The sequence below is a fragment of the Mesocricetus auratus genome, unplaced genomic scaffold (assembly GCF_017639785.1).
Source record: "Mesocricetus auratus isolate SY011 unplaced genomic scaffold, BCM_Maur_2.0 Super-Scaffold_100011, whole genome shotgun sequence".
In the NCBI taxonomy this organism is placed as follows: domain Eukaryota; kingdom Metazoa; phylum Chordata; class Mammalia; order Rodentia; family Cricetidae; genus Mesocricetus; species Mesocricetus auratus.
In genome coordinates this window covers 6,105,647-6,177,735 of record NW_024429195.1, presented here as the reverse complement: position 1 = coordinate 6,177,735, position 72,089 = coordinate 6,105,647, and the positions used below count along the sequence as shown (strand labels likewise).

Below are 72,089 nucleotides of genomic sequence, written 5' to 3'. Positions count from 1 at the left end.
CTAAGATAAGGCAGCTGCAATAGATCAAAGATAAGATTCCTCTTAAGTCTACCTTGCTGATCTGAAGAATTTAATCCTGCTTACTTACCGAAGTATAGGCAAGCGGTGGGAAACTACACCCACGTACGCCATTGACACTATTCAAACACAGAGAAAATGAGAATTGCACAGGGGGCACTCAATTGGCAGGGGTGTAAATGGATTAGAGAAGCCACTTACATATGCTGTGTTTAGAAATCCCAATCTGTTTCCCTAACATTTCTTTCTTATACTTTCTGGCTCTGGTTTGTGGTTTAAATAGACACGGGTCTTGTAGACTATCTGTTGATTCTAATCTCCAGCTGATGCCGGTTCTAATTGTCCCCGTATTATAAATCCCACAGGAGTAGATAATGGGACTAAGGAGGTCCACAGCCATGAGGTCCTGCTAATGGTGATGGGAATATCTTATCTTTCCTCTTGGGTGGGCACTGTTGTCAGAACTGCCTTGATAGCAGAGCATGACTAAGCTGACCAAAAATAAAAGACCTGCTTCAAGCTACAGGACACAGGGTAAGCAATTGAGCAATCAGCTGAGTCACAATTGGAGCATGATGATGAGGTGACCCAGGCTGACTTCTATCAATAGGTAGACAATACCTAGGACTTCAGGCCCATAACTCAGACATCACATCCTTTACAAGAATGTGGTGATAAAGACTGAAGACATGGAACCATCCACAGCCTTACCTGTGGCTAGTGTAGGTATCTTAGCAAGGTGTCAGATAAACTATCCCAGACCTCACTCTGTCCCACACCACAGACCTTCTCTCATCACGCCAAACAATCCTACTCAAGCCACAGTTCTATACTAAAGAGTGAGATTTGGATTACCAACAGAATCTGTTGCTGACGTCACAGGAGGTGCCTATCTGGGACTTGTCTACTTTAATCAATTAATAGAAAATATGATAAAGTCAGAAACAAAGACCACCCTTGGTAAGCTGGTGTATTGAAGCAAAAAGCTGATAATATATTGGTGAACTACTCAAGCAACATTGATAACAACACAGACAGGTCAGCATCATAGCAAATTAACAAACAATAGTGCGTGAGCAGAACCAATGCCATTTAACGGATTTGAGTTGCAGCCGTCTGTAAGTGCTTATGCTTGCTTACTGGACCAAGGTGACCTGATATGGACAGAAAGAAATGAAACCATTTTTGGGTTGGAGGGGCCACAGAAAGACTGAGGCTGGGGCAGTTTTTATTAAGAGCAATCAGAGTTTTTGTAACCTTATCAGAAACAGAATACAATGGCAATTCCCAGGACCAATACAGTTGTAGTTGCCAGGATACAATGACGTTTGCAAGCTATGAGCCATACTGGGTCTGAAAGATGAATGTCTTAGACCAACTGTCCCGTCAAGCTCCCAGGCTGCCTTGACTTCTAAGGGAACAAACATACGGAGAAGCAGTAAGCAACATGAATGCTTCACTGCCTGAGGAACTGTCACAGCTTCTCAGGAACTGAAAGGTACACGGTGTCCAGAAGCCACAGATCTAACCTGGAAAGCCCATGACGTGCGACTATCAAGGAAACTAGACCAGGCCAACTCTGTGGCTCCTTGCAGCTGTTAATACCCCCCCACTGGTGAGCTTGTCACTGAAAAACAGATCGAGGTAAAATACACCGTGGCCACCAGAAGCTACACACCTTCTCCTGTGTCCAGAAACAATCAGACACAAGGCTGGCAAGGAGGTGCTGGAAGCTGGGCATGGTTAGATCTTTGTTTTGCCGTCTCTGTGGATGAGGTGAGTAGTCAGGGGTGTGAGCCTGAAACTGTTTACTAGGCTTGCTAGGCCCCTCCAGTGCTTTAAAGTTCACTTGCCTTCAGATCTCTGACACCGTACAGACAAATCGGTACTCATGAATAGCACTGAGGAACACCCACTTGATCATGGCGGATGCTGCTTTTGCCACTTCATAGGCATTCTTCGTTGCTCACAGGGATGTGGTTTTCAACAAAAGAGTCATTTGGTTTTTCTCCACATCGTTTTAGTCAAGCGTATGGGTGTGTTGTTGCCAAACCACCTGATAAACCTAGTTAAGTATTTACAAAACTCGGGTAGAAGTTACCTGGAGGCAGGCCCATCAGCTGCACAGTGGGACTATTGGAAGGAGCTTCTGTGACCTTTGTGGCAATGACTTATATGGATTTCTGGGATCCTAGGTTAGGTCACTGCCATAGGCAAGCCTAATAATCATTCTTGCAACAGGAGATGCTTCAAGTTACTGAAATGTACGTTGGCTATACCCCAATACTGTTTCATTGCCACTGTGTCGGTTCAGGAGATCCATCAAACTAACGAGACAATATCTCATACATGACGCCGGGAAGAATTGGACACATTAAAAGAAAAAGGATGAACCGAACAACAGCTGTTCATTTTACCTTGGTCTAACCCTATTCCCCACATCATGTATATGCTCGTTCATTTATTTATTATGTTATTGGAACCACCTCCTGGAAACCAAGCAAGCTACCACTGAGCAATACCCACAGCTGTCCTCATTGTGCTTGCCTGAAATTCTCAAACATGACTTCAGAATGTGTTGGGACAGAATATTTTTAGCTCTGGGTAGCTTGTGGAAGCAGAACCAGCTTTTGGTGCTCCTCTTTATGAATGTGAAGTTCTTCATTCTGCAGTGCCTTAGCCCAGGATCTACTGTTTCCTAGGGAACAATACTATGGGATGCTGTTTTATGGAGTCCTTCACCTGACCTGTATGTGGAGTCTGAAGTTGACTCTTGCAGGCTCTCCTGACTTCAGGAGAGCCAACTTCAAATGAACTTAGAGTTTTCCTTTCCCTTGTTACCGGTCTGCAAATAGGAAAGCTGCTTCTTCATGTGTCTGGTGTTGTGGATGGGTTTCCTGTTTCTCCTATGTTGGCCAAGTCTTTGCTGGTGCACAGTGGGCTTATTTCAGATGATGCTAATGCCCCAATATACAAAATTTAAGCAGCCCCTCAAATTAAACAAATAACCTGATTTTGAAAAGGAGTGAATGTATTGCATGTACTTTCCTCGTAGACAAGGCCCACGTGACCCAGTGGCATAGGAAGAAAATTTTTGAACATCGTTAGTCACAGATGAAATGCAAGTAAAACATCATGTCCAGCTGTGTGAGAATTTAGACTACTGGAAATGCTAACATTAAAAAGTTTTGTTGAGGGGGGGGGCTCTTGGACCTAAGACTGATGGCTGAGAGGCCAGCAGGGGACTGATCCAGACCCCATGAACATGGGTGTCAGTGAGGAGGCCTCGGAAATCTCTGGGGTCTTGGGTAGTAGATCAGTGTTTACCATGGAGTACAAATGAGTTTTGGGAGTCCATTCCACATAGAGGATGTTCTCTCAGCCTAGACATATGGGGGACGGCCTATGGCCTGCTCCATATGAAATGACAGACTCTGGAGATCCCCATGGAGGGTGTGTGGTTTGGGTAGGGGATTGTGGGGAGCTTGTGGAGGGGTAAGAGAAAAGGGGTGGGAGAGGGAGCTGGCATCAACATGTGAAGCAGGCATGTTTCTAATTTAAATAAAAAATATATTGAGAAAAAAATTTTGTTGAGGTTGTGATGAAAATGGATACTACATTCTCTTTTGATGAGTTTAGTGAATGACTATCAGCAATTACAGAGTGTGAAAATAGACTAAAATATTAAGCAATGTAATTAGTATATAATATATAGATGCCATTTGTGGGTGCATTAGCAAAGGGAGGGACATCAGTGTGTTGAAGAGGCATTTGCAGCCACCCTCTTGTTGTGTTGCTGTTCACAGCCGATATGACAAGGAATCACACCGAGTGTCCGTATTTGGACAAATGGATAAAGGAAAGGTGGTACATAATTGCAAATGATAAAAGTTATTTAAACATGACAGCATTATAAAATCCTATCATTTTCTAAGATATGGATGACCATGGGGGACACGGTCTTAACTGAAAGACCAGATGGAGAAAAACAAGACGACATTGTCGTCTATAAAAGTTTATCTCATAAAGTTTAGAGACACAGCTTAGTGCAGAACACTGGTTTAGCATGAGCAAGGGCCTAAGTCTACTGCCCCAGAACTACAAAAAGAAAGCAGCAGACAAAGAAATCTGGTTTCATGGATGATAGTAGCATAGTGGCTACCCAGGGCAGTTGTGGCTAGGAGTGTTAATTCAATGTTGGTCAATGGATGTAGCATTTCCACAATAATAGAGGAATAATCTCACAGTCAGTATCATTGGTATTCAAGTGTTGTGACTTTAATATTGCTGAGAGTTTACTTTAAATTTCAATCAACTTGAAATGAACATTAAATTTAATGTGCACATATTAAAACACAGTCCTGTAAATCACAATAATGTTGAGTTATTGGTAAATAATGATAATAATAATAACAATAAAACCATCATTAAACAAAATTTAATGGAAACCCAGTGCAATGAGGTGACAGATAACATCAAGTCTGATTCTGACATTCATTCTTTCTCAATCCAGAGATGGTGTGACACTTGACCTGAAGTTATAAGTCATAGCACCTCAGAAACCAAAGCCACTGTTTATAAATAGTGTTCTTATCAACTGTGTTTTAGGACCAGGCAAGGATCACCCTCACTCATTGTTTTCAAACTGTTGTGCAACAGTGCAACAATGTAGCAATAGCTGTGTGGTAGAAAAACTTCAGAATCAAGACAGCATCAATAACGTAAAACATTATGAGTCAATTCAAAACATCTAAATTCAGTATAAATCAATATGAAATTTTAAAAGTAATAAATATATATATATGTATATATGAAATAAATGTCATATTGACTTGCAAACAGTACTATAACAACTAAGGCTTGGGAAATCCTGTACCTTTAAACTACTACAGAATTTTCTGAAAAGTAAAAATGTATGGTTCCCATTGAGATGTAAAAATAACTCTAGTTTAAGATTGGATTTTATCAGGACAAGTTATAACTTTTTCAAAATGTCATGTATAATTAAGTTTCATGGAACAGCTCAAGGATAATAGCTAGAGTTTTTTTCTATTTTCCTTTATGTAGACAAAGTAGAGATATAAAATATTTAGAAGATATTAAGCTCTGTAACTCAAAATGCAGAGAGGTAATGTCTCCCTCCCCCCACACACAATTATTTTAATTTATCATGAAGGTATAAGGTATTTTATCAAACAGAAGACAGCTCTTCTGTGAATGGTCCATTTGGTAATGACCAAGCCAGTCACAACGGATTTAGTGATAAGGAACACCAGGAGAGATAAGAGCAAAGAACTTTGAGCTGATAAAGAGTGATGGATCAGTGAAGAATTGCAACAGTTTTTAAAGAGGAGGTGTAGCGCTTTACTGTTCTCTTTCCTCATTCTCCTCTCACCCCCCACATCCCTGACCACAGTCGCCCCTCCTCCCACTCCGACCAGATCCCCCTCCCACCACCACCTGATACTCTAGATCCACCGGTGTCCCAACAAGATGCAATACGACTTGACACAGGTCCTCATATCAAGGCTGGATGAGGCAACCCAGTAGGAGGAAAGGGGTCCCAAGAGCAGGTATAAGAGTCAGAGATAGCCCCACTTCCACTGTTAGGGGTCCCACGAGAACCCCCAGGCTGAACAACCATGCGTAGGACCTAGCACAGACCCATTCAGACTCTGTAAATGCTGCTCCGGGGAGCCCCTATGAACCCTGTTTAGTTGTTTCTGTGGGTCATGTTCTCCTCGTGTCTCTCACTCCTCTCATTCCCGCAATCCTTCTTCCTCTCTTGAGTGAATTCCATCAAGCTTGCCCTAACGTTTGGCTGAAGGTCTCTGAATCTGCTCAAATCAGAAGCAGGAAAAAAAATCTCTGAAGACGACTAGGGCCAGACACCAATCTATGAGTATAGCATAATAAGAATCATTTCATTGACTTATTTGGGGGGGGACAGTTGTGTTTGGTTCTGCCATTTCCATGGGCCATCCAGTTACTGGTTCCTGGCTTTCCAGACAATCTCAGAAATGGGCTCCCTCTTGTGGATTGGGCATCACGGTAGATCAGTCATTTTCTGGACACTCCCACAAGTTCTGAGCCACGATTGCCCAAGCACATCTCACACAGGTAGGACAGGTTTTAGATTGAAGGTTTTATACCTAGGTTGATGTTCCTGTCCCACCACTGAAAGACTTGCCTGGTTACAGAAGACGGCTCCTTCAAGCTCGATATCCTCCATTACTAGAAGTGGTCACTCGGGTCATCCTAATAGATTCCAGGAAGTATCTCCTGAAGGAGGTTTCCACACAGATCCCCAGCATACTCCAATTCCAGTCTTCTCACCAACATCATCCCTCCTGTTCCCAACCACACACACTCCATAGTCTGCCCATAAAATCTAATTGCCACCATCCCAACCCCCATCATTTGGGGCGGGACCCAGGCCCTTCCCCGTGTGTCTCAGCTGAGAGAATATCCCTCCATGGGGAATGGGCTCCCAAACTGCATTCACGCACTAGATATGAATACTGGTTTCACTGCCAGAGGACCCACAAATTTCTCTGGCCTCACAACTGACACCAATGGTGATCTGGGTCTGTTTTGGGCCTAGGCTGGATCACCAGCTGTCAGATTGTAGTCCATGAGCTCCCACTTGTTCAGGTCAGCTGTTTCTGTGGGTTTCCCCAGCAAAGTACTGACCCCTTTGCTAATCACTCATCCCTCTCTACAACTGGATTCCAGGAGTTCAGCTCATTGCTTAGCTATGGATCTCTGCTTCTGATTCCAGCAGCTACTGGGTGAAGTCTCTGAGATGGCATTTAAGGTAGTCACCAATCTCATTATAGAGGAAGGGCATTAAAGGTAGCCTCTCCACTATTGCTTAGATTCTTAGTTGGGGTCATCCCTGTGGATCCCTGGACATTTCCCTAGTGCCAGATTTCTCTTTAAACCTATAGTGGCTTGCTCTGTTCACGTATCTCTTTTCTTGCTCTCTTTCTCTATCATTCCCTTGACTTGATCTTTCTGATCCCTTATGTTGTCCTTCATCCCTCCCCTTCCTCCTACCTCTCTCCCCCTCCATCCACCCTGCCACCCCTGCCCTGCCCCCATGCTCCCAATTTGCTTGGGAGATCTTGTCCCTTTCCCCTTTACCAGATATTGATGTCTGTTTCTCTTAGGGTCCTCCTTGCTTCCTAGCTTCTCTGGGGTTGCGAATTGTAGGCTGGTTAATCTTTGCTTTATGTCTAATAGCCACTTTATGAGTGAGTACATATCATGTTTCTCTTTATGGACCTGCGTTACCTCACTCAGGATGGTTTCTTCTAGTTCCATCCATTTGCCTGCGAATTTCAAGATTTCATTGTTTTTCTTTTTCCTGCAAAGTAGTACTCCATTGTGTAAATGTACCACATTTTCCTTATCCATCCTTCAGTTGAGGGACATCTGGGTTGCTTCCAAGTTCTGGCTATTAGTTTTGTTAGTGAAGCTTTCTTCTATAGTTCCTGTTCACTTACCTAGATCTTATGTTTCCAGAATTTCCTTAGTTTATGTTTTCTTTATTGCTTTTATTTCCAGTTAAAGGTCTTGAAAAGCTTTATTCATTTCCTTCCATTGTTTTTTGTCTATTTGTTTTTTTCTGGGATTTCTTTAGGGGATTTACTCATTTCCTTCAATTGCTTTTTGTCTGTCTTTCTGTTTGTTTGTTTTTTCTGGAATTTCTTTAAGGGATTTTCTCATTTCCTTCAATTGTTTTTTATCTGTCTGTTTTTTCTGGGATTTCTTTAAGAGACTTCCTCATTTCCTTCCATTTTTTGTTTGTCTTTTCCTCGATTTCTTGAAGGGATTTATTCACTTCTCCTTTAAGGACCGCTATCATCTTCATAAAGTTGGTTTTAAGGTCTTTTCCTTGTGCTTCATCTGACGTGGAATTTTTAGGGCTTGCTTGCTGTAGTAGGATTGCTTGCCTCTGGTGGTGACACATTGCCCTGACTGTTGCTGACTGAGTTCTTACAATGGTGTCTGGGCATCTGGGTTTGGGGTGATTATTGGTCTAGGTATCAATTTCTGAGTTTGTCTTTGTTGGATGGATATTTCGTTCCCTGGTTTCTGTTTCCTCTCTGGCCTTCTGGCTGGTGTGGCTTGTGATTGAGCAGAGGTCTCCGCCCAAGTTGGGGACGGAACTTCTCATAGCTAGTTTGGTCTCTTGTTGAGCCGGAGTGGGCATCTGCCTGAATTGCATCCTGGGACACATCAACAAAAAGGGAAGGGTTAAGTTTTCAATAGTTTTGGGGAGTGGCACTGAGAGGCAGAGGAGGTCCAGAGGCATCAGCCTAAGTGGTCATCTGAGAGTCCTGGCCTGCCAGAAGGTCAATGTCTGGTGCTGCTGGCCTACCTGGGGTTTTGGTGGCCAGGTTGAGCCTCTGGTCCAGCAGTAAGTCGCTGCCCACGTTGGGAGTTGGGACAAGTTGATAAGGAGAGGAGGGAAGATTGCTAATAGTGTTGGGTGGGGACATAGAGAGTGGAAGGGGTCCACAGACTGGTAGCCTAACTGATCTTCTGGTAGGCAAGGCCTGTGCTTGGGTAGGGGGTGTCTGCCTGAGCACAGTGAAGAGGACTAGAGGGGCAAATGAGTACCGGGTCTGTTGGAAGGTAGAGAGTAGGTAGATGTTCTCTGGGAACACATAGCTGTTTCTTTTTTCTTTTCTTTCCTTTTTTTTTTTTTTTTTTTTTTTTTTTTGGTTTTTCGAGACAGGGTTTCTCTGTATTGTTTTGGAGGCTGTCCTGGAACTCACTCTGTAGACCAGGCTGGTGGCCTCGAACTCACAGAGATCCGCCTGCCTCTGCCTCCCGAGTGCTGGGATTAAAGGCGTGCGCCACCAACGCCTGGCTCACATAGCTGTTTCTTGAAGTCATTTTTCACCTTTAGTCAAAAGAAACAGACAAAATTCACGGCTTCTCAGCCCTAAGGACAATTTACCTGATGGGTCCTAAATGTGAGCATACAGTGAACTTTGCACACGTGAAGGTCAGTGCACCAACACAAGGTTGCAATTAGAGGTGTGGGTCACTTCAGGGAGAGGACATCAAGTTTCTGCACCTTACTTTTCTTCTACTCAATATGTATGAGAGACATGTGGGGTAATGATTATGATTACTTGTTGAGAACACGCTAGTTTGTTTGATAAAAATACAAGCTCAGGAAAAATTACTCACTAATGTGATGATGAAAGATCAGATTAGCTTTTTATAGCTGGGTAGGTTTTGAGCAGAAGGGGGAATCAGAGGTAGTTTACGGAAGCATCCGCTGAAAATATCAGGCCAGGGAAGGCTAGCTGTGTGGAGACTCCAGGCATAGAGAGGCAGGGAGAAGACAGAGGGGAAGAATGGAATGAAGACGCTGATTAACTGAACCCACATCAGAAAATTGGCAGAGCTCAGGCTCTGGTGCTTCCTTATGCCTCGGGTAGCCTGTGACTACCTCAGAGAGCCACAGAGCTGACCTCACCTCAGTCTGCATTCATTAGTGACTTCTTTTCTGCCACTACCTGGATGCTACTTTTCTTTGTGCTGGGTTTTAGCCTCAAATGTTTCCTATCTTTGCTAAAATATTGAGGTAATATCCTATCATTTAAACACATATTGGGTTTATATGCTTCTGGGAATTTAGTTTGCCAACTCCAGGTTTGTTGATGTTTGTGTTGATGTTTTCTGGGTTTTCACAACACTCAATTCAGAGTTGATTCTTCTGTGGCTGCTTTGATGTCCTTCTAATATGTCTTCCCTGTCAGCCCAACCACACAATGAGGCAGCCGTGTGGCTTCACTGAAATAGTTTTATTAACTGGACCAACAGGAAATTTATGGTTCAAACTATGGTCATTCTGAGAGTGGAGTGGGGTTTTAATAGAGGGTGCCCTAACTACAAGAACAAATAGTGACCTCACATAGAGAGTACCAAGCTGAGCTGGGCGGTGGTGGCGCACGCCTTTAATCCCAGCACTCGGGAGGCAGAGGCAGGCGGATCTCTGTGAGTTCGAGGCCACCAGCCTGGTCTACAGAGTGAGTTCCAGGACAGCCTCCAAAACAATACAGAGAAACCCTGTCTCGAAAAACCAAAAAAAAAAAAAAAAAAAGAGTACCAAGCCACCCTATTTACAGTGTGTTGTGTTTCCTTGAATCCCCTGATATGTCCTTTGACTCACGTTGACTTATTCATCTAAGTGTCCAAGTTTTACTTCAGATTTGCCCCCTGGAGTGGGGTAATCTCTGCCCTCTTCTGTTTGTCTGAGTTTTCACATTTGCTGTGAAGGTCCTAAACCTCTTCCCCTCTGCCAACACCTCAGAACACTCAGCTTTCGTTTAATTTTATTTATGTTTCCCTTCCTTTCTCCCTCCCTCCTTCCCTCCCTCCTTCCATCTCTCCCTTCCTCCCCCTTCCTTCTCTCCCTCTTTCTTTTTATCCTTTTGCTTTGCAAACAGCCTGTTTGCTTTATCTGTTTTCTTTAGTATATTGGTTGAGACACTCTGACTTTGCTAGAATGAAACCAGTTTTGTCATGGTGTGTGATATTTTGCTGGCTTTTTAAATCTGGAATACAGACGTTTGTTGAGAGTCATGTCCATATTCTTCATGGAAACTGGTCTTTGCTTTCCTTTCATTTTTGTTGTTTCTTGAACTGATTTTTTCAATAAATTAAACACTACTCTGTACATTGGTTTTTGTAGTCTTGCTGGTTTCTAGTTTACTGAATAATTTAAGGAGCACTGTTATTGTTGCCTCTCAAAGTCTAGTGGAACTGAGTAGTGAACCCTACAGTTTCAGCTGCTTTCATTGGAAAAGTCTCCAATGCTGCCTTTACCTTGTTCAGCATATATCTTTATTGGTTGTTTATACATTCTTGATTTAGGTATAACAGTTAATATTTGTTTAGAAATTTATGTAATTTACATTTTTTGAAATACGTATTCAAAGTATTTTTTCAAGATCTTCTGGATTACATTAGTATCAGAATAAATGGCCTGTTTTATAAATTATATTTTATTAATTTTGTTTTCCTTTCTCTTTTGTGGCTAATTTAGGTGAGGAGTGTACTTTTTCTATATTTTCAAAGAGTCAAATATTTTATCCACTATTTATTTGCACTTTTCTTTAATTTTCCTTTTAATTGATTTCTACTATTATTTTTATTACACTTCACAACTTAGTTTCAGTTTGGTTTTTATTATTTTTCATCTAAACAAACAAACAAAAAATCACAGAGACTCTTCCCATTTAAACTGCGTCATAGACCAAATTCTTATAACTAATGAAATTGAAACCACAACATATCAGAGATGTTTTCCAGAACAAAAGCCGTCATAAGAGGAAAGTTTACAGTTATGTGTGCTAAGTGGTGAACATCAAGGTCCTAGAAAATAAGACATTTAATGGATCTCACCCTATGGTTCTGAGTAGTTAGGTCCAAGATTATTCTGTTTTATTTATTCTATCAATATCAGAACATAGCATTTCCTCAACCCTGTTATTCATTCCTGATATTCTTTATTCTGCTAAAACTTGTCTGGGGTGGTATATTTCACTTTTGTTGTATTTGTTAAATTTTAATTTTTAACATATCTATTTTGGGGAGGAACTGCTCTCACATTATCCAGGCTCTCCTTGAATTTGCTGAATAGCCTGGGTTGTCCTTGAACTCTGTATTCTCCTGCCCCAGTTGCCCCAGCGATGAGATTACAATAGAATGCCAATTTGTGTAATTACTGTTATTTCTGTTTTGCGTTTCTGCCTTTGTTCAGAAATTGAATTCCAAGCCAGGCGTTGGTGGCGCATGCCTTTAATCCCAGCACTGGGGAGGCAGAGTCAGGCGGATCTCTGTAAGTTTGAGGCCAGCCTGGACTACAGATCGAGTTCTAGGACAGGCTACAAAACAATACAGAGAAACCCTGTCTCGAAAAAATACAAAAGAGAAATTGAATTGCATTGCTGACTCTCTCATAATATTTCCCCCTTTCTTGTTTTGATCATCAATTGACTCCTTTGCTCCTCTACTTGTTTGTCTGCTCTTTGAAATCTTTCGTCAGTTTTACAAGTACACTTCAGGGTTCCTTGTCCACCCTTCCAAACGCCTTAGTGTCTTTCAGTTTACTAATTATGGAAAATGATCTTCTGTGGGAGTCATATCCTCTTGATTTTCATGTTTCTTGTATTTCTGTGATTTTATTTAAAATTCTGCTGAGTTTAATGTATCTTTCATTTACAGATCTTTTAAGTGCGCAAACCCTTGAAGGGTTAATTCTCAGTGCCACTCAGAGAGGAAAAATTAAATGGCTGTAGTATGCAAAATATCCAACCAAGTCAACCCTTCCCTGGTATGTCTTCCTCAAAATTGCATGTCTTCCTCTTCTTCCTCCTTCATTTCCTCCTTCTTTCCTTTTTTAAATAACTCTCTGGATCCAATCAGCACTTGCTATATGCACAAGCCATTTATTGGGATGTGAGAAACCTATGGGTGGCCACACCCTCAAGGGAAAAAATCACTCTCAGTCTCCTCTCAGACCTCAGCTGTCAACAGCTCCTTAGCTAGGCATGAGCATCCATAAGTCCTTCCCTAGCGTGGGCTGCAGTTTTGCCTGGATGGATATCCGCTGTGTGCATTCACACACACTGTAGCAGGCCTGTCCAGAAGGCAGCATTTTCACGGCTCTCATCCCCGGTTCTTCAGCTCATGCGTTCTTGCTGACTCCCTCCCAAGACTTTCCTTGAGCACTTATAAGACTATGTGTTAGCTCACGTCCACCTACCAGGTATCTAATTTTCTTAAAGACTGTCTTTTCATGAAATTTCCTTTGTTGAATATAAGACTTTCAGTGTGATGCAACTGGATAGCTTTTTTAGGAACTTTTAAAATAAAAATAATCGTAAAATGCATCACACATATGCATAAGTCATAAATTGTCATTCTATAAATAGCCTTGGAAACTACAATACTGGTTGAGCAATGAAACATAGATAGCCACTCACGTGCCTTTCCTAGGCTATGATTAAATCACAGCTGTCTCCTTTCCAAATGCAGCTGTTCCACTGGATTTTACAGCAAAATCTTTACACATTCCTACATAATATTATCATCCATTATGCATACCTGAGAATTCTAGCCTATTCTTGCATAGTTGAAAAGATGTTATATGTCTTAAACACATTTTCTAATTTAATCTGATGCACAAACTTTGTAATTAACCTGTGTAGTTTCTAAAAGTGTATACAGTTTGCAACTGTACACAGTTTTGGCAGTTTAATCAAGTTATTCTCTTTGTATTTTCATGAATTACCAAGGAGAACCCAGAGGCTTGGCCAGACTTAGATCCATTGCTTAATCTAGAGTATATATGGTAGAGTTTTATTTTTGTAATGCTCTTATACTTTCGTCTATGTATTTGTTATATGTGTGTACATGCCTTTGTGTGCAAGTGTTTGTGTATATATTTATGTATATGCGTGTGGAGGTCAGAGAGCAACTCTCTAGTGGAGTTATTTCTCTGCTGCCTGCTTGTGGGATCCAGAGATGGGCCTCAGGTCACCAGGCTTCCAGGAAAACATCTTTACCCACAGAAGGAACATCTTAGCAGCCTTCATTTTTAGTTCATTAAAACTTTATTGTAAAGAACTTGTAACCAAGGAAACTTCACAGAGTGAAGTTAACCAGAACCAAACTCTATATAACTCAATGAACTCTGCACAATTAGAACAGTCATTCTGAAGCTGTGGCCCTTCATTCTGGATGTTATGCTTCACCATAAAATATATTTTATGTACTTATCTACTACTCACAACTGAAAAAAGTCTACGATGGAGCTAAAACCAGAAAAACAATAAGCTTTGCACCCTGTTTCTTTCACGACTCAAGTCAGTTACCTGAATTCAGACCTGTTTTTCGATGTTAACTAATATTGACCCTTACATGAAAAAATTGAAACAACATAGCTGTATTTTGGGATTGTCTTAGTTTACTTGGGTAAAATGCTATGGAAAACATCTATGAAACGAACAACAAACAACAAAGAATTTTTTTCTCACAGCTCTGGAGGGTGAAAAGTCAAAACCAAAGAGGGGGGATTCACTGTCTGGTGAGCCTCATGTTAAATCCTTTTCTTGTTTCTGAGACAGAACATCTAACAGAAATGATTTTAGGAATGAAGGGTTGAATTAAGCTCATGGTTCAAGAAGATACTTCTTGTAGTAGACAAGTTTCCAACTTGTAATAGATAAAACACACCCCCATACTTATCTGAGGTCTATATAAAATGACCAGACTGGCTGATGCTGTTATAGAAGCAAAGTTCTACAGTCTTCTGTTTACAAGATGGAGAACAAGAGATGCCACTGATGTCAGTTAGTACAAGCTTGAGTCCTGAGGACTCAAGAGACACGGGCTCTCGTGTAAGTCTCTAAATCTTACAGACCAACAACCAGAAACTTGGACATCAAGGATAGGAAATGTAGAGTTCTAGTGTGATTTTCTAAATGAAGGACAAGTAAACTAAGGTTATTTACTTGATGGTCCTAGGAAAAGATGGGCAATATACATAACAGGCAACAATAATGAAGTGTCCATCGGGTACATGGTCTTTCAATTAGCCAGTGGGTAGTAAGAGGCAGAGGGTTTGGCATGTGGACATATACTCTAGTTGAAGTTTAGGGGTGTATGTAGGCACATTTCCTGAGACTGGGTGACAACACTTGAGTCGGAAGGAGGAAATAATTACTCAAAAGGACTCAGGAATTACATTAGGAAGTTCACCAGGCTCAAAACTAACAGCACAAAGAGGTTGAGAACTTCAATGTGAGGGGAAATTAAAACAGGAACTGGGTGGAAACAGTCTCAAATGCCTGCCTTAAAGGACAAACTCAGGACAAGGACAGAAGGAAGAAACAGATCAGCATTATTATGATTAGAATTATAACAAGGCATGTTCGAGAAGAGAGGAAATGGGTAAAATAACACTTTCTTTACATCTTTCTCCTATCCAGACTTTATATGCATCAGATGATGTCCACCCACATCTGTGAGCCATGCCATGCTACCAGCTCAAATGTCAGTCTTCTGGAAACACCCTTACAGGCACACCCAGGAATAACATTTATGATCACTCTGTGCAGCTAATCCAAGTCATGTTGACTCATGAATTTGAATAATCATATTATGCAATTTCTAAAAACCAGAATGTTTGCTAAATTACTTGTCCTGAACTTTCTGGTAATTCTGGTCTAGGCTTAAGGTTCTAGCTTAGTGAGTGATGGAACTTGAACCAGTCTCCCCACCCTGAATCTTTTAGTCTAAAGCTTGGTTCACACCAGGCAGTGTTTTTTAGCATAGGCAATAGTCCTCAGTAATAATATTAACCTGCATTTTGACTGGCTGTCAAGTAATTTCCTATGAACCTCTTATAACACATGCAGCCACGAAAGATGACTTCAAGAATTATCCAGTCCTTGCATTTGGGCTCTGATTTCCTATAACTATTTTCTGCTGGTGTTATAACACAGAACGAAGAAACAATCCAGGAAATTTTAATTGCATGTTAATAATAGGTGCCTGGCCTGATGAATTTCAACATCTGCTTCAGAGTTTGTGTATTTGCAAGACAAGTTAGAACTGATACTGTGGGTTTGAACTGAGAATCAGCCTCACATTGTGAGAACGGTTGTATCACCTGTGAGGGTTCTCAGTCTGTACTCATCCTGTGCCTTTTTATTCAGCATTTATGGAAGTATTATAATTCCTGCATTGTGAAGAGGCTGGGATACTATGGGATTCAAAGCTCTCTGTTTGGGTCTGTTTTGTGTTAGTTTTTTATCTTATATTTATACACCCATACCTGACAACATTGAAGAAACTTGGAAAGTAATGGCCTTGGATGCAGCTGCTAAAACTTGTACACTTCTGGTAAGAATATTGTATTTTTTTCAATGACTTCGAATGAACACTTGTGAATACTTTGATAATAATATTGATGTAATTTTGAAAGAAATATTACTTTTTAAAAACTATTGCTAAATTGTAATTTCATTCTGTGTCTAAGAGGAAAATAGTCCCATGATTATCTCATAGTATAAAGACATGAATTATTGATAATAGTACTTGTTTGATATTAAGTCAGAACTTTTCTTATTTCCATAGCTTCTATTGTCTGTCTTCAGTTGTAAATTCCTGAACTTCTGGGGTTATCTTAGGATATGCAGAGTGGATATACTTGATGGCACTTTTGGCATTGTGATATATGCTTTAATTGCATATACAGATACCTCTACTCATTCTCTACTGTCTTCTAAATATATCCGTTTGTAGGACAGGACAAAGACATTCAGAAGAGTGCATACAGGGAGAAAGTGACACATTAGCTTGAGCTCGTTTCAAATCTGTGTTCTTTCATGGGCAAAATGGGTACCTTGCAAAAATGCCTTTTGATAGCTCTAATATCGAAGGCAGCAATATCAGCAGATGATCAGAAGAGACGGCAGTCCAGGGTGTAGGAGAAGGAGGCACAGTTCCAGGACACAGCCTTCTCTAGACGATGACCCCCGAGTCTTATGTCTTCCATCTAGCCTCACGGGACTCTCACTTTCCCCAACGTCGTCTCTTTTACAAATGCTCTGGTTCCTTGAGTGAAGTAAATAACAGATAAGCAAGCCTATACCAGCTCTACAGATAAACTCTGGGCTTTCTCCTTTAATTACCTCCTTTTAAGCCTGCAGGTGACCAATGCCCATGTTTTCATCAACATCACAGCATTATCAGAATACCCCCACTCAAAAAAGTTGCTGTTTCTTTGTCTGCTGCAAATGTTTCCAGTCACCACCTAACTGTAAAGAAAATACACACTTTATATTTCCTGCATTATGAATTTCTATCCTGTAATTCTAAAGGTATAATAGACATAATAAATGCACAATTAAAGTTTATCCTAGCAAGATTTAGAAATCCTTAGTGATTTTAGCACTGAATTCTGTGATTCAAGGTTGCAAAGTCAGTAACGGTTGTTGGTTTTTAACACATGAAGGTAAAAACTAAAGTTCTTCATGATATAGGCTTGAAAAATGTAAGTGTATTATTGTGCAGTCATAAGTTGTTTTGGAAGAGTTTTTTGAAATATCCACATATAACCTTGAGAAAGTTTCTAGAACATACATTATACCAATTAACCTAAAAGTGAGGAACTAATTGTAAATATTTGTCAGGATTGTTCTGTACTTTAAAAGACCAGGCATGAGCCAGGCGGTGGTGGCGCATGCCTTTAATCCCAGCACTCGGGAGGCAGAGGCAGGCAGATCTCTGTGAGTTCGAGGCTGGGCTGGACCGATAGCCTCCAAAACAATACAAACCCTGTCTCGAAAAAAAAAAAACCAGGCATGCTAGAAAAATGTGTGATAATATTTACATTGGAAGTTTTGTTATAGTGTTAAAATTGCTTGAGCATCAATTTACATACAGAAAATGTTGACATGGAAGAAATAAGATCACTGACAAAATTTTAATTTTAAAAAGCAAATTCACTGAATGAAAAAAATATGGGAATACACTGATTTCTCAAGCACTCATAGTAACAGGTTATCTATTTGATAATACTTGATTAGTAAGAAAATACTCAAAAATTATTTTAATTAGCCAATTAACCAATTAATTAGTGTGTGTGTGTGTGTTGGAGGGAATATGCATGCACATATCTAAGAGTCAGCAAGTGTACACGTCACAGGACATCATCTTAGAGTCAGCAAGTGTACATGTCACAGGACATCCACCATCTTAGAGTCAGCAAGTGTACACGCCACAGGACATCATCTTAGAGTCATGTGCATGTCACAGGACATCATCTAAGAATCAGCTCCCCTCTTTCCCCAGGTGGCTTTCTCAGGCGTTCATGATTGGAAGTAGGTACCTTTACCTACTAAGACATCTCACTGGCTTCTCCAGAATTATTAATGTAATGGATACTTAAATAATGTGGCAATATCTGTTGAATGTTAGCATGAACTGCTCTCTTCTATATAGACTAGCAATATTGATTCATCTAAACTCTAATATAGCTCAGTAAGAAATTTATTATTGGTATTATCATTGCCTGGATTAAAAAAAATAAAGTTCAGAGACTACATTGATCGATACTTTCCTTTTTTGTTTTTATTAAGATAATTTTTAAACTTAAACATATTTTGACAATATTCTTCCCCTCCACCAAGTCCTTCCACATCCTCTCCTCCTCAACACCCACACAACTTTAAGTTCTTTCTCAAGAAACAAACCCAATATCGTTGGAAGGCCAGTTCTTTTATGAAGGGAAACAGAGAAGTGGATTTGGGGGAGAGGAGACGTGAGGGTGACCTAGGAGGAGTGAAGGAAGGGGAATCTGTGGATGTGTTTTATGAGAGAAGAATAGATTAATAAATAAATACAAATAGAAATAAAATAAAACAAACCCCAAACCCAATACAATAAAACCTCCCAAAACTTCTGTTGAAAACAAAATACAGTAATACCCAAAGAGTAAAAAAACAAAAAACAAAAAGACAAAAGGAAAAGCCACCAAACAGTAACTGTATAAAAGCACACAAAGAGACTGTGGAGTCCATTATATGTTGGTCAACTTCTCCTGAATATGAGGCCCGTCCTGGAGTGAATAATATACTCACTGCATGTTATCCACTGGAGAAAACTGGTTTTCCTTCTCGCAGCAAGTATAAGTGATAGTTAAGTTGTTAACCTCTACTCTAAACAAGATAAACAAAAAACAAAAACAAAGACAAAAACTACCACAAAGAAGTGGCACAAGATAAATCAACAGAGGGGAAAAGAGCCCAAAGGAAGGCATGAGAGTCAGAGACACACCCGTTCACACACTCACGAATCGCATAAAAACACTAAGCTGGAAGCCATAAATGATCTAAACGCAGAGGACCTGGAGCAGACCCATGAGGTGGCCGTGTGCGCTTCTCCAGTCTCTGTGAGGTAGTAAGAGGTTTTCACGTGTTTGTGAGTGACTTGACATGTGTGGTTACAGTTTTCTGCATCCATCTCCCTCATCGGGATGTAGAGCATAGCTGTAACTGCCCTATGCTTTGTGCATGCAGTGTCAACCGATGGTTTAAAGGGTGTGGAGTTCCTAGGTAAGCTGGTTAACTAATCTCAGGAAAGTGCCTGCACTGAAATCAAGGAAAGGTTTTAGAGAAATAAACCAAGGGACCCTAAATGATTTAGAGTAAAAAAAAAAAAAACCAGCAGATTCAGATAATGGATAATGTGGCTATGTGATAATATTTAAAACTTGAATTAAATAAGATGACTTTAGATGGAAAATATGACAACATACGGAATTAGGAGGATTATAAGACTTAGAATTTTCAATAAGAATTCATAATTGAGAAAAATACAAAAAGTATTTAAAATATAAGTAAAGATATTTTTATGAGTGGTATTTAATAAGAACACCTGAGATTTTCAAAGGCAGAAGAGTCAGGCAATAAGAGGTTCACAATATCATTTGGGGACAATTTTATAAACTTTTTTTTATTTCTGTTTGGTTACTTTGTGTGTTTTTCAATTTCCTTTTTCTATACCTTCTCTTCATAAATATATGAAATTACAGATCTAATGTTGAATTATTTTACTTATTTTGTTTTGCTTTTATAGGCTCTGTGTCTTGAAAACATAGGTGTTATGAGATATGAAGAGTTTATTTCCATGATAATCAGTCTGGACTACACACAACCCCTTTCAGATAAATACGTCACAGTAACTGATACGGACTTTCTTGACATCCCTGTGCGTTTGTACTTACCAAGGAGGAAGTCGGAAGCCCCAAGACGCGCTGTGATCTATTTTCACGGCGGGGGTTTTTGTTTTGGAAGTTTCAGTAAGTTCGTCACAGAAGGATAAGAATAACTGCCTGCATGTTTGTAACGCACAAGTTTTGGTATATTTACATATACTTAGATGGGCATGCTTAATAGAGATTTACATATTAGATATCCAACGTAATGATGAGTATAGAAGTATGTGGCAAGTGACCTGATAGAGATTTTCACTGCCGGGTTTGCTCTGTACTGATCGACACTTACTTCCTTTTGTTTTTGAGATAGGAACTGATCTATTTCAGTCGGCTCCGGGACTCATCACTTAGCTGGAGAAAACGTTTTACTTCTTATCATCAACCTCTTGAGCACTTGGGATTGATTGTAGGCATGTTCCTCACACCTGGAGTTTGCAGTGCTGGGGTTCACACCGGGGGAGGGGAGCTCCTGAAACCTGGGATAGCATCCCGGCTAGTGAGCCCCAGACCAATCACCACAGACAGCGTTTTATTCTCGTTTTTCATGTGGGATAAACCACGTAAAAAGTGACACGGACAGGTCAATTGCTACGGAGCTTTCTCCTGGGGTTCAGGATACCTTCAGAGGCTGTAACCTTGACAGGACACGTATCAGAAATGCATGCTCTTGCTGTAAGAGGGAGTTTATAATTTGTTACAATAACATTAGAAATAGCATAACACAGAGGGAAGTTGTTCAACTTGGCACTAAGGGGAAAATACAAAACAGGCTTTAGAGTAACAAGTCCTATTCAGTGCTTTACTCCTTTAAACGGATACAAAGTAAAAATATCAAAAATAGCCTTTATAAGAACTTTGGAAAACTTTATAACTACTGTAACAATGTATGTGAAGCCATTCTAAGTACACTAGAAAAACAAGCAAAAGAATTGCAATTTCAAAGTAGTATGCAAACATTTTTATTAACCTCACATACTATCTGAATAACCAGGATTCCCCAATTAAAAAATAAAGATGATGAGTTTTTTTAATATGATAAAGAAAATTGAGTATACTCCCTTGCCCCTCAAGAATGGCAACAGAATTCAGTAGATTGAAAGCTGATGGTGTGTGTCAGTTCCTGCCTGGAAAATAATGCTCTGCACTCCAAATATTTTCTCCAGTTATTCGAGGTTTGTATACACATATATAAATATGTATGCATTCACATATACATATATGTATATAATATATGGTACGTAGAGACTCAAGATAAAATAAATGTGTCCTATTTGCGTATCTAAGCCTTATAACAACTTGCTAAAATATCTTTAAAAAACTCAGTTGCCATTCCTGAGAACAATGCTTCTCAGCCTCCCTAATGCTACAACCCTTTTTACACAGCTCCTCATGCTTTAGTGACGCCCTTAACCCTAAAATAATTTTGTTGCTAATTCATAACTATAATTTTGCTACTGTTGTGAATTATAAAGTAACTATCTGCTATGCAATCCTTGAGAAAGGGTCATTTAGCCACAAAGGGTTCATGACCCATAGGTTGAGAACCACTGCCTTAGACTTTGTATAAGTGTCCTAATTATTGAAACATCATATTGAAACATCTATTGAAAACAAAACAGAGGTTTTAAGGAATTGTATTGTCATCTTAGACAGCCAATTATCTCCCTACCTACCTACCTATCATCTACCTATCTTTCTACCTATCATCACTCATCTACCTACGTATCTACACACACACACACACACACACACACACACTCATGCACACTCATGCACACACGCACGAATGCATGCGCACATGCATATGCATTTAAAAATAGAGATCTACCCCATTCTTTCTTTGTGAATTCATGACCCAATTGAAAGACTGTGCTAAGAATTCACGTAGATGAAGGATACAATGGTCGTTTCTAATGGAGACATTGAGAGTTAATGTTTCGCTCTTGAGAGTAGAGTCTTGATTTATAGACCTAGGTGTAATGACCATAGGAAGACCAATTAATGCCTACTGTCTATAGCTTCCAGACTGAAGGAGAAGAGCATAGTGCAGGGCACCAGTCCACCGAGGGATATGAGAAGGGTCATTTTGTGACTGATAGAAGAGAGTAAGGGGAAACTAGAAGGCGCCAAGCCTAATTTCTTCTTTAAAATACCAATTTACAAGGCACCCCTTCATCCCTGGGGAGAGATTCGAGACTACTGCACTGGTTTGGAGCCCTATGCATGGAAACAGCATAAGAAACAAAGATTCCTGTCCAACAATCTGAAATCGCATTTCTCATAGAGATATGTCTCATTATTTGGTGCTACTTTTTAAATTATAAGGAGTGCTTTGACCTTTCTCTCTTCATTTTAGAACAGAGAGCCTTCGATTTCCTGAATAGATGCACTGCAAGTGAACTTGATGCCGTTGTTGTGGGAATGGAGTAAGAGTTAAATTTCTTTAACTAGTATGATTTTTTGCCATAACTGCCTCTAGATTCAATTTCTGCATAACACATTTATGCCTTGAAATAAATTTTTAAAGTTTACTATATATTATCTGTCACTATTGCTGAACAGACTACTCCTTAATGGAGTCCAGAATTGCAACTATTCTCCTTTAATTGTGGAAAACTTTGAATTATACCCTAAGATGAGCATTTTGTGAAGTCCCGTTGTTTAGATACTATATGGACAAGTTGTATCCCATATTACATAGATAGGAGGGAGCAAATTAAATAATTGCACACTTGAGATATTTGGTCATATTTAGGCTTGGAATAAAATGTTTAGTTTCAAAAACAGCTATTATTTAGAGAGTTACAGGCAATGAAGTTTGAGACCAGGTGAAATTTGGTGACTTTGTACTCTGTATTTGTTGCATGCATGCTGGAGTATCTTAGGGAGAGGCCATAATTTTCTTACTCATGTTAATATACTCTAGATTTCCGAATCTGCATTTGACTCTGAAATTCATCATTTTAAGTGGATTTTCTGCCATTTTCTCCTTAGTTCACAATAGCAAAACATAATCAGAATCCAATATTTTTAATGTTATATGATGATATTTCAAAGGAAGTAGTTGCTAACAGGTTTATTATTCTGATAGTACCCAGAAGAACTTCATATACCGATGACTAGATTATGATACTGGGACAGTATCCTTTTCATTAATTGAAATTTTGAAGCAATTGGAGCATTTTAAATTCATTTTCATGTAATGATAAGGGTTAATACCTGCCACACATTTCATCTAATCCTTATGATTTGCATTGTTCTAAATTTACTGTGTTTGACATAATAGATATAAACATCTGTTGGGTCTATAGATGTATCTACATTATCCTTTAGAGATTTCTAAGACAGTTTATAGTATATTCTTGGAACTGAAACATCAACCCTTAATATTAATATAGGTATTTATAAATTTTGACATTCTGAAGAACAAAAAGACAAGATGATGTCTTCATAGCCAGTTACATTAAGAACACAAGCCTGCAAGGGACTGACCTAGGCCTCTGCACATATGTTACAGTTGTGCAGCTTTGTCTTCTGTGGAACTCCTGACAGGGAGAGCAGGGGCTGCCTCTGACTCTTTAGCCAGTTTGTGGAGATCCTATTCATCATACCATGTTGCTTTGTCTAGCCTTCATAAGAGTGGAGGAGCTTAGCCGTACTACAACTTGATATGCCATGTTTTGTTGGTATCCATGGGAGGCCTGCCCATTCTGAATAGAATAGAAACAGAGGAGGAGTGGATGGGGGAGAGGTGCTGGGGGACATGGGACAGGGGGAAGGGAGGAAGGAGAAAGACAGAAAGGAAGAAAGAAAGAAAGGAAGGAAGGAAGGAAGGTAGGAAAAAAGAAAAAAGGAAGGAAGGAAGGAAAAAGAAAGGAAGGAAGGAAGGAAGGAAGGAAGGAAGGAAGGAAGGAAGGAAGGAAGGAAGGAAGGAAGGAAGGAAAGAAGGGCCGGGCACTGGTGGCGCACGCCTTTAATCCCAGCACTCGGGAGGCAGAGGCAAGCGGATCTCTGTGAGTTTGAAACCAGCCTGGTCTACAAGAGCTAGTTTCAGGACCCTGTCTTGAAAAACCAAAATAAAAAAAGAAAGAAAGAAAGAAAGAACATAAAGAAAGATACAGAATATCTCCAATATGAAATGCACTTGAAATAATTTTTTTTTTTACTTACAAACGCAAGAGGGTTTGTAACACATTTGCTGGTTTCAGGCATAATGCCATCCATTGACTTAGTTATGTGTTTTCAAATACCTTTATATTTGTTTCCACTTTAACTAAACATTAGAGGAAAACTCTGGGTCAGTTTGGGAAACCTGAACAGTAGGACTGGTTGTCGAATTGAATGTGTCAGATGTGTGAGACCCTGCTGCACATGCGTGCTCCCCAAGCTGTCCCGTTCTGCTTTAAAGCTACAGGCTAGCTCCTCAGCACCACTTTCCTGCACAGTTTGAAGATGGCGTCACAGCAGTCAAGTTTTTCCTTCAGGACAAAATTCTTACGAAATACGGAGTAGATCCTACCCGAATTGCTATCTCAGGAGACAGTTCCGGAGGCACGCTGGCAGCAGCGGTGACTCAGCAGGTGAGGCACTTTTGGCTCTGTGGTGGGGAGGAGAGGAGCAGATGCAGCTACTTGTTCTGCTGCTGGATCTGTCCATCTGGTATTGTTCCTTGAAATGGAGCACTCACTCCCATGGATTACATCGTGATTTATAATTTGAGTTGAGCGAAACACCAGCTAAACATAACAGAACCAATTTGGGTTACATTGATCTGCATGTCTATCTTCATGTGGTTATTACTTTTACTTCAGTCTTCCTTTTCTTTTGCAAAAGTTGGTTCTAGTACTGCATTTCTCAGGCATGGAAACATTATAGAGAATCTTTGTTTATCCTTGACAAAGAAAGGCATAACAGCGTTTTAATTGGGCTCCGGGCTGGTTACTGCCATGCTGATGTTGAAACTTCCTGCTAAAACACACTAGACAACTAAGTTTATGTCCTCTTTAAGAAACAAAACACTCATTGAGTCTAATTTGTCCTGCTCACATAGCCGTGGATGTGGGATTATCTCCTGGATCATGTTCAATTTACCAGTAGCTACACTCTTAGGGGAGCTGACACCCCTTCCCCCAGAAGCTATCAAATGTCAACAACTACTCCCCTGAGGGTGACACTTCACGCCCACTTCTTCCCGTGCAGTGATGTAGTCCGTTAGGGGCTGGTGCATGCTGCCACAAGCACCATGAGTCCACATGTACAACTGTCCTGCTGTGCCCAGACAGTTTCTGTATAGCCCTCTACTGTCTCTGGCCCTCACAACCCTCCTGCTTCTGAGCCTCAGGAGGAGCTAAGTGGTACAGACGTCCCACTTGAGGCTGAGCACCACACTTTCTTATCCTCTGCACCTCGGCCAGTTGTCAGAATAATTTCTACACATATAAGTACTTAAATTCCTCCACCACCTTCAAGGCTGTGTTATTTCTGTTAATAACATTTGATGAAACATGGCTTGTCTGTCTCTCTTCCCCTTGCCTTCTGTCATTGTATTCCCTTATTTTTCCTCTCAGCCCTTCTCGTGTGCCCAAGAAATACTTCAAAAAAATGACGCTTCAGTGGTTTGACAGTTGGTATTGATTAAGGGTATTGTAGGCGTTTTTTGACATAACCATACTTTACAACAGCATTCTGTGTAGGTTTTTCCCTCTCCTGTGTCATGGGTACATTTTGTCTTTTGGGATATTGGAAGCCTTTGCCTCACTGGACATCGTATTTTTCAGGTGCAGACTGACCCTGAAGTAAAGCATAAACTCAAGCTGCAAGCCCTACTGTACCCTGGTTTGCAGGTGATTGACACCTCTTTGCCGTCTCATCGAGATAACGAACATGGCATAGTCCTAACGAGGGACATAGCCATAAAGCTCGTGAGTCTGTTTTTCACCAAGGATGAGGCGCTTCCACAGGCGATGAGGAAAAACCAGCACATGCCTCTAGAGTCCAGACATCTGTTCAGGTTTGTTAACTGGAGTGCGCTTCTTCCTGACAAATTCAGAAAGGACCATGTGTACACCGAGCCTGTGCTGGGGAGATCGGCTTACTCACTGCCCGCGCTGATGGATCACCGAGCATTGCCCCTGTTAGCCGACGATGCCCGGTTACAGCATTTGCCGCGTACATACATTCTTACCTGCCAATATGATGTTCTGAGAGATGATGGAATTATGTATGTTACAAGACTTCAAAACGTCGGAGTTCAAGTTTTTCACGACCATGTTGAGGACGGAATCCATGGAGCCTTGTCATATATGACATCGCCATTTTTCTTACAACAAGGACTGAGGATAAAAGATATGTATATCAGTTGGCTGGACAAGAATTTATAACTACGGTTTCCCTCAATGAAGTTTAATTGTGAAGATATTTTAGTTGTGAAAAGAAACAATATAATCTGTGTTGTCTAAACTAGATTTGAATCAATTAAAAGTTACTATGTGTGCTTCAATGAATTATTAAGTTCCCTGTCTTCTGAAGTCTGTATTTATAAAATGTAAGGTAGTGTATTCCCCTTGGTTATAGGTTTAAAGAGAAATCTGGCACTAGGGAGATGTCCAGAGATCTACAAGGTTGACCCCAACTAACAATCTAAGCAATAGTCTGAGAGACTACCTTAAAAATTCGTCCCCTATAAAGTAATCGAGGACAACCTTACATGCTATCATAGAGCCTTTATCCAGTAGGCAATGAAAGCAGAAGAAAGCACCCACAGCTAAACACTGAGCTAAACTCCTGGATTCCAATTGCATAGAGGGAGAAGTGATGAGCAAAGGGGTCAAGACCAAGCTGGAGAAACCCACAGAAACAGCTGACCTGAACAAGGGGGAGCTCATGGACCCCAGACTGATGGCTGTGAACCCAGTATAGGACTGTTCCAGACCCCCTGAACATGGATGTCACTTAGGAGAACTGGGCAATCTATGGGTCCTCTGGTAGTGAGTCAGTATTTATCCCTAGCACACAAATGGAATTTTGGAGCCCACTCCACATAGAGGGATGCTCTCTCAGTCTATATACACAGGGGAGGGTCTAGGCCCTGCCCCAAATGGTGTGACAAACTTTGAAGATTCCCCATGGAAGGACTCACTCTCCCTGGGGACCAGAAAGGGGATGAAATAGAAATCGGTGGGGGGCAGAGGAGGAGGGGCGGGAGAGGGACCTGGGATTGACATGTAGAATAGGCTTGTTTCTAATTTAAATAAAAAAGGAAAATTAATTTACTATTATGATGCTGGTCCCCAAAGGAGCCATTTCTTCATTTGAGAACTATGCATTACTATCATTATATGTAAGTTCTTATATCAGATAGCTGTTATTTTTTATCAATTCACACATGCAGTTTGTCTTGGTAGTTTTACTATGTTAGTGTTGACTAGATATTAAACCATTAACATACGTGAAATTTTTTTCACTGAAAAAATGCTACATGGCATTTGAAGATAATCCAATTTTTCTTGTCCTTGCAAAATTTGATAGTGTTACAGATTTTTTGAGTCTGATAATTTCACAGAGATATGCTATTGTATTATATTTTGTTTGCTATTTCTTTCCCCAAGTACATGGTTTATATTTTTTTCAATATTCAAAATCCTGCTTTATTTTTTTCTTGAGGTATACCATTATGAGTGGTTTCTTTGTTACTGAAAATATATTTCTTCATACCATATTTTATGATTATGGTTTCTACTTTCCAGCTTCCTCCAAATTCTCCCCATCTCCCCACATTGCCCAATTCACACCCTTTCTTTCTCTGTCTCATTAGGGGATGAACAGTTTCATTTGGGAGGGGAGGTTGTTGGTTTGCTTGTTTTATTTTGATTTTAGTTTTAGTAACTATATTATTTCCCTTCTTTGGGTATTATCCTATGGAGAATTTAAATACAACTATTTTTGATAATTTTTGCATGGATTCATTTTCTTCTGTTTTGTTAAAAAAAAAACTGCTTCCTTCATTCCTGAGATTGAAGACCAACACACACCACTATATAATCAGGAAAGAAGTTTAGGCAAAGAGATCATTTACGAATCTTTTCCAAAAGGTCACTTGCTGTTCAAACATGTTGACTCATGCCTACAATCATAACTTGCGGGAGGCAGAGGCAGTAGGTTTACCATGTGGTCTAGGATATTCTGGTCTACAGAATAAGTCTCTGACTTAAAAATCAAAACAGCATAGATTATTTCTGCCATCTACCAAAATTACGACCCCGCTGTCTGAGACGGGCACCAACTCCATTTGGAGTCTTGAGTAACTCATAAGGATATTGTGTAACTTTCACTCTTCGGGAATTCTGCACTAGGCCTCTGTCATGTGAAAATACCTGGGTGCTTCACCATAGACAGTGGGGGAACTCCAACGACCCTCCGTATCTGCAACTCAGCTCTATACTTACCCTCAACCCAGTTCAGTCAGTCTGCCACCACTGAATATGAACTACTCATGATATAACCTGTGTCTAACATCCCATAATGCAGATGAGACAAGGCTAGAAAGCTTGAATGAGGTTTTAACTAAGGCTCATGAATAACCGAAGGGGTCCTCTGTACATGATCCTACGTCCTGGCTCATCTCTCTCTCTCTCTTGAAGTCTACTTTAAGGCTACTTTCTTCATGAACTCCCAGCCTTCCACATGCAGAATTCTGTCTTTTCATGGTGAAGAGAGGACAAAGGAGAGTGTTTAAAGTTTTCCCTTTACCTGGGAAACCAAAACTAATTTTATGCTGGGTTTACAACGTGTGGAATTGCATTAAGGGGTTGCAGCATTAGGAAGATTGAGAACCACTTCTCTAGTAGAAGGTCACACATTAATAAATATTGGAGCAGCCAAAAATATCCTGAGGAGGGAAATGAGACAAATTTGAATATGCAGGGAAGAGATAGTTCTGGGAAGAACTTGGGAGGGAGAGTGAATATGAATAAAACATGCTGCATAAAATTCTCATAGAACTACTAATAAAATTAGTTAAAATTTGCCAAGCCAGTCTTTACACTGAACTTCATTTGGTGACAAGAGATGGCCAGTTGGGACTCTGTCTTCCTCATTAGGAGACTTCATTAGGATTACCTTTATATATTTTAGAAAGTTTCCCATGTACTAGGTTCCCATATTATACATAAAATGTCCCTCAATTCCACAAGTCCCTTCCAGCATCCTCTCCTTCTCCACACCTGGTTCTCCTGTTTCCACTTCTCCAAGCCTCAGCAAATCCATAAAGTCTGTTCTGTTTCTCCTTCCCAGGGAGATCCACCCCCACCACCACATCCCCCGCTACCCCAGTCCTCTCTCTATGCCTAACCTCTTGGGTTCTATGAACCATGCCACAATTATCACAACAGCTAATATTCACAAATTAGTGAGTACATGTCATCTTTATCTTTCTAGGTCTGGACCACACCTTACTCAGGATGATGTTTTCTCTTCCCTCCATTAGTCTGCAAATTTAATGATGTCATCATTTAAAAAAAAAACTGAGTAAGACTCCATTGTGTAAATGCATCACATTTTGTTTATCTGTTCCTCTGTTGATAGACATCTAGTTTCTAGGTATTATGAATAGAGCAGCAGTAAATGTGATTGAGAAAGTGTCTTTGTGGTAGGATGAAATGTGCTTTTGGTGTATATACCCAAGAGTGAGCAAAACTGCATCTTGAGGTTGACTGATTCCCAGCTTTCTTAGTAACCATCATACTGATTTCCACAGTGGATGGGCAAGTTTTGACTCCTCTAGAGGGAGAGAAGTATTCCCCTTATTCTGCAACCTCCTTGCCAGCATGAAGTGTTATTTGTGTTACTGGTCTTAGACAATCAGACACGGGTAAGATGGAATCACAAAGTAGTCTTGATTTCAGTTTCTTCGATGGTTAAGGATGCTGGCTATATCTTTAAGTGTTCCTCAGACTTCTGAGTTTCCTTTACTGAGAATTACCTGTTTAAATATGTACCCATTTTTAATTGGATACTTTTTTGTTGGTTTTGTATTGGTGTCTGGTTATTTGAGTTCTTTATGTGTTTTGAATATTAGTTCTCTACCAGATGTGGAGTTGCTAAAAAATATTTTCCCATTATGTAGACTGATGCTTTGTCCAAATGATGGTGCCCTTTGCCTTATAGTAGCTTTTGGGATTCCTAAATGTGTGAATGAGTAGATCTCCCATCCTTGTGATTACTCTTGGTGTTTCTTTTTCTTCTCTTGGTTTGCCTTGTCTAACATCAATGTAAGTGTTTTTGTATTGTCATATATTTTATTTTGCTATGTTTTGCTGTTATCTCTTAGAAGCCTGCTCCTTTCTGATGAGAGACAGAAAGGGAGCAGATCTGGATGGGAGGGGAGGTAGAGAGGAACTGGGAGGAACAGAGGGAGGAGGAGAAATTATGATCAGGACATACTAAAAAATAATTAAAGAGAAAGATAGTTAAATGTTATTTCCCATTTCTTTTTTCAGTCATCTATGTATTTCTATAAAGTACACTATACTTGTTATGAATTCTTATGTATTTCGATAAATGCACACCTCAGGTAAGTGTCTGTACACCCCAGTTGCAAGATAGCTCCAGCAACTCAAGTACGTCCTTCCCTTTCCCTCTGGAAACCTCTTTGTCCCAATCTTAACAGCTGCAGGACAATTTCTCCACACATTTACCTTGTCTAGACTGTTGTATGTAGACTCACACAGCATAGCCGTTAGCTTTAAATTTTTCTACGTTCTCATGCTATGCATCTCTCGTAATATTATCTGTATCCCTTTTCTTTATGTTATAACTTCTCTACTCTCCAAGCCCTGCAAGCACTCTGATCTACCCTTTGAAATGTACTAGTCTTTTGCATTTGTTTGGGGGAATTTTTTTCCATTCTTATATTTTGTAGCAGAATGTTTCTGTGTTGCTGAGACTTTTCTTGAGCTATCTACCCGAATTGTTTTCACCTCTCAGCTTCCTCAGTGGTTGGGATTAAAGGCATGCATCGTAATATCTGCCTTAATTTGTGTAATTGTTTACATTGTATTATTTACTGATTTTTATATTTAAAAAAGTCTGAGACGTGTTCTTTGCATTTGGAGGTCATTGCTTTTTAGTGATTTGGGTCTGTGGTTTCCCTCTGCTCTGTGTGCTCTTATTGTCTACAAAGAGGTGTTGCTGCTTGTTCTTAGTTTTACTTGGAGTGAGGCACTCCACTTCTGTTATTTTCTTAGCTTTTGGAAGCAGGCAATGATTTGGGACATGTCCTCACTGTGGATCTGGAACTCCTCTTTAATTATTCTTATGCAACGTTCTTTCTTTCCTTGCATAGGTCACTGTCTGTTCTACTCTCTGAAGTTTCTTCTCAGCTTGGAACACTTCCCTGGACAATGATTCTATTGGTGAAGGAGGCTGTTCAGATGTAATCTCAGATAGCTTGTGCTCAGTACTGTTAGAAGGCAGAACGCTTGCCAGGTATAAGAGCTGTCGAAACTGTAGTTTCAAAGAATGCTTGTTCTTGAGTTTTACTCTGTCCAGTGTTTTTGTTGCTCCTGCCCCCTGCCTGCATAGAGAACTGTACACACAGATTTCATAGTTGTTGGAAGATTTACTTATGTTAGGTTTTTCATTCCTGTGACAAAATGCCTGAGATGAACAACTTAATGTTGGAAAGATTTGTTTTGACTAAGAGTTTCAGTTCAGTTATTTGACATCATAAAGTGGTAAACATTGAGAAAGAATATGCAATTGACAATGTCAAAGTGGACTTAATATCATAGGTGTAATGGAGATATACAACAATTTTACTGAAACTTTGGTAGGCTAACAGAAACGAGCTTTTTCGTAGTAGTTGTATAATACCACAGTCAGAATAATATTCTCTGGAAAGAGATTTTGATAAAAATGAAATTGATGGGGAACGTCCTTCTGTATATATGTTTGTCTTTTTGGTTGATGAATAAAGCACTGTTGGCCAACAGGGAAGCAAAATAGGTGGGACTAGGAGTCGAGAAGGATTCTGGGAAATGTAGTTTAGAGTAGAGAGCTGTCATGTGATCCTCAGAAGAGAGGATGCATGAGGCTGCATCCTTGGTAAGATAAAGCCTTATAAAAATATATATGAGCAATTATGGGTTAATAATTAAGACAGAACTAGCTAATGAGAAGCCGCGGACATTGGCCGACAGCATTGTAACTACTAGAGTCTCTGTGTTATTTGGAGTTGATGCAGCTCTGGGATCAGGCTGGCGGGAAGAATGCAGGGTACATGAAATGACTCCTTTCATTTTCCAGAATCCAAGTATTGCCAACCCCATCTCCAATACTTTGTTCAAAACATCTCTGGATAAATACTCAGTTGCATCATTTTGCAATTTTTTTACCTTTTCAAAACACTAACAAGACAAGCACCAATTAACATAGTTATTTGTCTCTATAAAAAAGGACCAGCTCTTTGTCGTTACCTAATATCCTATACTTCTTCCCTTCAGGAATGCATTTACATCCCTTATTGTGTTCGTGAGTGTGTAAGGGCTATCCAGGAAGACTGAAGCTTCCTCTGTTTCCTCCCTCCTTTATCACTCAGTTCTCATCAGAATTACCTCTAAGATTCTAGCCACAGCACGGCTATGTTCCTTGTGGCACCAATTTCAATGCCTATCAAGCCTTCAGTTACATTATTTTGTTTCAAATGTATTCCCACAATTTCATGTATCAACCTCTAATCTGAGCCTTTTGTGACTGTGTGATGATTCATTTTCTGTGCCCCAGATTGCTGGTAAAAGCATTATCTGTCGGTATATTTATTGTTTGTGTCTATCAGGGCATTTTTTTTGGAATTGTCTCCAGAAGAGAGTAGTAATGAAACCTTCACACTTGGTAAGGATAATCAAACTTTATAATGTGTGCTGGCATTTTTCAATTTTTTAAGCCTTGGCTATACCAGAGTAATAGTAATTCTCTTTCTGAGCTAAAGCACCTACTTTCTCCTGATTTGGATATAGAAGGCCTCAGGTTTTGAGAATGTCCTACTTTGGGGATCTCGTTAGCGTGACTTCTCCCCATTCTCAGGCCTTCAAGTGAAGATCAAAGATGAAAGTATTTTCCCTGGTACACAAACCTTTGAACCCAGGATGAACTGCACCAAGAATTTTCCTGTTTTACCAGCCTGTAGATGACAAAGTGTGGAATTTCTTGATAACCACATTAATGTAAGATGAGACAACTCCTATAATAAAGCTGTTTATTCTTCTTGAGAATTTCATACATGTATATCATGAACTGCGGTCACATAAAATCTACGTTTTCTCATCCAATGCCATCGACATGCTAACACTTCCCCATCTCAACTTCATTCATTCCGTGTGTGTGTGTGTGTGTGTGTGTGTGTGTGTGTGTGTGTGTGTGTGTGTGTGTTGGGTATTGCTCTAAGTCCAGTTCAAACTACCAGTATGTGAGTGGGTATGGATTCACCCAGTGGAGAACAGAAAACTTACTGGAGGCTACATCTTTAGTTAAGAATGATCCTCGGTATCCCATCAACTATCTACCACTAATAGCTCCTGAGTAAGGGTGGAGCTTCGAAATAGTTTACCTCCCTTATGCTTGGATTTTGTCTGGCTTGATCTTTTCTAAGCCTTATGTATGCAACCACAGCTGCTGTGAGATCATGCTTGGGATAGCAACATCGTATACAGAAGACAGCCTCACAGCCCTCCTCTCCATCCTCCACATGTAACATTCTTTGGGCCTTTTCATTCATGCTGTCTCCAGAGTCTTTGCGTGATGTGGGGATACGCATGTCCTGTTTAAGGGTTAGATCCGAGATTCTCTGACAATCATGGGTTTCTCCATTGACTGCTGTCTACCAGAAAGAAAATCCTGTCTGACCAAGGTAGAGAGAGGCCCAAGTCTATGGTTATAATCATAAATATGCAAAGGTCATTTGACAGCATAACCATTCAGAAAATAATGCGTTCTACTTTAAGATGTCTAACCATCCAAGCCACAGGCTTTTAACCAGGTTTAACAGTACCATATATGATATCCACTCCTATGGAGGCCTCAAATCTAACCAGAAATGGGTTTGTAACCCGTAAACGCAACTCACTGTCTTACCAGGAAGCTCTTCTTTCTTGGGAGATTGGTATTAGAAATATGTAATTATGTTCACTCCTTAAAACGCTGTCTGGTGGAGGCTGGAGAGATGACTCAGTGGTTAAGAGCACTGGCTGCAATTCCAGAGGACACGGGTTCAATTTCCAGCACCCACATGACAGCTCACAACAGTCTGAAACTCCTTCACAGACACACATGCAGGCAAAACACCAAGTAATTAACGAAAAGCCATCTGGTATATTCATCCTTCTGCTCCTGTGTTGGTAGGAAGACTAAGTGATGTGATGAAATTATTGAAAAAATTAAGTCAGCAGTTGGATTTTTGCACGGTCTATACTTGTTACCCAAACAGAATTTAATGAATCAACTCTAAGTCATTCACTACCCAAGAAAATGGGGCTTAGAACAGATAAGTGACTTTTCTGTGGGTTTACTGCTAGTGACTACAGACTTAGCAGCCTAACTAAGACATCGGGTTTCAAATTAGACTGTTAGACTGGAACTAAGAAGGTGGTGATTTGTCTCTAACTATCAACGCAGCCAAATATAAAACAGGTTTTGCAAGCAAACTGTACAGCCTGAAATCAAGTGAGCTGTGAACAGGGAAGGGAAAATGATGTCGTTGTAGCATAATCTCAAAATAAAAGAAGTGATATAAATAAAAAGAGAATCTCCTAAGCAGGGCAATTGAAAAGTCATTAAAAAAACAAACGCAAAAACAAAACAAAACCTGCTGAAATGACTCAGCACGGGCCACAGTGAGGCACAGAGGGAATGAAGAGAACGGCCTTTAAAAAGTACACCACGCTTTAAAGGTCCTGCTAGCCTTCCTGTTCACACTTGATCCACACACTGGGCTTCCTGTATGTTGCAATACCTTTTTCTTACCAAGAAGAGAGTCTAAAAGTAAAGCTTTTGTTATGATACATGACATTTTAAGCTGTCATGGAAACAGGATCTGGCTCCTTGATTGGAAGTAACTGAGATAGAGGCAGAGTGGTTCCGTCTTGAAAATCCTCTCTTTGTGTGTGAATTACAGGGACAATGGATTTTGGAGTTCTTTTCTCAGCAACAGATCGTGTGGTGGAATTTGTACTTAATACATTAGGTAACACATTCACGGCAGGTTAAAATTCAACCTCCAAAGATTTGAAGGCAGTTTCCTCTGTGGCACTGCCAACGTGGAGCAAGCAGGGAGAGAAACATGGGCAGAACATTTTTCCTTCTGGTTGCTGCGGTCCTTGTGGCTTATTATGTTTATGTCCCTCTCCCAGGGGATATTGAGGAGCCTTGGAAACTGATGCTGGAAACAACGCGACTGAAAGTAATGATGGGTCTGGTAAGTTCTGTGAGAACAGTAAGTTCTGAATCCTATTGGCCTGTCAATACTGAGTAATTAGATAGAGAGAAAGGAGGAGTTGGGGGGTTTCTTAGTATGCTTGGTCTCCAGGTCTAATCCCAGTACTGACAGCAGCAGGGGAGACGCTGGGGAGGAAGAAGAGGGAGCAAGGTGGAGGCCGTGTGTTTTGCAGTACTTCCAGGTGAGGTATCAACTTCGGGGAAGGAAGAACAGAATCGTATTCTGCACAGTTATAGACGTCTGTTCAGACCTCTTGGACACAGGCATGGAAACACATGCTTGCTGGCACAGCTCGTGAGGCCGACTGCTTGAAATAAAGATTATAAAAAAAAAGCAACACATGTGATTCCCAGTTGGAGCAAGGCATATTTGCTGTAGGAGAATGAGGTCGCCTGCTGGCTGCTTGTAGCTGCTCACAGCTAGCTCTTTCCTAGTGAGTGTCCCTGTGTGGAAATGAAATCATGCACGTGTCCCTTAGCCCTCTCTGTAGTCAGCATCTTTGTGGTGCAACAGATACGTGAGTCAATGCCACTCAGCCCCGGTATCAGACAGGCGACACACTGCTTAGTGAGGGTTCTGTTGCTAGGAAGAGACACTGTTATCGCGGCAACTCTAATAAAGGAAAGCGTTTGACTGGGGCTGCCTTTCTGTCCAGAGCTTTGGTCCGTCGTCACCATGGCAGGAAGGTCAGCTGCACACAAGTAGACACAGAGCTGGAGAACGAGCCTAGGGCTCCACATCTGGATGGTTAGCAATAATCTTACAACATCTCTCTGTCCAGACATTGAGTTCATTTGATTTGACGCCATTTTCCTTATGAATACCTGCACTGATTATTTATTGATACATGTCATTTTGCTTGAATGTTATGTGTAAATTTCTTGTATTGTTATCATTGTAATGCAATGGTTTCTCATGGACAGTTTTCAACCAGGTCTTGGGGAAGATAGTGAAATATTTTTATTCAGTTTTAATATTTAAGGAATTTTAATGCTAGAATGTCTATGTATACAAATATATGCCATACTTAAAATACAAAAAGATGTGCAGTCTCTTGGAATTCCGGGGCCAATAAAGAAAAGGGAGGTACTCCATGTCTGAGCATTTTGTTTGCTAATCTATAGATTCTGCCGTGAACAGGTACCATAACCACAGAAACTCCTATTAAAGAAAGCATTTAATTGGGGCTCACCTACAATTTCAGAGGCTCAGACATCGTCATGGTGGGAAGCACGGTGGCCTGTAGGCAGCCATGTTTCTGGAGAAGTAACTGAGAGTTTTCCATTCAGATCTTCAGGCATCAGGAAAACAGAAAAACTGGGACTGGCTTGGGCTTCTGAAACCTCAAAGCCCACTGGTGATATACTTCTTTCAGCAAGACCACACCTGCTCCAACAAATAATGCCACTCCCTGAGCACTCAAGCGCATGAGCCTATGGGAACCATTCTTATTCAGACCTCCTATGGAGTTTTCAAACATCATCAGAGTTATTCATTTGTCTCTTCATTCTTCAGCTTACTTACTGTTCCAAACTCCTTCCCAATTAAGTGTTTCCCAGTGTTTTCTCTCTTCCTGCTCCAGAGCACATGTGTTCTGCCACTAACCTTCTACTGTACCAACTGTTTACTCCTCCCCTCCCGTAATTGTCCATTCTACTTCTCTGACTTTTACAGTTACCCCAAGTTGCACACAAACCTAAAGATGCAGAGCTAGGGTCCACAAGTAAAGGAGCAGATGTCATGTTTGTCTTTTGGGCTTGGGTTATCTCACTCAGTGTAATATTTTCCAGTTATATCCATTTATTAGCAAGCTTCATTTTTTATTTTAAGATGAATAGAATCATGTTCTTGACAGAAGTCACATTTTCATTATCATTTCTCAAATGATGGGTATGGACACTGCTTTTATTCCCCAGTTATTATAATAATATAAATGAAAATAATAATAAAATACAGAAGCAAAAATCATGGATAAGAAAGTGTCTCTGTAGTAGGATACTGAGACATTTGTGGATATTATAAGAAACAATGTAGTAGATTTTATGGTAGATCCATTTGTAGCTTTTTGAGGAATTTCTATGCTAATTTCCATAGTGACTATACCAGTCTACACTCAAACCAACACTAAAGATTCCCCTGTCCTCATGTGCTTTCCAATACTAATGTCATTTTTTCCCTTGAGCTTAACTTCCCTGACTGGAACAAATGAAATTTCAAAATATTTTAATTTAAATTTCTCTGGTAGCTAAGGATATTAAACATGTTTAAAAATATTTATTAACTGTTCATATTTTTCTTTTGAGAATTGTTTATTTAGATATAAAACTCATTTTAGAAACTGTATTTTTATTGCCTCATTAAAAATTGTGTGTGTGTGTATGTATGTGTATGTGTGTGTGTGGTTTGTAGAAGACAGCTAATTCACTGAAGGAGAGAATAGCACCCTCAGAAGGAGGAAGTGAACCATGGTCCAAAGGACTCATGGTATTGATTTACATTTTGATCAGACTTTTGGCCAACTCTCTGGGAGAGATAGCTTATCTGTAGAGCAATTTTTTCTGTCCAGGTGATTGCCCAACCCATTTTGATTGATTCTTTGAAGAGTACACAGTATTTGCAATACCTCCTGCTAGCTAGTAATCTTCGTGTATGCATGTGCGTGTTTCCCTTATTTTCTTTCTATTTATTCTTCTCATAAAATACATCTCGACGGCAGTTTCCCCACACACCTCCCTTCTCCTTCAAATTCATTGCTCCTCTGTTTCCCTTTCTAGGGATGTCAACCAACCATGGCATATCATGATGCATTATGTATAGGCCCAAACCCTCTTATAAAGGGTGGGCAAGGCAACTAAGTTGGAGGAAAAGGGTCCTAAGAGTAGATAAAGGACTCAGCGATACCCCCACTCCCAATGTTAGGATTTCCACAAAAACCACAAGCTAAACAACCACAACATATATGCAGAGGACCTAGTGCACCCATGGAGGCTCCTTGACTGCTGCTTCAGTATCTGAGCTGTTCAACTAGCCCTGCTTACGTGATTCAGTTGGCTGTGTTTTCCTCCCTTCCCTCCATCCTCCTATCCCTCGTTTCTTTCATTGTCTCTGTCTTGCTCCTTTTATGCTGCTTTTGAAAAAAATCAGTTATTAAATATCCTTTTCTTAAGTCAGCCTAAATGAAATGTAGTCATTTAAGAATTAACTATAAAACCTGGCATTGAAAGAGTAACTTCATTTTAATACTAAGCCAGTATTTAACGATTCGAGGCTGTCAAAATGATCATAGTATCCAGTCATAGAGGAAGGGTCCAATCATAAAGGGTCAAGGAATAAATAAAACAAGAAATTAAAGACCTCTTGAAAGTCAAAGAGAATATAGATACAACATACACAAACTTATGGGACATTTTGAAAGCAGTGCTAAGAGGAAAGTTCATAGCACTAAGTGCCTACATAAAGAAACTGGAGAATAGTCACTCTAGAGAATTAAAAGCACAACTGAAAGCTCTAGCAAATAAAGAAGCAAACTCAACCCAGGGGAGTAGACTCCAGAAAACAATACAATTGAGGGCTGGTATCAATTAAGTAGAAACCAGGAAAACAATACAAAGAATCACGGAAACTAAGAGTTGGTTCATCGAGAAAATCAACAAGATAGACAACCTTTATCAAAACTAACAAAAAGGCAGAGAAAGAGTGTGCTAATTAACAAAATCAGAAATGAAAAGGGAGACATAACAATGGACACTGAGGAAATCCAGATAATTATCAGGTCATACTTTGAAAACCTGTACTCCACAAAATTTGAAAATCTAAAGGAAATGGACAATTTTCTGGGTATATTTCAGTTACTAAAATTAAACCAAGAACAGATAAGCAATTAAAATAGACCTATAACCCCTAATGAAATAGAAGCAGTCATCAAAAGTCTCCCAACCAAAAAAAATCCCAGGCCCAGATGGTTTCAGTGCAGAATTCTACCAGAAATTCAAAGAAGAGCTAATACCAATTCTCCTCAAATTGTTCCACATAATAGAAGCAGAAGAGACATTGCCAAATTCTTTTTACAAGGCTACAATTATCTTGGTACCCAAGCCACACAAATACACAAGTAATAAAGGGAGCTACAGACCAGTATCCCTCATGAACACTGATGCAAAAATACTCAACAAAATACTGGAAAATCAAATCCAAGAACACATCAGAAAAATCATCAAGTAGGTTTTATCCCAGGGATGCAGGGATGATTCAACATAGGAAAATCTATCAATGCAAATCATTATATAAACAAACTGAAAAAGAAACACCACATGATCATCTAACTAGATGCTGAAAAACCCTTTGACAATATCCAACACCCCTTCATGATAAAGGTCTTGGAGAAATCACGAATAACAGGAACATACCTAAACATAATAAAAGCAATATACAGCAAGTAAACAGCCAACATTAAACTAAATGGAGAGAAACTCAACATGATTCCTTTAAAATCAGGAACAAGGCAAGGCTGTCCACTCTCTCAATATCTTTTCAATATTGTACTTGAAGTTCTAGCTAGAGCAATAAGATAACCAAAGGAAATCATGGGGGATACCAATTGGAAAGGAAGAAGTCAAGTTTTCACTATTTGCAGGTAATATAATAGTTTACATAAGTGACCCAAAAAGCTCTACCAGGGAACTCCTACAGCTGATAAACAACTTGAGCAAAGTGGCAGGATACAAAATTAACTAAAAAAATTCAGTAGCCCACTATATACAGACAATAATCGGGCTGATCAAGAAATCAGAGAAACATCCCCCTTTACAATAGCCATGAAGCACATAAAATATCTTGGGGTAACACTAACCAAACAAGTGAAAAGCCTGTATGTTGAGAACTTTGAGTCTTCAAAGAAAGAAATTAAAGAAGATGCCAGAAAATGGAAAGATCTCCCATGCTCTTGAATAATTAGGATCAACATAGTAAAAATGGCAATCTTGCCAAAAGCAATCTACAGATTCAATGCAATCACCATCAAAATCCCAACACAATTCTTCACAGACATTCAAAGAACAATACTCAACTTTGTATGGAAAAACAAAAAAAACCAGGAAAGTCAAGTCAACCCTGTACAATAAAGGAGCTTCTGGAGGCATCACCATTGCTGACTTCAAGCTCTATTATAGAGCCATAGTCCTGAAAACAGCTTGGTATTGGCCCACACATATACAGGTAGACCACTGGAATCGAATTGAAAACCCTGATATTAACCCACATACCTGTGAACACCTGATGTTTGACAAAGAAGCTAAAGTTATACAATGAATAAAAGAAAATATCTTCAACAAATGGTGCTGGCATAACTGGATGCAGACATGTAGAAGACTTCAGATAGAACCATACCCACACCTCCCGGAATCCTGTTGAGGAGAGGTGGGAGGGATGAGCAAAAGAGCCAGAACTGTGCTGGAGAAACCCACAGAAACAGTTGACCTGACCTAGCGAGAGTACTGAGACCCTCATCGTAAAACTGGGGAACCAGCATTGGCCCGAACCAAGCACTCTGAATGTGGGTGCCAGCTTGGAGGCCAGAGCAGTCTATGAGAACTCTAACAGTTGAGCCAGTGTTTATCCCTAGAGCACAAATGTATTTTGGGAGTCCATTCCCTATGGAGGGATACTATTGCAGCCCAGATACAGGAAGGAGGGCCTGGGCTCTCCCCCAAACAATGTGATAGACTTTGATGATCTCCCGTGGAGGGCCTCACTATCCCTGGGGAGTGGTGGGTGGGGTAGGTTGAGGGGCTGGTGTGGAGCATGGAAGGATGGGAGAATGAGGGAATGGGTGAATTGATATGTGAGTAAGAGTGCTTCTAAAATAAAAAAAAATATTAAAATCAAAAGTAAATAAAAATTAGAATATTGTTATTAAAAATAAAGCATTCTTGAAATATATAAGTTAGATTAATTCAACAGCATTTATAATCAAGTATATTCAATAGTTGTTCCTTCCTTAGCCACTGAACAACTGAAAAACACAATAGCATACAGTATCCAGACTATCTGTATAAAAACTGGTTACTTGGGAAAAGAGTTTTCCTTTATATTTCTACAGAAAATGGAAAGCTGTGGATTCCTCCCAGGCTTCTGTGGTTTAATGAACCAAGACCCCCGAAAGCAGTGGCCCAAGTGATTCAACATCTAAAACAGCTAAGATGATGGAGATTTACAGACCCCGAAAATAAGGACTTCTAAGTTTTGTCATGATCCCCATGGTATGAACAGCACAAAGCAGTTTGGAATGAGTGACGTCCAAATTACCATATTGTTTATAAATCTTTGTTGTCATTTGAATAGAGTTGCTTATGCTTGTTTAATGATCACAACCAATCTCTTTTTGAAGGTAAAAGGGGAATTATGGTATGGAAATGAATACTTGATATGGGTATGGTTTTTCATTTATTGATACAAATTCAAGGTCAATTTTGTGATGTGTATATTTCTCGTCTTGATTAAGTATTGTGCTTATACTGATCTTATAAAACATAATGCATAATTAAATACAGACTATAGATAGTTATTTATGTTAGTCAAAATTTATAGTTAGGTAAGTTAGGTTTTCTAGATATACAGAGATATATTTGAGATAGATAGATAGTCTTCAGACCTTTCAAAGACCTTCAGAAAATGGCATTTAAAATAGTTTAGGGTTTTTCTTGACAATGAGAAATGTCTGCTCCTGGCAGCACCAATTATGTCTGAGAGGAAGATGGGCATCAAAGAAACTCATTATGGAGTTTGCTTTCAACATGGCAAGATTAGCCATTTGGGCAAGAAACTGCTCTTGTCTGCACTGCTTGACTGTTGTTGTATAAACTGGACATGCAGGACCCACAGGAAAGTGACTGCTGAACTCAAACAGTCCTTCAGGGTTCCTGCTTCATGGAAGAATCTACGAGACTTTCTGCAGGACACAGAAAAATGACTGACAGCCTGCCAATGCAGATGGACAGTTTGAAATTTCCTGCTTTGCAGAGAAGTCTTCCAGATACACTGTGGCCTATGGGCTGAAGATGGATGCCCCAACGTTACAGTAGAACTTCAGGTGACTGTCCAGGTAGCAAGATGTCTCTGTCAATTCTAGTGCTTATATATTATCCTTCTGTGGTCTTTGATGGAGTTGAAGACAAATACTTATCACATAGTTTTCCTTAGTTATGATAAAAGATAAGCTATATGTAAGACTTTAGACTCACAAAGATAGGATAGATGATACTTTCTTTAAATCTTACTAAATGTTAATGGACAAAATATTGTAACTATAGTTCTTACTTGATAACTGTTCTGTTATATGTAATTTAACAATGTTAAAGTTAAAACCTTTCTTCTTATTTAAACAGAAAAGAAGAGATGATGGGAGATGTCATTCTGTAAATCTGTCTCTCTTATTGGTTGTTGAATAAAGCACTGTTGGCCAATAGGAAAGTAAGTTAGGTGGGACTAGATGTCGAGGAGGACTCTGGGAAAGAGAGACAGAGACACAATGTAGACCACCAGAGGAGTAAGAAGTCCGGACCCATTTCTCCAGTAAGAGAAATACTTAGATTAACAATTATGGGTTAAATACTTAAGTCAGAGCTATCAAGTAAGAAACCAAGCAAATGGCCATCAGCTTCATGAGTAAAAAAAAAAAAGTAAAGCATTCTAGCTAACATGTAATTCTCTATGTGAAAAATATAAAAATAATGTATGCCATTATTTTGATGTCAAAATTGCAAAAAAAAAGCATAAGGTGTTTTAGATCAAAATGGCACAGATGGACATGCAAATCAATGGAAGACTCAAATGTGAATTCATATTAATAAAGACATTCAATATCTGACAAAGATGTCAAAACACACACTGGAGGAAATATAGCATTGTCAGCAAATTATACTGCGGCAACTGCATTTGAACCTGTAGAAGAAAGATTTATCTATCACAGTATACAAAAACCAACTCCAAATGAATACCTCAGTGTGAAACATGAAACCCTAACAAGGTTAGAAGAAAATGTTGTCAGTACCCTACATGATGTCTGTGTAGGGAAGGACTTTCTACGTGGTACACCTTTTACCCAGAAATTAAGGTCAACAATTGAAAAAATGGGACCTCGAAAGATTAAAAACCTTCTGAATAGAAAAGAAAACTCTCAGTTGACTGAAAAGGAAGCCCTTCCTTTTATATATTTGATAGAAGGTTAATATCAGGAATATGAAAGAACTTAAAAACAAAGATTCAAAGAAACAAAAGATAAAATCAAAATTAATTAAAAATTAGGGCCTGGAGCAATGACTGAGGAGTTAGGAGCACTGGTCACTTTTCCAGAAGACCTGGGTTCAATTCCCAGCACCCACATGGCGGCTCACAACTGTCTGTAACTCCAGTTACAGGAGACCTGGCACCCTCATACAGACATAAATGCATGCAAAACACTAATGCACATAAATAAAAACATTAAAAGAAGTACAGATTAGTAAAATACACAAATTAACTAACTCTGGGGATGCTCAACACCAACTGACAAATATACAATGCAACCCTTTAGCTAAGACTCAGAGAACCTCACACACAGGGGCCATACCGAATGTAGGGGTCAGAGGACCAGGATGTCTGAGGTGATGCAGGGAAATTGCAAAATTGGTAGGAAATCTCAAAAATTGGTGAGCTATGTCAGACAAGCACACTGGCAATTCCAGTTCACATTCAAATGTGGGCACCCAGAATTTCACAAGACCCTGTCCATAGCTGAAGAGTTACAAGGAATTAAGGCCAATGAGAAGGGGAGAATCAGTTTTCTCTGATAGGTTATCCAATCACCAGCAATGAGCCCCAAAAAAATTCCTAGAAACAACACTAAAGGGACTCAGCAGGATGCATTTACACACACACACACACACACACACACACACACACACACACCTTTAATCATTTTTCTCTTCTTCATTTAGATTTCTTTTGCTGAATTTTTGGGAATCAATCACTCCATGGACACAATACAGTTACTTATGAGATTTCAAGAAGTCCCAGCCACTTCTGATGAAAATGTCACTGTGACAGACACAACTTTCAACAGCGTTCCTGTTCGCATATATGTGCCCAAAAGAAAGACAGAGTCGCTCAGGAGGGGCCTGTTTTTCATTCATGGCGGAGGCTGGTGTTTGGGGAGTGCTGGTATGTCCCTGCCACTGTGCATTCTTGTTTCTCTCATAAAATGTAATACTCGCTCCAACTTGAAAACTCACGTGTGTTAGTAATCCTGGTATAACAAGATAGAGACATGTGAGGACTAATGAGGCTTCAGTTGTTTGAAATGTGTCCCTTTCTCAAAGGGGGATTGGTTACCACTAAGAACCGTAGGAAAATGTCAGGTAAGACTACAGTGTTTTCTTATTGTAGAACTGATGGAACACTGCAGTGAGAACCAAAGTCAGGTGGGCTGAACAGGGAGTGAAATAGCATCAAATAGAGATAACAGGGAGTGAAATAGCCTCAAATAGAGATGGTGACTGTGGCCTCTTATGATGCAGGAAATGAGAACAAAGATGTCAGATGTGCAAAGCGCTGAGCTGGACATGCTGTTTTTATTTGATATTACATGTTTCGCTTGTCACATGCAGCTTGTATAGTGTAATATTTTACTGCATGTAGTTGCAATTGTTGCAATTTTGCTTTATTGAATGTAAATGTATAAAATACCAACAGTGTAGCCAATATATCTGTGGCAATACCTTGCTTGTAAAAATAACGCTTGTCTGAACATCAGAGGATGGAGTTTGCCACTAGCCAACCATAGCAGTCTGGAGGTCTGTACAGACAGACAGGAAGTGAGAAGTTTGGACATCCTCTCCCTGTCCAGCTATCTCACTTCCTGTCTCTGCCAGCCACCTCACTTCCTGTTTGTCTGTACAGACCTCCAGACCTCTATGGTTAGCTAGTGACAAGCTCCATGCTCTGAACTTCAGGTAAGCTTTATTTTTATAAGCAAGGTATCACCACATATATCTTATATATTTTATAATATATGTATTTCATAATAACAGGAGGAGCCCATGACAGCTTTATGTTGATTTTAAGACAGTGAGATATTTGTTCAGAAATTTGAGTTGTCAGGCTTGAGGAAGGGATTAAGTTCATTTGGTCTTGAGACAATGGGGTGGTAATTGTGGGGGTTCTCCTTCCTCGGGGGTCATCAGCCACTGGTCCATAGGGTGGAGAGAGCAGAAATGTAGACTAGGGTTCAGACAGCTGTGGATATGATGTCGACAGACCTCCGGGATATGACTTCAGTGAGACAACTCAACTTTATTTCATAGCATATAGAATACATAGGTTTGGATATTACAGCTGGGGAATCACACAGATTGCATTAGACAGCATGCTCCTATGATAAAGATGGATTAGTGGAAGTATGGACCTATGAAAACATATGGTCAGCAAGGGGAGAGTGTTTGCAGAGAACTCCTTGAAGACAGTCAAGTCAGGCATCCTGGCCTAAAGACATCTTCCAAATAAGGGCAGGAAGCCTTTCTGGAGAGGGAGCTTGAAGAAAGCTGCCAGGCCATGGTAAGACTACAGTCTCTGACCAGAAGGCTCTTCCAACACCTCCTCCCCCTGTTTAATTTTATAATGTGAAAGTGTCATAGTAAGTCCCGAGGAAACCACCTTCCGTGACAGAAGGGCCCAGGGCCTGGTAGTGAACCATGCCCTATTTTTTAATGGTCATTTTAGCAATGGTGGTGATCTGCCATTGGAAGAACAGATTAAGGCAGGGGGCAAGCATCAAAATAAGACATAGCATAATTAGAGAACTGATACAAGCTAGGATCCAGGAAAACAAAGCTAAGTTGCTCTATGGGTTGGGGTTTTGGGAGCAGGAGTTTAGAGTCTTTTTTGGGGGGCGTGGTATTGACATGTTTCAACCACATTAGATTCATCCACATAGAGACAGCATTCTTCCCCCAATATCAAGCAAGTCCTCCCACGTTCAGCAGTTACTGGACCCAGTGTTCTTCTGTTTTAGAGCATGACCCCAGCAAGAGAGTTCCTTCGTCACTGGAGGGATTCAAGGCTGTCGGTCATGGACGTCACTGCCTGATGGAGTCTGTCTCTGGAGTCTCCAGTCAGGTGACGCTCTGGACAATGGCCACTGCTGCAGTCCAGGCAGACCCAAAGGAGATGACAAGTCCTATTCCCACCAGGATACCGAACATATTTAGGATAGCCCAATGTTTGGATTATATGTTAGAGTTGTAGATGCTTGTGGGGTATTTTTTTTATTGTTCTTAAGTTGAGCCTTTAGAGTTTGACGAGTTTTTTCTGTAATCCCTTTGCCTCGGGCATTGCAAGACTCCTTGTGTGGTGGGCAGTCTCCCATTGTGAGCAGGACTTGAATTGGGAGCTGGTAAAGGTGGGGACACTTTTTTTCTTTTTTTAATTTAGGACCGCATATGTGAACCATACCCTGTAATGGGTAGGGACTGAGGGACACTGGAGAACCTGGCAGCCAAGTGCAGCTCTGATATATTAAATATCTTTATCTCATGTTTATATACATGTTAGGGACAGAAAGTAAAGCTAAAACTTAGCTTAAATTTTTAAGTACTGACCACGATGGGATTTGGTCGGATCTACTGTCCACTGTATGGCCTTGTGACTGATCTCATTGGGGCTTATATGGACAAAAGCATATGTCACCAACCCTTTGCTTTGCTGTTATCTTTTTAAAAACTGTAATTCCCAGAATCCCATAAAGTTGCTTGGTCTCTGGGCAGGTGCTATCATTTAAAAACTACAACTCCCAGAATTCCAGGAAGTTGCCCTGTCTTTGGGCAGGTGGGGCTTATAAATTACTTCAGGTCTAACATTCCTTCCTGAAGTTGTATGTTGGGGCAAATCTTTGACTCTATGATGGAAACTGGTTAATTTCAAAATATAATAACCATCAGGTTAATGGTACCAAGACAGGAACTATCATTTAGTGTTTATATTAATGATGTAAAAACCAATAGCAATTAAGAAAAAACAGAATAGCCAAAGGCCTTGGATGGTCAATATCTCTTTTCTTCTGCATAAACCAGGCCAGGTTTTCTATTATATTATAGAACCATTTTAATTATTGAATTACCTGTTGATAAATCTGAGCTCCTTTTTTTGAATACCAACTCTTATTATAGGTAATCATCTTGTCCCCCATGTCAGGGAGTTTTCTTTTGACTTGGCTTTTATTTAGCAACTGTTATGGGGACAGGGACAATGTGTTGTCTTCTGTAGCTGCTTCCAGCTGAACTGCAGCAGAGGTTGTCATGGTCCAGAAAGGTTGAGAGGTTAGTCAACGGCTGGGCCTTGGGGCCCTTATCAGAAGATTCTGATTAGCTGCCCCAGGGAGAAGGGACAGGGAGGAATCATATCAGCTGGACTGATTCATATCAGCCTTCAGCAAGTCCAGAGCCCAGCAGCTTAAAGTCCGGGTACAGTCATATGTACTTTCAACGCCTAAAAATCTGATACACGAAAGGGAAAGACATGGATCATGAGTAGAACAACAGTGGTTTAGACTAGGTAGTGTGAAGCTACGTGTGAAGCTAAGAGACTGTGTGTATGTGAAAACGGCCCAGGATCCATTTTCTACATTGTTGGCGAAGTGCTGCGAACAGCAGAACCGGCCATGGGCTGTCTCGGTAAGGAGCGATGGCGCCACCGTTGCGCCCTTGCCAAAGCGCTTCTCCGGCAGTTCACCGTCCAGTCTCTCACCCTGTCTGTCTTCTCCATTTCAGCTCTTTTGATATACGACCTTCTGGCAAGACAGGCCGCTGAGAGACTCGATGCTGTTGTCGTGTCCACCAAGTAAGGCTATGGTTTGCTCCTTTAGTGTTTGGTCGTGTGATTTGTGTAGCAAGAAGCCAACACTCGTGGCCATTGTGCTGGTCTTGTCTTTGGGGTGGTTGCTGTGATACTTCAGCTGAAATGAAGAGCACGGGAAAAGGGAAAGTGAACTTGAATTGGCAAGAATGGAATCAGAGACTTAAAGAAGAGCGAAGCAAAACACTTACATAAGCCAGGACCTAAAATAGAAAGTTCAGAAAGCATTAGAACACAGCAACACTTGTTGGAATACATGGGCCAGTTACCTACATGGAAATTATAGCTTTGCTTCTATCAGCAGAATGAGTAACAGGCAAATAAGGTTGGAAATTTTGCCTTGAGACTTTGTCCATGTCTTGTTTTATTAATGAGTCTACTTCATCCAGATGTGAACTGAGAATCCTGTATTTTCTACACAATATAATCTTTCTGAGCATTGCATGATAAACTGCACTTAAGGCACTCACTTTACCGTATGTCATGGCATAATCATCACTGAAAGCAATTTCTTCAAAAGCTACACATGCAAGCAGGCAAATAGCACATTAAGAAATTGATTCCATTAGGAATGAAGAGAAAAATTAAGTAATTAATAAAACATGGTGGTCACATACTGCTTTGATATTAGGTGAGGTTCAAATATGAAGTTAATAAGATTTGTTTGTCATTGATGAATTCCCAATAAAGTATGAGAATAGTAAAAAAGAAAATGCTGGGAAATGTATTAGGGAAATGTATTACCTGCTATGTTTTTCATTCCTTTATTTTTTGCCTCAAGGCAAATTCAATTGTTTTACTAGTATAATAATGAAATCAGACAAGGTTTGGGGATAGAATATATCTGTGGGTATATAGCTAGCAATAATACTAGAAGGAAAATTGTACTCTCAGTTTAGAAAGACACCATACAAAATTAAATTTCATTCATTTGAAACGTTCTTTTTCACACAGCTATGGCTTAGCCCCCAAATATCATTTCCCACGTCAATTTGAAGATGTGTATGGTGCCTTACAATGGTTTCTAAAGGAAGACATTCTTGAAAGATATGGTGTAGACCCTCGAAGAGTTGGTGTGTCTGGGGACAGTGCTGGTGGGAACTTAGCTGCAGCTGTGACCCAACAGGTTTGTTTGATATCGTAAAACACCCTATGCATGATTTATTTGCCTCAGACATTTGAGAGATCAATGAAACCATGTTATTTTATCACCACGTTAAAATATAGAGAAACACCTTGACCAATGTTGGGAAACATGGTCTATTTAGTGTTTCTAAGCTTGCTCGATGTCAACATTTTTTTTTACATACTAGGACATTATACATTTTCTAGACTGTTAATTCAATGTGATTATTATGGTCAGTTAGGTATTATCCTGTACTGTTATATTAGGGATTGGACTAGTAAAACTGATCAATGACACTAATCACCATAACTGAGAACGTGGTAACTGTACTACTGACAATTAGTGAATACCAAAACTGATGTCATGTCTCTTGGTATCAGAATAATGAAATTTTCCAAAGGAAAAAAGATGTTATCACAGAGAACTATGAAAGTAGTTAGTAGGTTTATAGTTACTTTTTCTTGGCAAAGGATTGATAGTTTTCAGATGTGAGTTGTTCATAAAATTTCAGGATGTTTAGCTACCTCGGGTACATTCCGTTTGCCACACACTGCTACATTTAAGGTAACATTTTCATTTCCAGAGGAAATGTACCATGTATTCGTGAGTTTGAATTCTACACTATGTGTGCCACGTTGCTCTGGAAGGCAGCATTGTACAACAGGAGGCATGTATCAAGAGGACAGCCTTTTTGGAGCTGAAGTCGAATCTGACTGTGGACTTACCCATCTATCCTAATCTCTTTAAGATCACATTTGCTTTTCCCTGTTACAGTATAAATTACAGCCTCTGTAGTTTTGAACACTTCTGACTCCTATTAATTTAACATCCATTTAAAATATCAGTTAATAGTCTGCAGACCAACTCAGACAAAAAGAACCAGAACATTTCTAGAACCTAAAACATTTTCAAGATTAAAGAAGCTCCCCACAGTAAACCCTTACATCACTTAACGGGACACTTTTACCCGAGAGGAGTGTTGGTAACCTCTCAGGGCTGTGGCTATGAGGCAATATGGAACAGCCTCTCTTCATTCATTCTCCTAGATAGGACATTCGTAAAACCACCCCCTCTCTCTAATGCGTCGAAATGATTGGCTCTCCATGCCAGAGCAAAGCAATGTCCATAGCAGCTGAAGCCTGTGCTTCTCATTGTCTTCCGTAGTTAGCGATTTTAATAATACACAGCTTGCCAAAATTATGAAAGACCTTTCTGGGGGAATGTGACAAATTATTTCTACTAGTATGTCTGAAATTGAATCTTGAGAACCCTGTAAAACATGTCTATATGATGGCAGCAATGGCATTAAGGAATAGGCTCTGGTAACACAGAAGACTGGGAAATTCTGTGAAATACTTTTTGTCGTATCTGATTATTTGGGTTTGTCTCATCTCTGCGAACTATTTTAGGATGAAAACGTAGCTATTAATTGAAATATGCGTTCAAATGTAATTTTAATTCCTTTTCAGCTCATACAGGATCCAGATGTCAAGACCAAAGTCAAAGTCCAGGCCTTAGTATATCCTGCCCTTCAGGCTCTTGATATGAATTTACCATCATATCAAGAAGGATCAGATTTTCCAATTTTAACCCCCTCAACAATGATCAGGTTTTGGAGTGAATACTTCACTACAGACCGAACCCTGGAGAAAGCCATGCATCTCAACCAGCACGTACCTATGGAATCCAGCCATCTGTTCCAGTTTGTGAACTGGAGCTCCTTGCTCCCTGAGAGATATACGGAAGGTCACTTGTATAAGAGTCCCACTCCTGGTAGTTCTGAGCTGTCTAGAAAGTACCCAGGGTTCCTGGATGTGAAGGCATGCCCTCTGTTAGCCAATGACAACACATTGAGCCACTTACCTCCGACCTACATCATCACATGTCAGTATGATGTCCTGAGGGATGACGGAATCATGTATGTCAGGCGGCTTCAAAATGCTGGAGTTCAAGTGACTCACCACCACATTGAGAATGGGTTCCATGGGGCATTTACCCTTCATGGTTTTAAAATTGCGTACAGGTTGCAAAATCAGTACTTCAGTTGGCTTATGGAAAATCTATAGGAAGACCTACATAATGATTTTCTGGAGATATATATGAAATAAAGTAATAAAAATCATCATTTCGAAGTTTCATATACTGTTTAAAACATCTCTTGTTCCTAAGGAGCTGACAGCGACTGTGTTTTGTTATTGTTATTTATCATTAGCACATACTTTTCTATTGTATCCTTTGTCCTGTGTTGACCCACAGGGACACACCTCCAAGCCAGGGTTGTCTGTGGGTGCTGATAATCCAAATCCATGTCCTTCAGCTTGTACAGCAGGTATTTTAATCAACTGAGCCATGTCTTCAGACCCAAGTTCCATAACGATTCTACAGGGTGCTTTCACTATCCATTATCACTACACATATAACAAAACTGGGGCTTAAGGAGTGAAGTAATAGCATATGTTCTAAATCCAGATGCCAATCGTTAAAATGACTTTCAAGTAACGTGGCATGTCAACACCAATGACTTTACGTTTGGGAAACTATACTTCGTTTTATACTTCATCATTGAAATTGAATTTGAGCATTTTTGCCCTTTGCTCTTGGTATATCCTCTGAGCTACATTCAAAGGAAAACACAAGTGTAGCAAGAGATTTTGACAACTAATTAAATAGCTGGTGGACATAAAGGACACAAATGGAAGAGTACAGGGGAAATAATTTTTTTGTCTTTTTTATTTTTAAATTTAAATTAGAAGCAAGGTTGCTTCACATGTCAATCCTAGCTCCCTCTCCTTCTCCCTCCCCTCCTCCACAGCCTCCCACCAACCCCCCCGACTCCCCTGCCCCAATCCCCACTCCTTTCCCCAGCGAGGGTGAGGCTCTCCATGGGGGGGGTGATGTCATTCCATCCAGGGCAGGGTCTGGGCCCTCCCTCAAGAGTCCAGGCTGAGAAAGCATCCCTCACTGTGGGATGGGCACCCAAAGTCCATTTCTATGCCAGGGACAAATACTGATCTACCCAAGGACCCATAGATTGCCTAGGACTCCTCACTGACACCCACATTCAGGAGGTCTGGGTCAGTCCCATGCTGGATTCCCAGCCATCAGTCCGGGGTTCAAGAGTTGCCCCCGTTCAGGTCAGCTGTTTATGTGGGTTAAACAAGCCCAGTCTTGATCCCTATGCTCATCATTCCTCCCTCTCTGTCACTGGGTTCCTTGAGTTCAGCTCAGTGTTCAGCTGTGGGTATCTGCCTCTGCTTCCATCAATCATTGGTTAAAGTTCTGTTTCCCAGACTCTCTGGCAGTGGGATTGTAGGCTGGCACTCCACTGATCCATATTTAAAAGCCATATATATGAGTGAGTACATACCATGTTTGTCTTTTGTGACTGGGTTACGACACTCAGGATGGTTTCTTCTAATGACCTCTCCTTGCCTGCAAATTTCAAGATTCCTTTTTTTTTTCTGCTGAATAGTACTCCATTGTGTAAATACACCACATTTTCTCTGTCCACTCTTCAGTTGAGGGGCATCTAGGTTGCTTTCAGGTTCTGGCTATTACAAATGATGCTGCTATGAACATAATGGAACAGATGTCCTTGTTGTATGAATGTGCATCTTTTGGGTATATGTCTAAGAGTGGAATTGCTGGATCTTGTGGTAGACTAATTCCCATTTTCCTGAGAAACCTCCATATTTATTTGCATAATGGAAGAGTAAATTGAGTAGTCCTACTTACTACTCCATCACCCCTAATGCAGAGTCCCAAGATAGTAGCAAACTAAAAGCTCATGGTTTACTCCTACACATTTGGCAAGTGCTTTCTCTTTTCCTTTGTTTTTGTTTTTGCTTTGCCTACTAGATGAACTTCTGTTACAGTTTGTTTTCATTGGACAGGATTCATCTGATTACAGAAGACCTCAGGAAAGCAGGAGCCTGGTCGTACATTGTTACTATCGTGGTAAGGGCAACTTTGGCTTGGTGAGTATGAAGAGAATAGTGGTGTTTAAAAAGAGATTCATTTTGTGTTTAAATTTATGTTTGTGCGTATGTGCATGAGGGTGTACACGCGTGGGTGCCAGTACCCACCATGACCAGGTGTATTGGATGCTCTCAAGCTGGAGTTCAGGGCTGCTGTGAGTTGTTGATGTAAGCTCTGGAAGCCAAACTCAGGCTATCTACAAGATCTCTAGGTTCCAGAATTGTGGTTTCTCGTATTGGCAATAATAGGAAAATTTCTCTCTGAGGGGGGGGAAAAAAAACAAAGACGACAGTGATTCAAATGATTAGCTGGGGACGGAAATGCAAATGACCTAAACTATTAGAAACAGACCAATCAATAATATTTCTAAAAAATATCTTAGTTCAGACTATACATCTCACTCATGCATGAGTCAAATAAATGATTGTCTCCACTGTGCAATTACAGAAGCACAGGCATGCAGCCTGTTAGGTACCATTGGGTATATAGCAGTGAGGGCACCAAAATCACTCCTCTATACTGACTTGTTAGAAACACTATGAACGTTCACAGGATTATGGACCGACCATATGAGAGACATCATTCAATATTTATCTTTTTGTGTCTGTCTTATTTTGCTTCGTAGAGCAATTTTCAGCCCCATTCATGCATGGTCTTGCAAAAATGTCCAAGTCTTAGTTACAAACAAATAAAGACATCTGGATTCAAATTCACATATGTGCGTGGGTGCATGGACGTGCGTGCCTGTCTAAGACATGAAAATGACAGGGGAAGAAAAGGCCAGGGGAGGAAAAACAGGAGAGCGTAATGCAATATATGTGACCTTAAAGAAAAAAAAAAAGCAGAGACTGCTTGAATGGAGGATGTGCGGTAGCAGCAGATGAGAAAGAATGGAGACAAAACGTGCTGATGCCGACACATACGACAAAATGAAACAATATAAACCATGGCTTGATATCTTAACTTAAAGGTACCTTTAAAAAGTCGTGCACGTGTGTTTGCCTCTGCTTCCATCAGTCACAGGATGAAGGCTCCCGGATGGTTATAGACATCAAGTTCATTATCAGGAATGGGCATTCGAGGTGGTCTCTCCACTATTGCTTAGCTTGCCAATTGGTGTTATCCCTTTAGATCACTCGAGGTCACTCTGGTGCCTGATCTGTATTTGATCCTATGATTCCCTCTTCCCCCTATTCTACCCCCACCCCCTCAGCTTCCTGTTCCCCCATGACCAACTCTCTTCCTCTTCACCCCCTCTCTTCTTCCCACTGAACTGAACCCAAGGAACCCCGTGACAGAGAGAGAGGAGTGATGAGCAAATTGGCAAAGAATGGGCTGGCAAAACCAGCAGAGACAGCTGATCTGAACAGGGGAGAGCTCTTGGACCCCAGACCGACAGTGGGGAGGCCAGCATGGGACTGATCTGGACCCCCCAAATGTGAGTGTCAGCGAGAAGGCCTGGGCAACCTATGGGGCCCTGACCTGTGGATCAGGGCCTATCCCTGGTGTACACACAGTCTTCGTGTGCCTATAGCACAAAGAGGGATGCTCTCTCAGCCTGAACTCTTAGGGGAGTGCCTGGACCCTACCCAGAGTAAAATGACAGACTCTGATATCCCCTATGTGGAAGGATTTGGCAATAGGCTGGGAGGGTGGGGGGAAAGGGAGTGCGGAAGGAGGGGAGGGAGCTATTTAAAATTAAAATAAAAATAAAAAATGATTTAAAAAAAAAGTCGTGCACGAAGTGACGGCTCCGGGCGTGAGCATCTCTTTAGACTATTGTCCACGAAATCCCCGGTAAGTGCTGGTACACGCCGGTGTCCTTAGGATTTGGACCCAGACTCAGATGCAAGTCAAGAGAGGCTGAAACGGAGCACTGAACCAAAGCGCAAACGCATTGCACTAAGTCAGAATAAACTAGAGGTCCGTGGCGGAAGCTAAGCAACAAACCGGATCCAAAAGTTGAAAACATCCTAGAGCTCCAAACAGTTTGGATAGACATCTGGGTGCTTTTCCCGAGGTTCATGAAAAATATTCAGTTGTGAGGTGGGGAACTCAGTAAGCCTGAAGGAAGATAATCAGAAGGGAAATGAAGGCACACTGTAACCAAACTAAGCATAAAAAAATTTCGGGGAGAAAGACAAAATATTACAAATAGCAAAGGAAAACCGTTACACTCAGAGGTAAAAAGCTTTACTGAGCAGCCATTTTTTTTCCTCAGCAAACTTTTTTTTTCCTCAGCAAAAGGCAATCCGATGGTCCAAAGAACAATTAAAGTGATATGCTTACAATACAGCACAGAGACTCTCAACAAGAAGGAGGACAAAAATTAAATCACGTGGCCAACAACGACAAAAAAACAAACAGCAATATTTCTACTTAGAAAACAGTCCTTTTGAAATACAGGAGAGAAAGACGTTCCTAGACACAGGAAACTAAGTGACAAGTGACAGTCAGAACCAGGCGGTGTATATCATATAAGAAATGGTGACAAGATTTGTCAAGTCAAACGTTAATTTTTGCAAAGAAGTAACTCTTGGTTTCACTGATCCTTTGAATACTTTTATTTCCATTTCATTAATTTCAACACTGATTTTGATTGTCATTTTGCATTTAATTTAGGTGGTGAGCCTTTTCTAGGCTCTTCAGGTGTAACATTAAGTTTTTAATTTGAAATCCCAATTTTTTAATGTAGGCACACACAGCGTTATACATTTTCCTCCTGCAAGTGCTTTTATTGTGTCCTATGGATTCTGATATGTTGTACATCCAATCTAGGTTTTTATTGCCCTAGCCATATAAACCATGACCAAAAGGAACTTTGGGAAGAAGGGGTTTATTTGGCTTAGCAGTTACAAAGATCCATTATCAGTGAAAGCCAAGGTAGGAACCTGGAGGCAGTAACTAGAGGAAAACTCCTTACTAGCTTGCGTGATCTTCATGCCTTGCTCATCCTGCTTTCCTGAGGGATGGCACAGTGGGCTGGATTCTTCCACATCAATCATCAATCAAGAAAACACCCCACAGGCATATTAAAGATATGCCAGTCTGAAGGGAACCCTGGAAATCCCTTCTTGGATGACTCTATCTCTTGTCAAGTTTAGCTAATATTAGGCAGAACAACGTGTTTTCATTTTTCTTTTACTTGTAGGAATGTTTTCATTTCCAACTGGTTTCTTCCTTCAATTTGGGTTCAGTAGTGTGTTGCTTAGTTTCCGTAAGTATATGCTTTCTTTTATTTTTGTTCTTGCTGATACCCAACTTTATTCTATGGCGGTCAGACAGAATGAAAGACGTAATTTCAATTTTTCTACACTTGTTGAGACTTGTTTTATGCACTAAGATGTAGTCTACTTTGCATAAAGTTCCGTGGAGTGCTGCAAAAACAACTAAATGCATTCTTTAGTCTTTACATGGAATGTTATGTTCAGACAAATTAAGCAAACAAATGAGAGAGATGACCCAGATTAATAAAAATTATAGTTTTAAAAGAAGACATTATAATAGACACCAAAGAATTCAGAGAATCACAAGGCCATATTTTTCAAAGTCTGTTTTATTTTCCCTTGCCAGGGAGATCTGGCACCCTTCCCCTTGAATTCTTCTTGTTACCTAACTTCTCTGGAGCTGTGGACTGTAGCCTGGGTATCCTTTGCTTTATAGCTATTACCCACTTATGAGTCAGTTCATACCATGTTTGTCTTTATCAGTCTGGATTACCTCACCCGGGATGATCTTTTTCTAGTTCCATCCATCTGCCTTTAAATTTCCTGACGTCCTTGTTTGTAATACCTGGGTAATAATCCATTGCAGAAACGCGTCACATTTTCTTAATCCATTCTTCAGTTGAGGGACATCTAAACTGTGTCCAAGTTCTGGCTATTACAAATGATGAACACAGTTGAGCAAGTGTCCTTGTGGTATGACTGAGCATTTGAGGAAAAAAAGGTAGCTTACAAAATGACAAAAAATATCTTACTGTTAACACATCTGGTTATAACACACACTAGACAAAGAACTCAAAAAATTAATCATTAAGAAAATAAGAATGTGTCATTATTTCCATTCAATATTATACTAAGGATCATACTCAATATACATGATGACAAAAATACAAGAGTGTATGAAATAAGAGAGGGAAAGTTAAACACTTCTTAGTAGCATAATATCATTTGTTCAAAAAATTCAAACAATATTAATAGTGGAAAATCTTCTGGAATGCTAATTCTATATGCAAATATGAATTGTCTTTTATATGTTATTATATGGGTATACTAGACTTATTCAATTTTCAATAATATACACACACACACACAGTATGTTTACTAACTCCTAGCAACATAACAAGGCTGTTGGAGTTTTACAGCTTGAAGATAAGTGTTATTTCCTATGCAAAGTCCTTCCTTGTAATATGTGAAGTATAATTTTCCTGTTCTTACGAAAATTCAAATTGAGCAGTGAAATGTGTACCAAGTAAATTGTGCAATGTTTTATGATGGAAACCAATGTTTCAAAGGGTATTTGTTGTATCGCCAACATACATAAAACAAAGGGAACATCTTGGACAGAATGACTTTTATGACTTTCATTTTACTTCTTAGGGTTGGTTTCTTTGGGCGCACTGTACCTACCTCTCCTGGACAATGTGGGGGACCTTGGAACTTCATGTGGATGAATCAGTATCAAAAATAGTAAAATATTTTGAAAGTTTATGGTTTTGCCAACTCTGAATATTTAGTAATTTCATTTAAAATTTCTACTACCTACTGCCTTGGGGAACTCTCATATTGAAGTTTTCTTTTGATTTCTTTTGTGTGTGTGTGTGTGTGTGTGTGTGTGTGTGTGTGTACATGCGCACTTGAGATTAAACTCAAGGACTTATGTGTGCCAAGCAAGTGCACTACACTCAGCAATAATACCCCACCCAAATTTAACTATTCTTTGATGCAGACATCTAAGAGGGTGGATACGCAGAAATTCTAGTCATTTCAATTTTCAATTTATATTAATAAACAATATGCTAGCTAAAATAAACAAACAATAACCAAATTCTTTATATTGTATTCCATGGAAGATTAATAGTGGAAAAAAATGAAAAAAAAAGAAAACTTCAGAAAAGGTTGAGCATTTTCCTGAAACAGTTACTTGTAATAAACTATATCCAGACATTAAAATGAACTAATTGAAATATTTTATATCACAATTAACTTGTAAAAGACCACAGGAACTGGGTAAATATCATTACAGGGAGGAACTGTGGCCTGTCCTTCTGTCTACTGACTGCTCTGAGATGGTCTTGTGGTTCTTTTCTAGTGAGAAATTTACCGCATTGTATACATTGTCCCAGGTTTAGATCAAGTTATGCCCACCAGTCTACTGATGGGTGAAGTTCTTCTGTGCACATGTTGTCTTATTGGTTGATAAATAAAACACTGTTGGCCCATAGGGAAGCAAGATAGGTGGGACTAGGAGTCAAGGAGGATTCTGGGAAATATAATCAAAAGAAGAGGGTCACCATGTGATCCTGGGAAGAGAGAATGCATGAGGCTGCATCCTTGGTAAGATAAGACCTTATAAAAATATATATTAGTAGTTATGGGTTAATAATTAAGTCAGAGCTAGCCATTAAGAAACCATAGCAAATGGCCAATGGTTTTATATTTAATATAGTGTCCTGCGTGTTCATTTGGGACTAATTTGGCTCTTGGACCAGGCTGGTGGAAAGACTGCTCATTACAGCCTACCCTGGTGAGTGACCCAGACCCCAGGTATTCATGATGCCCCCACACTCCTGCAAAGCCTAGCTCATACCATGCCACTTGTGGATCAGAGAGATGAGTGTCCCACATCCCTGATGAAAACTTCATACTTCCAGTTTAAACTAGGTGTTTCTGACATTATTCCTGGGGAGATGTAAACAAATGTCTCTTCACTCCAGATAGTGAAACAAAGTCAAGGTAGGGTAAAGATATCACTAAAATTCAACTTGGTGAACCAATGAAGCTTTTTGAGAGCTACTTACAGGGAACACAGCTGGGAGGTTACTTAGAGGAGCAGAAATGACTCAAAGGCAGCTGCATCCTCAGACCTCACACCAGCATGGGTGACAACTGAGGGAAGCTGCAGACCTGACGCTCCCCGAACAATCTGCAGGCACTCCAACATGCAAAGCACTCTTTCCATGTAACTCCGTTGGCCTGAAGTCCCCGGAAGCTCACCTCATCTCTGCGTCTTCTAGCCTGATCTACTGGCCTCAGCTTCTTCCAGGCACCTCAGCTGGTGTGAGTGTTTCTCTGCACTCCTTACTGCTTATACATGTTTGGGAGGAAGAGACCAAGTGGGTCTGGTCTACCTCTGGGACTTTCTGAAGCCGTTGGGTTCCTGGGCTTAGAATCTCCCTTCAGAATGAGATGTTTCATCTCCTCTTGAGATCGTCTGTTTTTGCACTTCCCTGTAAACTCTTGTCTTAAAATGCAATATTGAAGCCAGGCATTGGTGGTGCATGCCTTGAATCCCAGCACTTGGGAGGCAGAGGCAGGCAGATCTCTGTGAGTTAGAAGCCAGCCTGGTCTACAGAGTGAGTTCCAGAACAATACAGAAAAACCCTGTTTCGAAAAACAAACAAACAAACAAAAAAACAATATTGACCTCCCCCTTAATATCTTTGTGTCTTAATGAGCTTCCCCCCAAGATGAAAGGTTTAATCTCTAAGGAAGCTGTGACCTATCACCCAAGTATCACATCTTCTGCAGTAGCCCAGGCAGACCCGGGCAGGAGCTACACATTCAGACGCTTTTTCTTGGTTACCACTGAGTCGGAATCACACCTGTCACTCTGATCAAACCAACACTGAACATCTAAGGACTGACCCACTAACTCTTCACAATTGTTCTAAAATCAACCACACTCGAGCAACAACAAAATAGGAATCAAGTTTTCACTCAACTACGGAAGACTAGTATCTCCAGCCAGCCAGACACCCAATGAGAGCGTTCACGAGGCCAGCCACCTGCCAAAACCAAAATCAAGGGAAAGAGTAAAACAATATGCCTTCCTCCCCCTCTCCCCAAAAAAGAAAATGATTCCTATGTAAATGGTCTCCGGGGATAATTATCCAAACTCCACGATTCGCCTGGCTTGCACATCCTGGGTGCGCTGTTTCAGTCTGGCTAAGTCTAGCCCAGTCTTGCCATAGCCAGCCCCCAGAGAGCCACACATTTGTGTGGGGCCCTCAGCAGCCTCTCGGGCCTTGTGTCTGTACTGGGGTAACCAGATTTGGATCCAGAGGTGCCTTTCAGATCTAACAGAAGTTCCACTATTACTGTTTTCAACTTTCGATCTTACGTGCCAGAGATGACGGAAACTACATTGTGGGATCATCTGTAAGGGTACTCTGAGGTGGTCCTCACGGGCACACAGCTCTTTTAGTATGGCAGCAGCACTAAGAAATCAGCCACCAAGAAACCTGTACCGGGGCTTGCATCTCTGCCTAGGTGGCTGAGGTTCATGTACAAGGACATAAAAAACAAGTTTTCTCTTTTTACTTTTTAAATTTTTACTAAAACTTTATTAAAAAGCACCTGGGTCTGGTTAATTTGAATGTGTTATTTTTTATTTGCAAGATTTTTATAATAAAGTTTAAAAAGTCTTTATTATAAACAACTTGCAAATTAAAAACCAAATCACAACAAAATAAAATAGGCCCAGATTCTATACATCTCAGTGAATTTCTATACAGTTAAAATTTCAAAATATTTAAAGACCACAGAAATAACAAACCGAACCATCTATTTTTAACTTGGATATCTGCTATTCTGCCAAAAGCCATTTCCTGCAGTAAATCTTCCAGAATGTTTTTTTTAATGTGTTATTTTTTCTTCCCAGTCTCTTGAACTCTGGGGCTTTTAGCTTCCTGTAAAGATAAGGAAAGTGCACACACTAATTAATATTCCAGGTTTTTCATAGGCAAACCAAATGTTCACTTACAGAAAACAAAAAACAACAAACCTTCCATGAATAAACTAGGATAATTTCAGGGTACAGAGATGGGATTTGTTGCGTGATATGATAAACCACAGGCACTTCCAGTCTCTTTACTACGTGGAGTCACTAGCCGATTGTTTTCACTTAGCTTCCCTTATAATCATTTGTCATCATTTAAAGCAAGGCCAGCCTTTTGGAAGAGTTAATAGTTTTGCAGTGCGGTTTTGCCCAGGCTACAGACAGATCCTGAAGCAGGGCAGACGGAGCTCTCTGCACATGGCTCGAAACAAACCACGCAAGCGTCTCTGCTGCACACCCTGAGCCCTGCTCCACCTCCCTTGGCGGGACTGTGTAATAAAGAACTTTATCTTCTAAAGCAGATCCAGGGCTCCACCCAGAAAAGGCGAGCCTGCAGGACCGGCGAGAACCTGCAGGCGCAGTTCCAAGGCATCCCCACGCGGTGGCGCACACAGGCTTAGAAATGCTATCTCGGTGACCGCCAAGCCCCCGAGTCGGCAAGGATCACAGTTGATGTTTCTTGGCACAAGTCTCTTAGAGAGCTTGGTTGGGGGAACGTGGGGGAATTGATGTTTAGTGTTAGACCGTTACCCCGACTCACTGGAAAGCCCACAGTTCCGTTTTCGCTCTGGATTACCTCCCCTGGCTGTGGTTTAGAGAATCTTTTCGCCTCTTCTGCCCCCTTGTGGTCGCCAAAGGCTGTTGCTCAGCAAGTGCTGCTTACGTGCGCGCGCGCGCGCGTGTGTGTGTGTGTGTGTGTGTGTGTGTGTGTGTGTGTGTGTGTGTGTGTGTGTGTGTGTGTTCTTAAATACACCCTGCTCAGTCTGTATGCTACTTGTAGGCATGTTTTCAAAACTGGTCATTAAGAATTGGTTAGCCAGTTCCCTTCGACAGCTCATCTGGTAGAGCGGAGGGGTGAAGAATTGGTTAGCCAATGGGTGTGCTCCTCCCAGAGGGAGAACACCCACCATCAGCATTCCTTAGTCGTTTGTGGCTCCAGTCATGTCAGAAGCTACACCCATAGAGTCTCAAGAGCCAAAACGTTAGCTGAATACAGACAGCACGGATGGGCATTCTAAAGCAGATGAGAAGACCACAGGGTCTCAGCTGCCGTTACCTTTTATAGAGTTCAAGAGTTTTCTTTTCGTGGATTATAGAAACTAGAATGCTGAAATACTTGCCAGGCACACCACGGTCAGAACCCAGCTGGCAGCCCTTTGCATTTGATTAATGTACCATGGATCGTTTCTGAAAGCATTTATGATTTCCTGAAAAAAAAAAAGTCCCAGGGAGCAAGAGGCAAATTACACATCCAGTGTTGGGTATTGTAATTGATACTGCAAGGCAGATTTGGACTCTAGCAGAGGGAGTCAGTCCCAGGCGGGCTAATTTTTTTTTAAATGTTCATTCGGACCAGTTCCAAAAAGTGTCTAGTGATTACTGCCTCATGACATGTTTTGGTAACTAATAGCTAAATATGGCTAGTGTCTTTTGATTTTTCTGAACGTTAGCTGTTTAAACAGTCAGTCTCTAAGCTACAATATCGTCAGTCAATATTATACTCAACTTAGCTTTTTGCATTGTTTCATTTTATCTTCTCCAACTCACATTCTTCTCTCGTGAGTTACAGCATATGCTATTAAGGTTTGCTTTTATGAGGCACCAGATATTTAGTTTTCTGAGCTAAAAATTAGATAAATGGGCTTATGTGAGATAAATAAGAACAAACACAAATATTATAAATAATTACGATGTCATTTTCCCGATGTGAACAGAAGTTTCTAGAAAAAAATATTCCCAACTCTGTTAAAAAAATTCTATAAGATTCACTGGCCAGAACTTCTGTGATTGGAGGAAGTGGGAGTATTGCAGATAAAGGGCCAACTTTTCGCATGCTGTCTTTAAAAGCCTCTCCAAGCTCACCCATTGCCCACCTCACACGGTTCACGTAATATCCTGTCACTGGTGGGGGAAGCAAGTAAATCCTGCTGATGGATCAAGAACTTATACAAACCCAAAAGCAAAGGATGTCCTCAGCCAACATTTGAGACCTACGGCACAGATTTCCTCCTATTGCTGTAACATGCTCTTTAAAAGTGTCTTGACTTCTGGTTTTCTTTGTTTTGTAGCTATGACGCTGTTACTATGTTGGGACATGGAATTCCGGATAACCTGGATTTGTGGCTACTCATAATGGCTCCTTAATTAAGTATCTCTTATTCCCTTATGATCAGAGCAGAGTTTTTGCATCAGTACCAGCTAGTGTCTGAAGATTCAGTGTGGCAATAGCCTTTAATATATATATAGGTTCTTCTTTCGTAGGGGACATCCCAACCACAGTTTCCCCTGGCTGGACTCCTCACAGCTTTCCCTACCTCTCCTCTTCCCCCAGATTTTTCCTCCATTTCCTCTTCAGAAAAGAGCTGGCCTCCAGGAGACAGCAGCTGAGCAGGACAAAACAAAATACAATAAGACAGGGCAAAGACCCTCATGTCAAAGCCGGACAAGGCAACCCAACAGGAGGAAGAGAGTCTCAGGAGCAGGCAAACGAGTCACAAATAATCCCACTCTCGCTGTTAGGAGTTCTGCAAAACACCAAGCCAACAGCAACACCGAGCCAGCAGAGGACCAGGTAATATGTTACTTCAAAACCTGAAGCCCAGGAAAACCAAAGGATGCAATATGCCGTGTGCACATGCAGGTACACCCAGCACACACACAAATGCAATTGGCTTTTATTTTGCCAAGAACTTTTTCCTGTAAAGTTTAGGTTCTCCTGAACAATGACCCATCAGCCATTTAAACTCACTTTTCCTCCTCCATAAAATAATAGTGGAAGACCTGGTCAATTACTTTAGTAAAAGGAACAGGTCTCTTCTGCAACCGCAACTTACACACTGAAGTGTCTGCATAATTTGCTTTCAAAACTATGGTGCTCCTAGGGTGTATTTGAATTGGGGGTGGTTTGGATGAGTACCTTGCAAGTGCTGTGTATGACATCACAATCAGTCTTAAGTAGATGCTTTGAGTTCTACGACGGTGCTTCTCAATACACATTTCAGGGCCTTTGTGGTTCTCATAGGTATTTTTTTATATAAATAACCCACTGCTTCAGAGCTGAGAACCTTTCTCAAATTACTTTCAGTTTTTGGTGTTCGCTTTATCATTTTCCCTTGTTAAAAGTAGAGTTACCAGCAGAAAGTACCACATTGTAGAAGAGAAACAAGGTTGTTTTTCTCTGTTTTGAGCTCTCAGCAATTACAACCATTCAAAAAAAAAATAAGACGAGCCAAATGGATAAGATTCAAAATGTGTAGGGTGAAGCTTCAGCAATGCTGGTTGGAGGAAAGCTGTCCAACTCCAGGGACCCATGGCATGCTGTGATTGGCAGCGCTGTGATAGAACTCTGTAGGGCTCTTTCTCAAGACACAGAGAAGGGACGCTGCAAACTGACAGAAAGCGAAGACTGAAAATCACCAGCTTTCCTGGCTTTGATGGTGCCAAGCATGGAAGGCTGGCCATTTTAAGGAACCACGCCTAGCTGGAGCAGAAGACCCTTTAGGAAAACGTCAAAACAATAAAGGGGTGCCAGGATGCAGTGACAAACCCATGTTAATAAAGGGGGTGCCAAGATGCAGTGACAAACACATGTTAATAAAGGGGTGCCAAGATGCAGTAACAAACCCAGGTTGATAAGGACAACCGATCCAAACACAGAACAAACACACTGTGAAGTCTGCCCTGATCACTGGAAAGTCACACAGAGAGACAGAAGCAGGAGGAACAGGGCTGAACTGTAAGGCATGTGTTTTCAGTCAGACCATTCTTAGAAGCATCTGCCAACTCAAAAAGCGGTTTAAACTTGTTCACAAGTACTTTATGATCTACAAAATTTGTTGCTATCGCCACCAAAAATCACAGCTTTAAAAAACATTACATAGAGCTTATGTGTGGTTTTCTGGAGTTAAATAAAACAATTTGATTATTTTCCTGGTATTATTTTCTTGAGGTGGTTTTCATTTTATTTGATCTAATAATTATTACTTCTTACCTAGGCGAGCATTTTATTATAAAATAATGCCCGCCCACAAATTTACATTTTGTTACAAATTTTACAATTTAAATTTTGTTATGTAACAGTACCCTCCATATTACAATTACTTTATTTCTTATTAGTATATGCTTTATTTCTGCACACGAGTTAGAAATGATATTCTTATAGCTAGTATTGAAATTATGACTTTAAAAACCAAATGTTCTTTACACATGTATTTTTTAAGCTGTGAAAGGTTGCTTTCTCACTCTATATGTTCATTTATTATCAAACACACTAAAACAAATACAAGATGCAGACAAACCTGTCCATATAACTTGGTCTACCTCTTCCTTCCCAAGTCATGATAGGAAGTCAGCACCTTGAGTCACACTGATGCCGCCTGGACCAAAGGAGAAGGCAAGCAGATAATCAGGCCTCCTATTTGATATGGGGTTCACACAACAAAAGAGAAGGCAAACATTATTCCCTCTGCTTTCAGAGACCAAAAGATTAAAACGCCAGCTGCTGCTGCCTTCCTGAAACCATCGATGGCAGCCAGGTTGCCTAACAGCAACTTAAAGAGGACAACATCTCATAAACTGAGGCTAAGCTGTATGGAGCTTAGGATTTCTGGACGGACACACACAGACACACACACCACACACTTACACACAGTCTCTCACCATGTGTGTGATTTGTAGCCACATGGTTAAAAGTGTATCATTTTTGACATAGCTTCCTACCAGGAAGCCATAACCAGCTCAAGATAATGAGCGTGTCCCTCACCCCTGATCATTTCCTTTTGTATCATTTTATTGTGCTTTTACTGTACAAAATGATAGGCTTTACAATGACATTTTCATTCATGTTTACCATGTACTTTGACTATATTTAACTGCCATTACTCTCCTTGTCCTCTCTCTTGCTTCTCACTGGTCCTTTTCTTATTTGCAAAGAATCTGCCTTTTCTATTTTCATGGTGTATGTGTGTGTGTGTGTGTCCGCACATGCTCTCACATGCTTTGCAGGTTCCCTATCAGAGAAAACATGACACCTTTCTTTGCGAGACTGAGTTGCTGTGTTTAACATGAAGATCCATAGTCACATACATTTTCCTGTAAATAAAATAATTTTGTTCTTTATGGCTGAATAAAACTCTGCTGTGTATGTGACAGTTGATACCATTGGTACTGCATTAAGAAACAGCTGGGGGCGTTTCTGTCAGGGAAGCAGGTAGACTGTCTGCAGACCTTCACCTTTTCTCCTCCAAATGAAAGCCCCAGTCTCAGGCCATGCTCTGCCACAGGATGCCTGCTGCAGCCTCCCCTCCCTCACGTATCTCTGTCTCAGCTGGCCCCCCAACATCCCTCTCTTTGGTTTGTTTCAGTGCCCAACTCCAGCAGGCACTCCCTGGAAACCCACAGGCCCCTCTGACAGGGAAGCAGGCATATTAGCCACATGTTCTCACCTCCCCCTCCATTCCTCCAAGTCCAACTCCTCACTCGTCCTCAGCTTTCTGGAAGACTTTCTCCTAACTCCATGCTCTCACTCTCGGGGGGATAGCTAAGCAGATCCCGGTGGAACACCCATGTCAGCCCTTCATGCAAAGGTCCAGCCGTGTGCCCAGCCCATTCCATTCTTATGTCTCAGGTCCCAACAGACAGAAACACATTTTACCTGAAACCCCAGGGATCACACCTATCAAGAATCCAGAAGATTTTCCAGCAGGCAACACAGCGACCACTCTCTTCTAAGAACCTGAGAGAATACAGAAACAAAAGAACAAAACACATGTCCAACAAAGATAAAAACCAGATATCGGCATATAGGGCCACGGTCACCACAATCCCAGATGCCTACATCTCAGCGTAAAAACACAATCCAAACAGCCAGAACAATATGACTGTACCTATCTTGCTTTCCTATAGGCCAACAGTGCTTTATTGACAAATACACAGGACTTCGCCCATCACTGGGTATTCCAACATATTTGAGGCACAAATAAAAGATATTAAAACAGCCCTTATGACTATGATATTTTAAAAAGGAAATGGATAAATTCCTTAAAGAAATCAATGAAAGTACAAACAAGCAATGGAAGGAAATGAATAAGACTGTTCAAATCCTGAAAATGAAAAGATATCAATAAAGAAAACCACAACTGAGGGAAATTTGGAAATGAAATGTTTAGGAACTCAGAGGAAAGCTTCACCAACAGAATAAAAAAAGATGGAAGAAAGAATCTCAGGCACTGAAGGTGCAATAGAATAAATAAATACATTGGCCAATAATGTTAATTAAAAAAACTGCTGGTACAAAATATCAAGGCAATTTGGAAGACCATGAAAAGACCAAATTTAAGAATAATAGTAATATTTGAACCTTCATCCACTAATTGATAGAAGCAGATGCAGAGATCCCCAGCCAAGCACTGGGTTGAGTTCCCAAAGTACAGTCAAGAACAGGGGGGGAAAAATAATATGAGCAACTGAGTCAAGACCATAATGGAAAAACCCACAGTAACAGTGACCTGAGATAGAAGGAGTCCACTGACTCCAGACTGACAGCTGGGGAATCTGCATAAGACTGAGCTAGGCCCTCTGAGTGTGGGTGGCAGTTGTGTGGCTTGGGCAGTCAGTGGGGCCACTGGCAATGGGACCAGGGTTTATTCCTAGTGCTTGAGCTGGCTTTTTGGACCCCATTCCCTATGGAGAGATGCCTTGCTCAGCCTAGACACTAAGGGAGGGCTTTGGTCCTGCCTCAATGTGATGTGACACACTTTGCTGACTCCCTGTGGGAGGCCTCACCCTCTCTGAGGAGTGGATGAGGGTGAGATGAGGGGAAGGTGTGGAGGGTGGGAGGGAGGGGGAACTGGGATTGGTATGTAAACTAAGATTGTTTTTGATGTACATAAAAATCGATTATAAAAAACAAGAATACTGATTTGAACGTGTTAAAAAAACTGATGGTATCATGAAATCTTCAGGCAAATGGAATCAACTTGGAATCAACTAGGAAAAAAAACAAAAACCAGTTATCCCAGGTGAGTGATCCCACACTAAGAAAGACTAGTATGGTATGTAAACCCTTATATGTTCATATTTGCTGTGAAGCTAGCTATATTCCATAGAACCACAGAGGGTAGGTAGAGAGGAAGGGACTAGAGAGAACAGATATCATTAGCAAAGGGACATAGGATAGATTTCATGGGTTAGTGGTAGGGGCCGATGGGATGTAAGGGGGATCAAGTGAGGACAGAAACAGGAGAGAGAGTAATAGGAGGAAATATGGGGGGAAATAGCTAAACTTAAGGGACGTTTGAGGAGTACTATGAAAACCTAATGCAGAAGAAACCTCCTAAAAATATACATGCATGAAGGTGATCTAAATGAAATTGCCAAATAACGGGGAAGACAGAGATCTCCCTAAGTTACCTCTTGCCACTAAACAAAGTACTGGGTTTGGATTGCACCTAATTCATCTTGGCCTAAGGGTTCCCTCTGGGATCCACTCCCCCAAGCAAAAACCCAGGCTTTTGTCAAGGTAATAGGTTGCTCTCCAAATCCTGACAACAAGGCCTCATTGCTAACAACACCTACGCAACTCATTGAACACCGAGATGGTATGGCGGTATCTACAAAGATTTTCACCCCTATGATCCAATGTCCGTGGTCCAGGAAGGTGATCTGCTCACTATCAAGAGGGAAATGTAAGCATCAAGTCATCCCCAAATGCTTTATGTACAGTGGCGTACTCCCTGCAAGACACGTTAGGGTAATGGCGGCACGACATTTTTGTGGGGATAACCAACCAATAAGCGATATGACTTAATGCACACGCCATGGGACGGAGCCTGACCTGACAACCTGAGAAAAGACAGCCCATGGAGCTAGGCTAAATCCAAAGGAAACCCTTCAGAAAGAAAGAGCGTGAAGTAGAGTGTAAGAGCCGGAGGGAACGGAGAACACCAAGGAAACCAGGCCCTCTAAGTCAACATGAGCATAGCCCCTGTGAACTCACAGATGCTGAAGCACCACGCACAGGCCCTGCCCGGGTCTACACCAGGCCCTCCGTGTTTCCATTACCTGCATGGGTCTACACCAGGCCCTCCGTGTTTCCATTACGGCTTCCAGTTTGGTGATTTTAGGAGATTCTTAAGTGTAAGAATTTGGGTCTCTGACTTCCCTTGGGCTCGTTTCCTTCTGCTTCTGTTGGCTTTGATATGATAGTTTTTGCTTTATCTTATACTTTAAAAAAACAAATGAATGAATGAATGAATGAAAATCTAGCAACTAGGGCAAAGGTAAACAACTGAGCCAAAACTCGTATATTCTGGAAGAAGGAATATCAGTTCTTTCCAAATAATGAATGGCACTTTGTATATCAACTACTCCACAACAAGACCCATGTTCAAGAGCAGTAGACCAACAACATATTTTTTGCTGTTGTTACAATTTTATTTTTGTAGTTATTTCAATGATATATATTGTTTTATTGCTATATTGACTTTGTTTTTGAAAAGTACATTTTCTCCATATATCTTTTTCTATGCCTTTAAGTTGATATCTATCATTTGAGCAGATACGATCTTCTGATTTGGTACTTCTTTCCTAAACTTTATCATTGCTTTAATTCACATGTATGAATATTTCATATATACATATATATGTGTACATATACACCTTTATTCCTGCTATCAATGGAGTCCAAAAGAGGCCATTATAGTGCCCAGAACTGGAATTACAGATGGTAATGGCTGGATGGTTGTGAGCCATCATGTGGGTCTTGGGAACAGACCCTGGGTCATCCAGAGAGTAGTCACTTCTCTTAACCACCCGGTCACCTCTCCTCGTGTTTGTCTCATTTTACATCTGAACAGTCAGAGGCACTAACAGGTGACAAAACACATCCAATGTATGTATCATTTCTACTCAGTCTCTTTCATCACCTTCTCATCTTGATCCTTCCATTCCAACCCCCTATCTGGTCCATCTATAGCTGTCTACTCTATTTCCTTTTCCTAATGAGATCCATCTGTCTCACTAGTCCCTTACTCTGTACTTAATCTCTGTGAGTCTAAGCGTTGTAGCTTGGTTACCATTGACTTAACAGCTAATATTCATGTGTTATTAAAAAAAACATGCCACATTTCTCTTTCTAGGTCTGGGACACTTCACTCAGGGGATGATTTTTCTTTTCTAGTTCTATCCATTTACCAGCGTACATTCACAGGGTCATAATCACTCAAATACAGCTCTTTTCCTTCTCTCTGCAAAAAAAATGATCTCTTTGCATACTTACAGCAAAATGAATTTGGGGGAAAGCAGACCATCCTGTGCCTTCTTACATTCATGGCACCCAACCCCAGCTGCATTTTTAAACTTCTAGAACTGCTCAAATTTCTCTATCCCACTTGTGTTCCCTTGAAGGAAAAAAAAAACCTTATCTCATACATCATTCCCCCTTAGCTTTCTGACCCATGCCTGTCACTTAATGCAGATTCAAATCAAAGGACAGCTATCCAATAGGTCACCTACATGACCACTTTCTGTCACCAATGACCCAACAAAGCAAGAGTCCATAAAAATATCAATGAGCTCATTTTGTGTTGGCCATCTTTTTATTTTAAAATGATTCTCCTTCCCCAATCTCTTCAGACTCACCTATGATCTGCTATACAACATGTCTATGGTGCACTCTGTGGCTCTTCCTAAATAAACTCCTTGAAAATTCAATACACCTAGATGGTGAATGGATGGAGAGATAGATGATACATACGTACATACATTATACATACATACATACATACATTCATACATACATACATACATGCATACAGATTAGATTATTTCCATTCATTAACAGTTGACTTTTAAATTTCTAAGTCCTGCATTTTCATTTTTTTTTTACTTTAACTGCATACTTACAAGTAGCATTTTCTGGGTAACTGTGGTACCTTGGTAAACTGATCTTCCACAGATATTTCTGGTTTCATGTAGTCCACAAAGGATTCTCATACAGTAATTATTATATATGGTCAGTAAAACTGATGTATTGTAGATATCAACAAGATTAGCAGGACGATATCACACAGACATTCCTATCGCAATGATGAACTACATTATAGGTTCTTTATTTTGGAGTTAATTTGACATGGAGGATCACATTTATTTCATGGATTTATAGAATTTCTAAAACTCTATAATCAAAGAAATTAACTGTGTCTTATGTGGGGTTTCTATTACTGTGATGACACACCATGACCAAAAGCAAGAAAGGATTTATTTAGCTTATACTTCCGCATTGTAGGAAGCCAGCACAGGAATCTGGGGACAGGAGCTAATGTAGAGTTCATGGGGTTGGGGGAGCTACTTACTGGCTTGCTCCCCATAATGTGATCAGCTTCTTATAGAACCCAGGACCACCATCCCAGGGATGGCACCACCCACAATGGGCTGGGCCCTCCCCCATCAATCGCTAATTAAGAAAATAGCCTACAGATGGATCTTATCAAGGCATCTCATTTGAGGTTTCCTCCTTTCAGATGACTCTAGCTTGTTTCAAGTTGGCATAAAAGTATGCAAGACAGACGTGTTTGATCCAAATTCTCTTGCCAACACTATTTGTTATACAGGATGGTTTATTGAAGACAAAACATAAATTATTGTGAAATGTAGTGTATGTAGAAACCAATTCCAGGAGTACACATTTTTTCCCTAGGTAAAAATGTTTATCTGCATGCCAATTA

General features: G+C 40.4%; 2 protein-coding genes across 2 annotated transcripts; both read left to right on the top strand.

The window, feature by feature from the left end:
- Positions 1-14,370: 14,370 nt before the first annotated feature.
- Positions 14,371-26,334, top strand: LOC101838595 (arylacetamide deacetylase-like 2). Its single transcript, XM_005077918.3, has 6 exons — positions 14,371-14,447; positions 15,039-15,954; positions 19,693-19,915; positions 22,188-22,257; positions 24,240-24,411; positions 25,609-26,334. Exons 2-6 carry the CDS (start codon positions 15,817-15,819, stop codon positions 26,209-26,211), a joined length of 1,206 nt encoding a protein of 401 aa, XP_005077975.1. The 5' UTR covers positions 14,371-14,447; positions 15,039-15,816; the 3' UTR covers positions 26,212-26,334.
- An 8,769-nt stretch (positions 26,335-35,103) lies between these two features.
- On the top strand, positions 35,104-51,448 carry Aadac (arylacetamide deacetylase). The gene is made up of 5 exons (XM_005077919.4): positions 35,104-35,297; positions 44,291-44,513; positions 48,116-48,185; positions 49,155-49,326; positions 50,796-51,448. The coding sequence occupies exons 1-5, from the start codon at positions 35,163-35,165 to the stop codon at positions 51,390-51,392; spliced, it is 1,197 nt and encodes a 398-aa protein (XP_005077976.1). The 5' UTR covers positions 35,104-35,162; the 3' UTR covers positions 51,393-51,448.
- Positions 51,449-72,089: the final 20,641 nt, after the last annotated feature.

Bases quoted from the DNA above. Each gene is read 5' to 3' on its own strand.
- LOC101838595 (XM_005077918.3), top strand. From the start codon at position 15,817: ATGGGATTCAAAGCTCTCTGTTTGGGTCTGTTTTGTGTTAGTTTTTTA. The intron at 22,258-24,239 runs GTAAGAGTTAAA...TCTGCTTTAAAG, and splicing joins GCCGTTGTTGTGGGAATGGA to CTACAGGCTAGCTCCTCAGC. The intron at 24,412-25,608 runs GTGAGGCACTTT...CGTATTTTTCAG, and splicing joins CAGCAGCGGTGACTCAGCAG to GTGCAGACTGACCCTGAAGT.
- Aadac (XM_005077919.4), top strand. From the start codon at position 35,163: ATGGGCAGAACATTTTTCCTTCTGGTTGCTGCGGTCCTTGTGGCTTAT. The intron at 35,298-44,290 runs GTAAGTTCTGTG...TTCTTCATTTAG, and splicing joins TGAAAGTAATGATGGGTCTG to ATTTCTTTTGCTGAATTTTT. The intron at 44,514-48,115 runs GTATGTCCCTGC...TCTCCATTTCAG, and splicing joins CTGGTGTTTGGGGAGTGCTG to CTCTTTTGATATACGACCTT.